A 70823-nucleotide genomic window follows, 5' to 3' on the forward strand; every position below is an offset into this window, starting at 1 on the left:
GAAGAATGCTTTGAAGACAAAGCAAGGCAGAGCACATGGTCCCCTATGTCTCTTGCCTATGTCACTATATTCTTTAAAAGAAAATGACCCTAGTCCTTGCCTTTTTTCTCACATAACATCTGATGAGCTTAGTGATTATGCCTCTGTTATCTATAACCAGATACACTCTTGCCCCCAAACTCTGATGGGACTGCATGTACTGCATCCCCACCACCTGGATATAAGCTGTGCGCAGAATCACTGTGCAGAAATGGCGTGATAGAGCCTTTCAAAAGGGCTGCTCCCAGCTACAGGCCTCGGTCTATAGTCCTCAGTAAGGCTTCTACATAAAACTGACTTTAATTCTCTAAAAGCTTGACTTTTTTTTAGTAGATACACTTAAAAATAATATAAAAGAGTGAGTGATTCCATGTCCCCCAGTGCCTTAGCGTTTGTTCCAGTTTCCATCCGGACACTTTGGATAGCCCTGAGCTCACTGGTGCGCTCTCCTGAAAGGTAGAGGGAGGGATGGTGATGGTTTCAACCAGGCTCACCCGGCCCATGAGGAGGAATTGGTTAGTGATGTAGGGTGACAAGAACTTGGAGAACACTGCCCAGCAACACTTTTGCCTGTGCTGACCCCCGGAGCTGTGCTGTGGGGCCTGTCCTATGCACGCCTCTCCTCGGCCGGCGCCGAGCCCAGCCACCCAAGAGGCTGTGAGCACAGATGGCTTTTTCCTCCTCAGCCCAGAAGAGAGTGAGAACTTGGGAATGCTTGTGGAGCTGAGCTAGACAGCCACGTTCCTAAGACTTGAGGTGGCAAAGTTCAGATCCAATAAGGGATTGCCGGACCCTCATACATCCAGCTTAGTGACCCCAGAAACACAGTTGCCCTGTGCAGTCCCTGTCACCTCTGAGGAAGCCAGAGAGGTCTGTCCCTTGGAGAAGAGTGCGGCTGCTGTGAAGAGGACTCTGGCCAGCCCAGGACCAGCATGCAAAGGCCCTCGTGTCCAGGATGAGCTGCCTGTCACCTGCCAGGTGCTTCTCTACCCTGACCCTGCAGTGGAGCGAGGTGGGCAGGCGCTTGAGCCACAAGAGGAGGCTTTGGGAGAACCACGGGGGTGGGCAGGCCACAAACACAGGTGAGAATCATTCCTCCCTCATTTGGAAAAGCCAGATGGAGCATCTCCCAGGCCAGGTGCGCTGGGAATGCGGCAAGGAACAAAAAGATCAGAATCGTCCCTCACAGAGCTAACCTGATGCACAGAGACCCAGGCAGCTCGTCCTGCAGGGAGCAGGCTGGGAGAAGGGGCCCGCCAGGGGCTGTAGCCACCTGGGTGGTGGGGCGTTCTATTTTACAGAGTGGCCACGGGGTCTCCTGGGGCACAGGGACCTGAAAGAGGAGAGGGCATGGGTCAGCCACTGCCTGGAAGAAGAGGATGTCGGGCAGAGGGCCAGTGAGAGGGCGAGCCCTGACCCAGAGTGGGGCCGGGGGACTGGGCAGGGTCAGTGTGCTTGGTGCAGAGCCAGTGAAGGGAGTGTAGTGGGCAGCCCGGAGCCCACAGGATTGCTGGCCACTGCCATGCTTCTCATTCCCCAGGGAAAGGGAGAACACTCACAGGGACAGGATCTGACTCATAGTTTTTTTGTTTTGTTTTGTTTTTTCTGGGAGAGGGTCTGTCTCTGTGGCCCAGGCTGGGTTGCAGTGACGTGATCACAGCTCACTGCTGCCTCAAACTCCTGCACTCAAGTGATCCTCCTATCTCAGCCTCCGGAGTACCTGGGACTAGAGGCACATGCCACCATGCAACTGGTTAATTAAGAAAATTTCTTTTAGAGATGGGGTCTTGCTATGTTACCCAGGCTGGTCTCAAACTCCTAGCCTCAAGTAATCCTCCTGCCTCAGCCTCCTAAAGTGCTGGGATTACAGCCATGAGCCACTGTGCCCGGCCTCACTCATAGTTTTGAAGGGTCACTGTGGCTGCTGGGTTGAGAAAAGACAGGAAAGCAGGGTAGACACAGGGAGCTAATCTGATGCAGGGAGCATCAGGTGCCAGGTGGAAGGCGACTGCAATGGTCTAGGAGAAGGGTGACAGTGACCTGAAGCAGGGAGGGGGGCTGTAGAGGTGAGGGAAAGTGACCAAACCCTAGCTATGTTGTGAATGACTTGCTAGATGCAGTGTATAAGGCAGAGGAGTCAACGAGGACCCAGTGATGATTTTGGCCCTAGCACCTGGAAGGACAGAGCTGCCTAGGAGGGACCAGAGCCCTGGGCTCTGGATAGTTTTCGTTTCCTGGCCTGTGGCCCTATTTGTTACTCAGCAGGGCTTCAACTGACCCATGCATCCCACCCTGAACTAACATATCCTGCATGTTGCAAGGGCTAGGTGTTGGTGAAAAAGATGACTCAGATGCAGATCTTCAGTTCAGTCAGTTCCTCACTCAGCAAACATTCGTGGAGCTCCTCCTATTGCCAGGCATGGTGGTAGGGGCTGGGGTGTGACAGTGAGCAGAGACATGGCCTCTGCCCCCAGGGAGCTTATAGCCCAGCAGGGAGCCAGATGGTAATCAGGCAGAGAAATGAGAAGGTGAGTGAGAAAAGGGCTTCTCTGCACAGGAGACCCTGCACGCTGGGCTGCTGGCTGCACGTTCTCCCCTCACAGAGGGAGCACGAGGAAACAAAACGGGACTTACTTAAAGGGAGGTCAGAGACGGCTTTCTAAAGAGCAGCTGTTCAAGGTGAAGTCTGAAAGCCAATTAAAGAGCTGGCCTGGCAAGATCTGGGTACAGCGAACTCTAGAAGGGAAGGTGCAAGAGTGACAGCCCAGTGGTAGGGAAGGCCCTGGCAAGCCTGAAGAACAACAGGAAGGAGTCAGTCAAGTTTTGCTGTGGAAGAAAACACTTGAAAATATAGCGCTTAAAACAACAACCATTGATTTTGCTCACGATTCTGTGGATCGGCAATTTGGGCTGGCCTCTGCTGAGCCATTGTTCTGCTGGGCTGGGCCTGGCCCACGTGTCTGAGGTCAGCCACCAGTCGGCAGAGCTGAGTGGCCTTGGAGAGCCTTAGTTGGCATGGCTTGTCTCTGTTTCACATGGTCTCTCCTCCCCCATGGGTTTGTCACACACAGCTGGGCAGGGTTCTTAGGTGTGAGGGTGGAAGCAGCAAAGCCTTGAGATCCAGGCTCAGAGGGGTTCTGCCCTCTGAGGGCAGCATAGCTTCTGCCACAAGCTATGGACCAAAGCAAGTCACAGGCCAGCCCGGATCCAGGGGGATGGAAGACTCCATGTCTGCTTAGGAGGAGCTGCATGGAATTAAGGACAGACTGCATCTTCCCTGGCCCATGGGGCTGGAGCAGAGCAAAAGGAAGGATGTGGTGACAGCAGGGGTTCCTACCGCTGGGCTGTCACTCTTGTTCCTTCCCTTCTAGAGCCTCGGTCACCCTGATCCTGCCAGGCCAGCTTTGTGTGTGTGTGTGTGTGTGTGTGTGTGTGTGTGTGTGTGTGAGACAGAGTCTTGCTCTGTCACCCAGGCTGGAGTGCAGTGGTGCAATCTCAGCTCACTGCAACCTCCGCCTCCTGGGTTCAAGCAATTCTCCTGCCTCAGCCTCCTGAGTAGCTGAGATACAGGAGTATACCACCTCACCCGGCTAATTTTTGTATTTTTAGTAGAGATGGAGTTTTGCCACATTGGCCAGGCTGGTCTCAAATTCCTGATCTCAGGTGCCCCACCCACCTCAGCCTCCCAAAGTCTTGGGATTACAGGCCTGAGCCACTGCACCCAGCCCTCCAGGCCAGCTCTTTATTGGCTTTTAGACTTCACCTTCAGTGGCTGCTCTTTAGAAGGCCTTCTCGCCATTGAGGTCATGGTGAGGAGTCTGTGTTTCCACATGCAGTGGAAAACCACTAAATGGGGAAAGACAACTTAATTAACATTACAAAAATCCAAGCAAATTGGAAAGGACAACGGTAGGTGTGGAAGCCACTGCTCTGTGGTCCGGTTGAGGAGGAGAGGACTGGGACGAAGATGGAGGAGGCACTGGGGAAGGAGGAGATAAAGGAGAATTTGCAGGAGAAGGCCATGCATCAGGCATGGGGTCAGCAGGTGAGAGTGTTGGAGATTAAGTCTTGGGTTTCTGGACTCCAGAATCTCCTATGCAGACAACTGGGGGCCTAGCTTCAAGATCTGCACCAGCCTTTGCCACTCATCCCCAGTGTCGGAGTCTGCACCCCATTAGGCCCAGGAGAAGCCAAGGGGTGCTGTTTGCCTGAGTGTGGTGGGGAGGTGGACACAACATGGACTCAGCCTGGGTGTCCACAAATGTGTGAGTGAGGCCTTAGTAGCCCCGAATGTGTCCAGAGCAGGAAGAGAAGGGCAGTAGGCTCCATTTTACTCTTGGCCAGGGTTCCACAAATATTAGGGATGAGGCTGCTGGGGTGGGAGAGTGCCTGAGAGATACCCATGTGGAGGTAGCAGACAGGTGGCTGCATCCGTGATTGGAATTCAGCTGGCAGATCCTGGCAGGAGTCAGAAATTTGGAAGTCGCTACCCAACAGATAAAATAAAAGCCACAAACACTGATGAAGTCATTTGGGAAAGGCATACCTCAGGGCATGATATAGTGTCTGGCACACAGGTGTTTATCAGGGAAACAATTCAATAAGAGCAAAGAAAAAACACTTCTTTCTCTGCTAGGAACACATATGCTGCATGAGTCAGAAGCAAGTATCAGAAGATGATGGATCTCATTACTTAGTGAGAGAAAAAGGGCCTCAAACCCATTGCACATGGGTAGGGAGGATGAAAAGAAACACCCACAGAGTTAAGCCACAACACTGGGAAAACTGATGGATTTGTGAACATGGGAGATGAACTTGACAAAGACTCCAGATGCACCAGGAGTGGGATATGAATGGGAAGGATGGCCCTCCAGACAGCTAGCAGAGGACTTCCCCTTTAGGGCAAAACACATGGTTGAAATTTACCAGCTAAGATCCCATAGGGGAGTGAAGAAGTCGGCTGGGGTTAGAGAGCACCCTCCTCTGAACTGAGGAAAATGAACATGAAAGCTCAGCAGCAGCCACAGCTGGGGCATTGTTACAGATCTCAGAGAAAAATGCCAACCCTCAGAAGCTTCCTGGCAGAAAATAAAAGTTACTTCAAAGATGCAAGCTTCAGATTTACAGCCTCAGAGGGACCAGAACCCTCGGGGAAAAAGAACAAGACAGACAGATTTCGCGTTTCACAGGAGCAGAGGGGCAGGTTCCTGGCCGGCAGAGCACATCTAGCGTTTGCAGCAGGAGGCTGTGTCCTGCTAGCTGCGCCCTGACAAGAGGATTTCTGGTACAGCTGGCATTTTGCTCCTCTATTCTGCAGATGAGGAAACAGAGGCCCAGAGAGGTCCAGGACTAGGAAGGCTGCACACCGGCCGGCCTCTGAGCAGGGGCCTGGGGCCGCCTCCACTCTGCTTCCTCTGCTTCCCAGGAGGCCACTGTCCCCCCAGGAGGCCCTTGATGCAGCTCCACTGCTGTGGCCACTCCCTCCTTCCTGTCACAACTCCTCCCGGCCCTGGGGCCCCGGCCTCCCCAGCCCCTGTCAGGCCATCCCATCTCCAGCCCCGCCTCTTCTGCTCAGTCAGACCACCTCTGGCCCCTGCTGGGGGAATGGCGGGGCTAAGGCACCTTCCTGAGCACATGGTGCCCAGGCCGTCCCTTGCCCCCCGCCCGCCACACCCGCGAGGCAGCCCTGTCATGGCATCAACTCCCACAAGGTGAAAGGGAGACGTGGGGAGGCCCAGGGACCTGCAGGAGCCCACACCGCCAGAAGTGCAGTTGGGACTGCCCAAAGTCAGACTGGAGTGGACCTCTTGCCCCGCTGATGGCCCCTCCTGGATCCAGGGCCCAGTGTTCTCTTTTCTCTACAAACGTCCTCCTTCAGGGCAGGGCAGGGTTTGTGCCATTCTCTCTGAAATGTGTGGCTCTTTTTTTTTCTTTTTGAGACAGAGTCTCCCTCTGTCGCCCAGGCTGGAGTGCAGTGGCACGATCTCGCCTCAATGGCAGTGGCGCCATTCTCCTGCCTCAACCTCTGGAGTAGCTGGGACGACAGGCGCCCGCCACCTTGCTCGGCTAATTTTTTGTATTTTTAGTAGATATGGGGTTTCACCGTGTTAGCCAGGATGGTCTCGATCTCCTGACCTCGTGATCCGCCCGCCTCGGCCTCCCAAAGTACTGGGATTACAGGCATGAGCCACTGTGCCCAGCCAAAATGTGACTCTTTAAGGGCTTGGGCTTTGACTTTAGACTACTTGGGTTTGAATCCTGGCTCTGTCGTCTTCTGGCTGTGTGGCCCAGGGTGAGTTACTCACCCTCTCTGTGCCTCCATATCCTTCTCTATAAAACAGGACAATGAGTGTGCCTGTTTTACAGGGCTGGGCAAGCATTAAATGAGTTACTACTCAGGAAGCACTTGGAACAGAGCTTGGCCTGGCTGAGCAGCCCATCCCAGGCAGGATCCTGTTAGATTTGCGCAGTGGCTGTCACTCGCCTCAGACACCCTTGCCCCAGTTACAGAAAGAGTCTCCAGCTGGTCTCTGGCTTCTGCCTTATCCTCCCCAACCCCACACCCAGATTCTGTTCTTGGTGGGCCAAGAGGGAGGGATCCTTGAAGACATGTTAGACCACATCATCTCTCTGCTCAAAACCCTCCAACGGCTCAAACTCACTCAGCGTTGCATCCCCAGCAGGCTCTCTGGCCTCACTGTCTCTTCACTCTCCCTGTGCCACTGCAGCCGCACAGGCCTCCTCCGCCTCGCAGTTACACCAGGCGTGCTGCCTCAGGACCCGTGTATGGCCTGTTTCCTCTCCCCTTACTCCACCTCCAAGACTCCAGTCACCGCAGTGAGGCCTGCTCTCACTGGCCTGCTCCACACTGTGGCCCATGGCTCTCGCCTGACACCCCCAGCACCGCCACCTGTCCACGATCACTTCTCATCTCTCCCTCTGACACTCCCTGTCACTTACTGCCTGAGTCTATTGCTTGCTTTCTGTCTTCCCCTCACACAATACAAGCTTCCTGGGAGCAGAAGTCATTGTCCATGGTGTTCACGGACGTGGCCCAAATGCCCGACAAGAGCTGGCACATGACCGTGACTCTGCAAGAAGATTGACTGAATTGGGAATTTGAGAATTAGCTGAGTGTCTCCTGCAAATGCAGATTCCTGGGCCCCTGGCTCCACCTGTCTGGGAGTGAGACTCAAGACTGTCTTGTTAACCTTCCTGCCAATCTGCCAGTTGAATCTGATACAGTTACACATTCTCATGTCATCCCATGGAAAGAGTTGCTCTCCCCAGTGCAGAGACCACAGACCACATCTGACTTCTGAGGCTCTCTAGCCCTTCAAGTCTCTGAATTCTTCTGGCCTCTCCAACAGTGGCAAAATGCCCAGTGCTGTATGAGAAGCATTTGCTTTTGCAAGAAGTGGCCAGAGGCATGGAACACGTCCCAGCCAGGACTGGGACCAGATAAAGGCCCATTTCCAGGTGGCTGAAGAGGTCAAGGCCTTGAGGAACGAGGATGGCCTGCAGGCTGGTGAGGGGAGGTGGCCGATGACTCTCAGGCAGGATGATCCACAGGCCTGGGCAGGTCCAGAGAATAGCTGGTGACCCCGAGCAGAGTAGGGGGCCTGGCTCACAGGGGTGACCACCCCACAGGAGGAAGCAGAGCTGGTGCAGGGCTGCTGGCACGTCCTGGCACTACGGGAAGAAAGGGGCTAGAGGTTCAGCATGATTCTGCCCCTGTGGTGCTCACATCAGGACTCAGCACTGTAGGATGACGCGTTGAGCCAGGGGAGGCAGAAGCCAGAGGGAGAGGGAGAGATTGCAGGTCAGGGGCGCTAAGTAGGGGGAGTGGGTGCAGGAGGCTGGGTGCAGATGTTGAAGAGAAGCCAAGACCCCTGCTCACAAACACAGCAACCTCTCAAGGCACTAAAAGGTTGTAACCTGAATTCAGAAACTTATTCTTTGTCCCAAACCTGAAAGGAGAGTGGACACCACTTCTCTTGTACCCGCAATGAGCTCTGCTGTGCTCTTTCCTTTCCTTTTCTATTTTATTCTTGTCTTTGTTGATTTCCTTGACAGTGCTGACTACACTTTCCTAAATGGACAGCTGGAAACAGCCCTGACCTGGACAGTGACATGTAGGGACTGTGTGAGGTCCAGGCCCGGCCCCTTCCCAGAAGCCCTTCCTTGAGCAGGCAGGGCAGGGAGAGAGGAGTGTCCAGGTCTTCCTCCTCCCTGCAGGATCTGGCTGGTGGCCTAACCCCATGGGCCACCCTGGGCTGGGCTCTGCCTCTGAGTTTTTCCTTTGGCTTTAGAATATTCGAGCACAACTTCCCCACTCTTTTGGTAACACACCCAGGAGGCCCTGGCATGGATGGAGCAGCTGGGAAAATATTCCAGCCTGGGCAAAGGACACTGCCTGAAACCCCCAGATGCCCCGACTCCCAGCGACTGCAGTTGCTGGCCCTCCTTGGTGACCTCTGGGCTTCTCATGGCCAGTAGCAGAGAGGACACCTCTGTCCCATCCGTCTGCAGCACCTGCGCCCTCCCATGGTTAGATACCGTGAACGTCTCTCACCTTCGGGTCTGTGCTGGAACCCGCTGGCTCCAGGCCTGGAGACCTGGTCTCTCTCCACTCCACCCTGCCTCTCTCCAGCACAGTTTAGCACCTTCTGCTTTTCAGAGTTACCAAAGAAAGGCAAAACAAAACCTATTTCTCAACGATGTCCAATGCACCTAGTTCTGAGGTTCTGTCTCCAAAATATGTTCTCAAGGCCATTTGCATCTCCACGGCCACTACTGGGGTAGAGCGCCCCCACTCCCTCGACTCCCATCTGTCTCCTGTACTGCTCAGCTCCCTGTGCTGCCCTGTCCTGGACCCCACAGTGTCCTGAGGCTGACTTCTAGGACAGGACACACCGACTTCTGGTTTTGTTTATCAATAGGAGGCACCAGCACACTGGGGTAGGGGCAGCAGAGAGAGCTCAGGGCACCTGGCTGCCTCCTCCTCTGCCTGGGTGAGGTTCCAGCAGTGCCTGTCGGGTGCCTCCTATGCGTCCACCTACCTGCTCTGCCCGCATCTCCTCCAGGCCTCTGGGTGGGGTGGGAGCCTCCACTTCTGGGAGCTGCACCCTCTAACCTGCCTGCCTCTGTCACGAGCCCTAGCATGACATTTATTCTGTTCGGCCTGCTTGAGTATGCTAGTTTCTCCTGGGGGACACTGACTGATATATCCCAACAGCCCTTGTTTTATTTTAAATTGTGGTAAAATATACATCACATAAAATTACTGTCTTCATCATTTTTGAGTGTACAGTTCAGTACATTAAGCATATTCACATTGTTATGCAACCATTACCACCATCCATCCACAGAATTTTTCATATTTTAAAACTAAAACTCTGTCCCATTAAACACAGACTCCCCCAAAGCTTGGTGATCACCATTCCACTCTCCATCTCTGTGAACCTGACTGCTCTAGGGACCTCGTATAAGAGGAATCACACAGGACTTGTCTTTCCATGCCTGGCTTGTTTCCCTTAGCACCATGTCCTCAAGGTTCATCTGTGCTGTGCATATGACAGATCTCCTTCCTCTCTAAGGCTGGTCACGTGCCATTATGTGGATAGAGCACATTTGGCTTCCTCACCCATCGATGGACACTCGGGTGCTTCCAGCTTTTGGCTACTGTGAGCCACACCATGATGTGCGTGGGTGTGCTCAGCTGCGCTTTTGCACATGGCAGCAAAGGAATCTTTAAAAAAACTGAAGTCAGATCAAGTCTCTCTCTTGCTTAAACACGTCAGCATATTCCCGTTGCTCTGAGAATACCAACAAAAATCTTTATTACGGTCTACAACAGTGTTTTTGAGTTGCCAGTTGCAGCCCCTCTGTGGGTCAGGATGGTTAGCTGCATGGCTGCACCCTTGCTTCATGGAAGGAGGGCAGAGCTACATGGAAGGGAGCAAGAAGCTGTGCACCCAGGGCTCACACCACCGCAGGACCCGGCGAGCATGATCACACCGCAGGACCTGGTGTGATGCTTGCATTGCTGGAAGACACGAGCAGGTTGAGCCAGGTGATTGCTCACTGTGGGGCGTGTCCTGCTTGTTGTGACCCAGGCCCTCCTCACAGCTTCCACAGCTCCCACTCATCTCCCACATCTGCTGCTCTCAGCCTCAGCGTCCTGCAGAGCCACCAGTGTGCTGGCACTTCCCCGCCCCCCGCCCATGCCTCTGCATGGCTCACCCTTCCCTGGTTCCTCTCAAGACAGCTCCTTCTCAGCTCCAGCAGGACCTCTGTGGAGAGGCCCTCCCCACGCAGCCCACCTGAAGCAGCTTCCCTTTGCCTCCGTGCTTGTCTGGTTGGGATGTTCATGAGGACAAAGACCGTGCTGTGCTCCCTGCCCTTGGGCTGGGTCCAGGCCGGGCTGGCACGCCGTGGGCCTCCACAAAGAGCTGTCCTAGCACTTAGCACCACTGGGACTTCTCCAGTCTCTGCATGGAGCCCCTGTATATCCCTCACTGGAATACAAGCTCCCAGAAGGTAGGTCCCACCTCTGTGGCGAATGCTGTGTCCCCAGAACAGTACCAGGCACGTAGTAGGTACTCAATAAATGCCTGTTGGGTGAATAAGTGTATGAACTGCATCTGTAGCCGGGAACAGGGGGATGTCAGGGAAGAGCTCTGGGCTCTGGGCTGGGGGCTGGAATCCAGGAGTGGGTATGGGTGGGGGCAGCTGAGGGTCCCTGGGTCTCCGGCTTGCAGGCTGCTTGCCTGCCCTCTGCTCTGGTGTGCCTGGCCCAGCTCCTAAGTCTCCCTAGGCAGCCCTGACAGCTTGCAGGGTCCACCAAGGCTCCCACCTGACAGTTGCGGCTTGGCTGCCCCCGAAGCAGAAAGTGTAGACGCTGTGAGAGCCTGGCCCTGCCTCTATGCCCTGTAGCTATGTCACTGAAGTCCCTGTGCTCTTGGCTTCTCTCAGCTTCTTCCCTAGAACTCAAGCAGCAAAGCCTCCTGTGAGGACTGAAGGAGGCAGTGGCTTTGTAATCGACTGTGTGCAATTTGATATCACCAATAATGAATTGTCTCCAGGTGCAGGGAGAGCAGGTACTCACTGACCTGGCTCTTGGGAAGGCATAGAGCCCCCCATCCCATGGTGGCTCCTCCATTACTAGGGACAACAGTGGTGCCTGGAATCCCAGCCGTAGGACCTCCACACCTGGTATGTTCCCCTGGGTCCTCCTGTAAACAGTAAAGGTCTCCGGGCAGGCCTGTGCAGGGAGGCTCAGCCTTGGGGGGGCGGACGGTCTTTCTCTTCTTGCAGGTGGGGACAGTGTAAAGGTCTCACACATTGTGGGGAAGGTGCTGAGGGAGGACAGGCAACTGGGGCTGGCCTGGCCATGGCTTTAGACACATCTGAGATCTGACCTCGGCACAGGCCCATCAGAATAAATTAAAGCTGCTTGAGAGGCGGATGATAACATTAAACCATGACAGTCCCAGAAGTCATGTGAACATGACTATGTGACATCAGTGAAAATGTGACTAGATACACACACAGTCTTGAAGCAGATGGATTCTAAATAGATCACCAAAGGCAGAATCCGTAATTATATTTGGAAATACAACAAATTCTGCAACTCCAAGATGATTGCTGGCCACAGATCCAGGCAGAGTGTGAGGGTCCGTCCCATGCAAGCAGATCATGCACCTCAGCAAGGAAATGGGCAAGACTCCTCTAGGAAGCACAGGCCGGAACAGGCCCTGTAAAAGGAAGGCCCATCTGCCTGTCCAATATTTCAATAGTATGAACTACCTTCAACTTCATCAAGTATCACAGAGATGCAAATGAATACAATGACACTTTTTAACCTGTCATACTGACAAAAATTGACAGAAAAAAGTGTCACTTTTTACAAAGTGAGGCCACCCAGTGGTGACAATGACCATGAGGACAGGGAACTACTGATGGAGGGGTCTGCATGAATGTAAGGTTTAGAGGGCAACAGGGTCACAAATATCACCCCTCGAATATTTGATGCTCAAATCCCACTTTCAAATTCTCTTTAAGAGATAGTAGGATCAATATACAAAGACATATGCCCTGGGCCAATTACTGCAGCTTTGCGTATGAGAGTAAAAAATTGGAAATAATATACATGTTCTTCAAGCATGGATTGGCTAAATCAATTATGAAGCATCTACCTCTATGGATCACTAGGCAACCTTTAAAAGTGATTGATATTAATGTATCATTATTGCCACAGAAAAAATTATAGAAATGATCTAACAATATATTATTCTGTTTTTAAAAGGCTTTGGAAGCAACCCAAGTGTCCTTCAATGAGTGAATGGATAAACAAAATGTGGCCTGTCCATACAGTGGCATATGATTCAGCTTTAACAAGGAAAGAAATTCTGACACATGCTACAACATGAGTGAACCTTGTGAACATTACCCTAAGTGAAATTAACCAGATACAAAAGGACAAATACTAAATGATTCCCCTTATATGAGGTATCTAGAGCAGCCAAATTCATAGAGACAGAAATTACAATGGTGGTTGCCAGGGGCTAGGGGGAGGGGGAATGGGGACTGGTTTAATGGGGACAGAGTTTCAGTTTTGCAAGATGAAAAGGTTCTGGAGATTGGTTGTGCAACAATGTGAATATAATTAACCCTACTGTACACTTAGAAATGGTTAAGATGGTAAATTTTTTCATGTGTCTTTAACCATAATTTTTTTTTTTTTTTTTTTGAGACGGAGTCTCGCTCTGTTGCCCAGGCTGGAGTGCAATGGAGCGATCTCGGCTCACTGCGAGCTCCGCCTCCCAGGTTCACACCATTCTCCTGCCTCAGCCTCCCCAGCAGCTGGGACTACAGGCCCCCACCACCACGTCTGGCTAATTTTTTGTATTTTTTTTAGTAGAGACGGGGTTTCACTGTGGTAGCCAGGATGGTCTTGATCTCCTCACCTCGTGATCCTCCCGTCTCAGCCTCCCAAAGTGCTGGGATTACAGGCGTGAGCCACCACGCCGGGCCTTTAACTATAATTTTTTAAAAAGCCTCCAAAGCAGTATGTATCATGTGTTCCCATTTTTGTAATATAGCAAGAAAATATTAATAATAATGTGGTTATCAATAATTGTTTTCTTCTTATACTTGTCTGCATATTCCGATAGTATGGTCAGTGAGAAAATTTATAGAAAAACTATTGCAAAATAATGACTAAGTTGCACAATCAAAACAAACATAAAGCAAACCATGTTTTTTTCTGGTTATAAAAGTAATACATATTCATTGTAAAAAATCTGAAAAAGTAAAATATATAATGCTAAAAAGAAAGAGCACTTGTCATCCCACTATTCAACATAAATACTTGAAAAATCATTAACTTAAATATTTCTATATTGATTTCTTTCTAATTTTTTTCTATGAATAAATTTTCCTTGCATAATCATATCTAGAATAATTCCTATATAGAGTTTTAACTTTCATCAAGTAGTCTCAAAAACCTGATTTAAATAGATAAATGATATTCCATTGCATGCATGGGACATAGTTTATGACCAGTTTTCCTTTTGTTGGTCATTAACTATTTTCCATTTTTTGTCAATGGCAAGTCATGTTGGAAAGGACAAGTTTGTGCATAAATCTGGCTGCAAATCTGAATTTCTTTGAATCAGTTTCTGAACATAGACTTACCGGCTCAGGGCTCTAGTGCAAGTTTGTTTTCTGGAAATGTACCTATTTAACCTCTTCCCAACAGTGTTATAATTCTAGAATATCCCTGTCAATTGGATGAAAATAGTATCTTGTTTGCATTTGTGTTTCTTTGATCAATGGTGTGGTTGAACATTTCTCAGTGTAAGGACTGGCCATTGGCATGCTCTGCCTTCAATCTACTCGGGCTGGTGTTGTCCTGACTGTGTGGAAGTGTCTGGTATAGGGCTGGGTGGGTGGTGCCATCTCATTGCCCTCTGAGGCCCCTCCTTGTGTGTGAAGCTTCCCCTTCATGTGCTGAGCCGTGGCCCACCCTTGGTTCCTTTTGGGAAGCTGGGAGCTGAGTGTCAGCTGGTGACCCCAGTCTGCTGGTCTTATGGAACGGGCACCTTGGGGTAAGGGGATGGGAACTTCAGGCCCAAGGTTGGCCTGAAAAACATGTGTTAAACTTTGAGGACTTTAACCAGGCAGGAGTGACTCATTAACTCCCTGTCACCCATCAATGCCTGCCAGCCAGATTCAGCTGGGGAGGGCAGGCTGGGGCTGGGGAGGTGATTTGGACCTGTCTTCCCTTCTGAATGGGAACTCAATTCCTTTCCAGTGGACACTGAAGCCTTGGCTGTGGAATATTCTCTTATGATTTCCATCTGTCGTTTTTATTTGGCTCCTTGGGTGTGTCCATTCTGCTCTTCAGTCTTTGGATTGAGTTTTCATGGATATCATCAAGCATTACATTTCCAGGAATCATCTCTCATTTTCTGAGTGCTCCTTTTTCATGGAGGCTGGTTCTTGTTTTATGGGTTCACCGTGCCCATGGCAATAGCAATAGTGCCTACCTCACGGGAGATTATATGTTAGGTGAGGTGGAAGTTGTAGAGTACTCAGAACAGTGCCCGGCCTTCAGTAATTGCTCGAATGTTGGCTCTGAGCTGTGTGCCTGGGATACAGGAAGCACTCAATAAAATTACCTATTGTATTATCTGGCGGTCCACAGATGTTTTTCTAAGAAAGCTTGGAAGTTCCAGGGCTAGGTCAATGGTCTGCCCCCTTCCTCATGCCACAGCCCAGGGAGCCCTAGCAGCCCAAACCATCTGTCCTTCCCCAAGGCGTTGTCCCATCTGCCCCCAAAGAGCTGTAAGTTAAGAGTCCTCCACCCAAGACTCCCAGGGGCTGTTTTGGCTGAACTCTAGGTGCAGAGGAGAAAGCAGAGACTGGTGGAAGGTGGCAACTTGCTCAGATCTCTGCAGCCAGTTAGAGCAGGGCTTACCCTGCAGGTCTCCAGGCTCCCAACCTGCTGGCAGGGAGACATCACACACTGGGCTGATGATGACTCCTTCTGCCAGATTCCCTTATAGAGCAGCTCTGTGCCCTCCCGCCCTTCTTCCTCTCCCCAGGGCTGGAGCCCGTGTGTGTGGTTGAGTCATCTTGGGCCACGCGAGTGAGGGCTGTGACTGAGCAATGGCAGAGCCACAAAGTGGGAGGAGCCTGGGCCCCCACACTGGGTCACCATCCCCATCCCTGACACTCAGCAGGTGGGAGGCCAGAGGCAGAGAGACAGTCTCCTGTTTAAGACACTGCTTTTTTGTGTCTCTGTGCCAGTGCGGGGACTGCGTCCTGGCTCCTCACAGTGGCTGGCCTGTACCTACCTAGCCACTGGTCACTGTTGGGACCTCCAGGACCCTGACCCTACGTTCCTCACTTCTAAGCCAGGGGGCAGCAGGCTCCTACAGTCATGCAGGTGCAAGGACAATAAGGACCCTGTGGCAGCCAACACGGGTACGGGTGAGTGCCAGGCAGCACTGCCCTCTGTGTGCCTCAGCTGTGTCCTGCCCCAGCTCTTCCTGCAGGCTCCCACTTCCCACCTTGTAAGGGGTTCCTCTCTACATCCTCCCCCTTCCTGGGGTCTTAAAGCCTTCTCTATAGAGGAGGTAGCAGATTGTCCCAAATGCCCACTACCTTGTCATTTTCCGGATTGGGAGTAGTTTTTGCTGCCATCAAACAGCAGGGCCTGGCTGGTCAGCACTCACAGTGCCGGCAGAGCTTTAGGCCGCCTTGCAAAGCCCAGCACCTCATTCACACCAGCCTGGGTGGGGGTGTCCTGGACCCTGCCACGGGGCTCAGTCACAGCTCAGGGAAACTGGGACATGGCCAACACGGTTCTGAGAGGCAAGTGTTCGGCGCAGCCCTGGGGCTTTGCTGGTCTCTGAGCAGCATGTCCTCATCTACAGAGCAGGGAGCAGACTGCGGCCTCTCAGCACATGCTGAGGGCTCAGGAGGCCTCCGCAAAGGGCTTTGTTAGCTGTGAAGTGTACTGCGCATGCTACCACTAACCAAAGAGCTGGAGAAGCCTCCAAGGAAGGTTGCCCCAGACAGGGTGATTTGCGGTGAGGATGGGGCAATTAAAGGCAGAGGCAAAGATGTGAGGCCAAGGCTTTGGGAAGCTCTGCCAGACCAAAGGCCCTCCCCAGGCTGAGGGTGTCAGTGGTGGAAGGAATTCCTATGCCACTTACTGCCATCTCCATCCTGAGCTGGCTCCACCAGGGTGGTCTGGACGCTGCCTCCTTCCCAAACCTCTGCCTCTCTTGGAAGACCAGCCTGAATCACAGCCCCAGACCTTGAGTCCCGCCCACAGGGACCCACTCCTCCACTGCCTGGGATCCTCCTTAGAGGCCCAGCCCTGAACCAGCGAGGAAACCTGGGTGTGAATTCTGCTCTGCTGAGGACCCAGCACTGCTTTGGGTGAGCTGCTCCGCCCTCTGCTTCCTCCTCTGCAGGCAGAGGAGGGGCGGGCTGCAGGCTCACCAGTGTCCCCCTGTGCCCTTCTGGTAACAATGACAACACTCTGGTTTTGTGCTGGGGACTTCCCTCCCCACTCTCTGTTCATGAGATTCAGCAAAGTCAAATCTTCTCCCTTTCCAGGGGTGGCCCAGGCCTGGCTGTCAGTGGCCCACCTGCCCCTGGCCACAGCAAGTGGGTCAGAGATGATTATGTGACACTAGCAGGACCAGCCAGTAGCCGGCCAGGGCCCCTGCTGGGCCCATCAGCATCAAGCAGTGCAGCCTGGAGCTGCTGAGACAGGCCCATGTGGAGGGAAGTGAGACCAAGAAGCCAAGGATCAGGGTCCCGCCAGCAGCAGAGGCCCTGGCGTCAGCTGGGCCTGGAGCCCACATTGGAGGCTCTGCTTACTCCAGCCTATCAACTCCATTTCCCCTTAGACAAATGTGGGTTGGACTGGTTTCAACTGAAGTGTGCTTGAGCTAGGGATGGTTGTCTCTGAGCCTAGGGCTGAAGAGTGGCCTTAGAATAGGAGCCGCAGTGAACAGGATTCTTGAAGGAGCACGAGGGAGGCTCAGGCCAGAAGGAGGAAGGCTGGCCAGCGGCTAGGAGGTGCCCGAGAGCGGCACACCCAAACACACATCTGCTGTGCATCTGATCTGGACTGGACGCTCAGACAGCGTGTCTGTGCTGGGGACCTGGCCTTGTGCTGGTGGCAGGGGGTCTGCAGATGATGCAGGCCTGGTTCCCACTGCCATGGTGCTCATGGTCTAGGGGAGGGAGAAGCATGTGCCCAGCACACTTCATGGCTCACTCGGAGCTCAGTGGATTCCTAGGAATGGAGGGCCCTGCGGCAGGCCGCTGCTTGGGAGGGCTGCTAGAACTTACAGGTGGCCAAGGTGGGAAGCGCCTGGGCCACGGGACTCTGAGGAAGCTCCTCTGGACCTGTGGACAACAGCGCCCGAGTGGATGAAGCACCAGTGAGGTGGCCTCAGAGCATGGGGGACTGGGAAATGAAAATGGAAGAAAAAAACGAAAAAAAAAGTAATATAAAATTTTTCAGAGCTAAATAAAAGCATGAAGTCTTCTTCACATGCTGACCAAATAGAAGAAGAATGAATAAATGAAGCAAACACCAGGTAAGTCACCATAAAATTTCAGATAATCAAGGATAAAGAGAAGACCCCAAAAGCTTCTTAGAGAAAAAAAACAGGTAGCCTCTGTCTTAGTCCACTGAGGCTGCGATAAGAAAAATACCATAAACTAGGTAGTTTATAAACAACAGAAATGTATTTCTGTCAGTTCTGGAGTCCAGGAAGTCCAAGATCAAGGAGCAGGCAAATTCAGCCTAGTGAGGGCTCACCCTCGGGCTCATAGATGATGCCTGCCATAGATGGATGTTTGACCCTCCCAAGCTCGTGTGGAAATGGGAGGTGGAGCCTGGTGGGACGTGTCTGGGTCAAGGAGGTGGATTCCTTGTGAATAGATTAGTGCCCTCCTGGGAGAAAGGAGGTGAATTCTCACACTGTGAGCTCCCTAGAGAGCTGGTTGTTAAAAAGAGCCTGGCACCTCCCCCTAACCTCGCTTTCTCTCTCACTGTGTGACCTCTGCACATAATGATTCTCCTTCATCTCCACCATAAGTGGAAGCTTTCTGAGCCCTCACCAGGAGCAGCAAATGCTGGTGCCATGCTTCCTGTACAGCCTGCAGAACTGTGGGCCAAACACACCTCTTTTCTTTATCATTTACCCAGTCTCCAGTATTCCTTTATAGCAATGCAAATGGGCTAAGACAGCGTCTTCTCGCTGTGTCCTCACATGGTGGGAGGGAGGAGGGGTTCTCTGGGGCCTCCTTTATAAGGGCATGAATCTGCTCAGGAGGGCTCTACCATGTGACCTCATCACCTCCCAAAGGTCCTACTTTCTAATACCATCACCTTGGGGGTTAGGATTTCAACATGTGAGTTTTGGGGGGACACAAATATTCAGAACATAGCACCTACAAAGGAATAAAATTCCAGTTGGTATCAAACATCTCATAGAAACACTGGATGCCAGATGACAGTGGAGCAATACCTTCAAGTTCTGAGCAGAAATCGTTTTGAATCTAGAATTCCATAACTATCAATAAAGTATGACAGCAAATTAAAGATGTTTTTAGACATGGAAAGTCTCAGAAAGGTTATCTTCCAAGCACCTTTACCGAAAAAAATTACTTGATGATGTACTCCAAATAAAATAAGAAAGAAACTCAATCATAATCATAATAAATTATAACCACAAAAATAGTGGTATTATGAAAGGAAATCTGAGGGTGGATTTTCAAAAGGTTTAGAAAACCCCAGGTCAAATTAGAAAAGAAATGTGATTTGCATCTTGAAGTATGACAAAGAGACTGAATAGCAGCAATGCTAATGCATGCTGGTCCAGTCCCAGCAGGGCACATGGACACTGCCACAGGGTGATCAAGGGGCCTTGAATGCAGGAGAGATTTACAGATACATGGGCAAGGTGAGGGGTTAAGGGACTTAAGGGTTTGGGGAAGGGTTACCTAAACCTGAAGAGATCTCTAGGAGAGGCTGCCTGATAGAGCCATGGCCATGGGTAGAGGGACACAGCCAGTAATGGTGACACACAGGGGGCCAGCCAGGAGAACACATTGAACCTCACATCCTGCCCATACTCCAGTAGCTTGTCAGTGCCTCCCATGGGCCAAACTCATTCAGACACCAAAGCTACCTGTTCACAGTCTATGCAGCCGTGCCTCTGGAGGCACAGACACTATTTGGCATGCAGGGTGGGGCCATACACTTCTTGTACAGACACAAAAGACACAGGCGTATTTTTATTGATTGATTGATTGATTGATTGATTGAGACAGGGTCTTGTTCTGTTGCCCAGGCTAGAGCGCAGTGGTGTAATCTTGGCTCACTGCAGCCTCCACCTCCTAGGCTCAAGCAATTTTCCCACCTCAGCCTCCCAAGTAGCTGGGACTAACTACAGGCACACACCACCATGCCTGGCTAATTTTTGTATATTTGTAGAGATGGGTGAAACTGCCCTGTTGCCTAGACTGGTCTGGAACTCCTGGACTCAAGCAATCCGCCCGCCTCGACCTCCCAAAGTCCTAGTATTATAAGCGTAAGTCACTGCACCCAGCCCAAGAACATTACTTAGAACAACAACAACAACAAACAGAAATGGTAGGTGGCACTGGGCTGAGCAGAATTTTACTTTTCATTTCATGCCTTTCTGTAGTGCTTGAACTTTAAAAGCGTGTGCAGGTGTTATTTTTAAAAGAATTACTCAAATGAATGGCCTGAACACCAGTCTGGGAGGCTTGAAATGGAACCAACAGGGGACAGAGAATCCCATGGCTTTCATCCTTTTGACAAGGTGGCCACTGTTTCCCCGGCTTCTAGCCTTTCCTGGGCTCGGTACACCCTTCGAAGAGAGAACCTGGAGTAGCGGCCACTCCCATTCCCTAGAGCTAACCTGCCCTGCTCTGTGGTCTCTTCCTGCTCCACTGTGCCACTCCTTGCTGCTCCCAATGCGTCTCCCCAGGGTGGAGTCCATAGCCCCCTTCACACTCGTCCTTATCACCTGCACCACTGTCATCCTGCTGGGCCCCCTACACTGCACTGGGATCTCAGGAGGCCCTGGCAGTGTGAGTGGCATCTCATCTCCACAGCAATGCTCGGCACTGGCAGGACGGCTGTCCAGGAGCAGTGAATACATATCAGAAGGAATGGTAACAGCCTGTACTGAATCTCTGTAGTTTCCAATGCCTTTTCCCATCTCTTACTTTGGTTATCTTCAAACAACCTTTTGAGGTAAGTAGGATAGGGGTCTGAGCACCCATTTTATAGATGAGGAAACTGAGGCTCCGAGAGACAAACTGATTTGCCCAAGGCCACTCAGCAGTGAGGGACTCTGTAAAAGAACCAGAGTCCAGGCTGCCATGCACGTACAGCCCCACTAGGCTGGAGTTCAGGCTGCCTGCCTGCCTGGAAATCTGTCAGGTGTCAGAGAGACCACAACTCATGGCAGAGACGGGGATGAGGGGAAGCTGAGGAGCCTTCTGACCCCAGCACCACACTGATGTGTCCATGGACCAGGGGAAGCTGGAGCTCTCACCCCACCTCAGCCCCTGCTGCTTCTGGATCCTCCGGGCAGGAGTATACCTGGGCTTTGCCAATGCTCAGAGCCAGGGGCAGAGGCTCTCAGGACTCAGCCCTTTTCTGTGTCTTCTTGGACCACCAGGTCCCCAGGTCCCTGGGCCGATGTTCCTCAGAGCTAGGTGTGCTCAGGGCTGGGGGGCTGGGGGTAGGGACAACACTGGTCATGAGAGAGGGGTGGGCCCTTATCTGAGTCACCTGGTGTCAGGACAGACCTGACCTCTTGTCTACACAGCACCAGGGGTCTGCTTGGTGGGGAAAGGGTCCAGCCCAGCCTGAGGAACCTCCTGCAGCATGTTTTTCCTGGCCCCTGGACACCAGTAGCCCTTCTGCCTGCCTATTCCCTAGCCTCCAGCTCGAAACCACTTCCTGAGCCCAGAATGGATAGGGTCTCTTCAGCACCCCAGCCCTTAGAGGAAGAGGTGGTGAGAAGGTAAGGGACTCTGGCCAGAGACCCTTGAAGCATGGCTGGGGACAGGGGCACTGAGAGTAAGGTGAATTGTTGCTTCCCACCTGGGAAGGGTGAGGAGAAGTCAGTCACTGTGGGAGGTCACAGGGCTTGATGGCCACAGTGGGCCCTTTGTGCACAGACCGTTGAGCCACTGAATAGGGACCTCAAAATGCTTCCTGGCAGAGGGCAGGCTGGGCTCAGACCCCCAGGCAGGCATGAGCTAGTGGGGAGGCTGGAAGTCTCAGGTATGTGTGTGGAACAGAGGATGAGGACAAGATTGGTGGCTACAGCACTGTGGAAGAGCACACCAGACCTTGAAGAGCTTCTGCAAAGATCCCATATCCATTGGCAACTTTACCAGGGCAAGAAGAAAATCTCATTTCCTCAACATGTTTCAGAAGTGTTCTAGGTTCTGGGGATACAGGAGTGAATAAAAATATACAAGTCCATGCTCTTAAGGAGCTTGTCTGCTGGTGGGAGAGACAGGCAAGAAACAAATCAATAAATAATATAAAGATCAGGATCATAAAACAAAATAAACAGAGGCCAGGAAACTGAGGGCAGCAGATGTGCTGTTTTAGATGGGATGGGCGAGGAAGGTGTCTGGGATAAGGTGGCATCTGAGCAGAGACCTGAGTATGTGATGGAGCAATCCATGCAGCTGTTTAGGGGGAAACAAGATATAATAGAAGAACATTTCCCTGAACTGATGAAAGACTTGAGTTTCCAGGTTAAAAGGATACACCAAGCATAGGGTAGTAACAATGAAAACAGAAGGAGGCTAGAGTCAGACATATCCTGGTAAAATGTGTGAAACTCAAGCATGGAGCAAAGATCACTCCAAAAAGGCACCAGGCCCAAATGGTTTTATAGGCAAGGTCATACAATATTTAACCAATATAATTTATATCCTTCCAAGGCCCTTTTCTATACTTGATTATGTAGAAGTAGGGAAGGAATTGCTTTGGAGGAAAAGAAACTTAGAGGTTTTTCACTGCTATGAAGATAAATCTTTACTTTTTTTGGTTATCTGTTTTGAAGAGCACCACCTGGCTTTGTTCTCTCCTTTCTGCCAAGGAATCTCAATGATAGATTCTCCCCACTATATTGAGGGAGCTTTTCTCCTTAGATATGGTTTGGGGTAAATGCTGTATCTAGCTGTAGGGCATTAAAGATTGTGGTGAAAACCTGGGCTTTACTTACTCTGAGTGAGTTGGGAGCTGCTGGAAGCTTCTGAACCCAGAAGAGACCTGATCTGACTCAGGTTTTAACAGGACCATCTTGGCTGTTCTCCAGTTTCTGGCCAGTGGGGCCTCCTCCCTGTGTGCTGAAGCTGCTAACGATGTGTCTTTGCTTCCAAGCTTTTTCTGACCTTTTGCTGCAGCTTTCACCAAGGAGATGGGAGGCACTAGGCTGAGAGTATGTGAGGAGTGAAGACCAAGGGCGGGCAGGGCAGATGGAGAAGTGCTGTGGCCATGCCTGATCCTGACCTGCACTGAGACAAAATGAGGAATACAGGCCTCTATCTCTTCTCTTATGAAAATAGGCAAATTCCACTGTTCTGCCCAGGCTAGCCAGGGCTGCTGTAATGCCAGAGTGGTCATTCCAACTTCTGTGAACTAGAAAGCCTCTCACCATCCTCAACACAAATCTCCTGAAAGCCCTCTGGCCACGCATTGGTTTGGCTCCTAGTGGCAGCAGCAGCTGAATCCCTGGCACTGACCTGGTGCACAGTGTGTCCCCAGATCCCTGGGCAAGCAAGCCCAGACCTATAACATTCCAGAGAGCCTGGAAAGGGTATGGTTAAAAATTCCTGTTCTAGTAATGTCTTCCAGAAGAAGCAGGAGAAAATGCTCCCCACCTCCCAGTGCCAGGAGGGGAGAGGAAGGAAGCTCAGTAGGACAGCTCTGCACAGGTGGCCTGGGGGTGTCTGCAAGATGACCTGGCTCTACCTCTCTACCTGCTCCTTCCCAGCTGTGTGGCTGGGGAGGGCTGGTGCCCTCTCTGAGTCGGTTTCTTCATCTGTAAAGTGCTTGGCTGAGGATCCAGCTGGAGTGTGGATTAAAGGGCACAGTAGGGTGCCTAGCACCGTCAGCCCACATGTTTCTCTTGGGCAAGCCACTCTGAGCCTTACTCTTCCTGTCTCTAAGCGGGAACCCAAATGCGAGCCAGGATTGCTGAGGACTAAAGCAGTCTATGAACGCTTTTGTAGACTGCGAAGCATTGTTTGGTCTTCAGAAAGGTGCCCTAGAGACAAGGTGTCATTGGCTTCAGGTGGCGAGGGGGGGGTCAGCAAACCTCCTCAGTTAGTCCTGGAGGGCAGGGTGGCAGCGCAGAGCGCGCGTACTTTCCGGAGGGTAACTGATTGTCCTGCTGAAAGCCCAATACCGTATTTATCCAAAAATAGTCCTTCTAGACAAGTCTACTTTATCTGACACTCAGCGGGGGACAGAGCTGCTTGTACCGCGCTGGGGATGAAGGTGGGGGCGTGGGGCAGACCGGGCCAGACAGGCTCCCCAGCGCTTCCGCCTCAATTACGCAGACTGCACTTTGGGGGCGATCTCAGGGCTTTTCTTAAGTCTTGAGGCCAGTCTCACGTTCTCACCTTGGGAACCGAGCTTTAGAAGCCGGCCCTCGTGGACGCCGCGAGACAGCGGCGAGGGATGGGAAGCAAGGAGGTGGCTGCGGGCCGGGGACCAAGCAGCGTGTTGGGGGGCGTGCGCGTCTGGCAGCTCCGGAATCCCAGAGCATCCGCCGCGCAAGTCCGGGAACCGAGAGGGCGGGGCGGGGCGGGGCCAGGGCGGGGCGGGACGTGTGACGCGCAGCGCGGGCCAATGGGGCACGCGCCCGGGGCCGAGCCTCCTGCGAGCCTTCGCGGCGCCCGCTGCGTCACGTGAGCGGCGGGGAGTGAGTGCCCAGCGAGCTGCGGGCGGGCTAGTGCTCCGCCGCAGCGACCCGCGGGCGGGCGGGCGAGCGAGCCAGCGCAGGACCCGCGGCTCGGCCCCCGGCCGCCGCCGGACCGAGAGTCGAGCCGCCGCCCCCAGCCCAGCCTGCCCGGCCGCAGGACAGCCGGGGCCTGGCCGCCGGTCCGGCGTGCGCCAAGTTCAGGTGGGAGAGGCGCGGCAGGGTCGGCCGGCCGCGTGGACGCGGCCCCGGGTGATCAGAGGGCTGGCCGGCCTCGGGGCGCGTGGCCGTGCGCCCGCGCAGCTCTCGGAGGCACCGCGCGAGTGCCGGAGGAATGTCGGAGGAGCGGGATGGGCCCCCGCGGAGGTGGGCAGGGGTCGGACTAGCCCGGGGGAGGTGAACCCCCCGCCCCGGTCGCCCACCAGCACTTTGCTGAGGCCGGCGCCGCCGCCTGGGTGCCTGGCCGGGCGATTCCGTGGCGCGCCTTGCGGGCCGGCCCTCCCATATGGTGGGCACCGGCGCGGCCTGGTGAGAGGAGGGGGCGAGCGGACGCGCTGGCCAGCCCGGGGTTGGGGGGCGGAGGGGCTGGAGACGGAGGGGTTACTGTCGGTCACCGCAGCAGTGTCGGGGGCAAGGGGGGGGCGCGGGACGAGGGCATGGTGCCCAGCGGGCAGCGGTCCAGGACTCTAGAAGGGGTCTGAGCCGGCTCTCTTCATTTCCCACGCACGTTTCCCCTCATCCGCCGGCACCCACGGCGGCTCCACGCGCTAGCCCTTCATGGACAGCCTCCCGCACAGCCACAGCGGCTGCCGCGCACCACGCCCCGCACACGCAGTCACACGACAGGAACTCACACCCCTTCACGCACACCCGCACCGTTCACGCGTCTCACTCCACGCTGAGTCCCCGTCCGCTCAGACCAAACATTACCAAAGCCATAGCCTGGCGGAGGGATGGCGGCGGCGGGGCAGAGAGGCCGTCCCCATCCCATATGGTGGTCCGGTTCACTCTTCCCTCCCGGCCTAGGTGTTACTCATGGCACCCCCCTCTCACGGAGGGCACAGAGGGGCTGTTTTCTCCCACGGCCCTCGGAGGTGACAAAATCAACAAATGTCTGAGAGCCTCAAATCTCCTTCCCCCTGTCCCCCAGGACCAGGTGGCCCCTGGGGAGACCCTGCCGCCCTACAGGTGTGAGGACGCCCGGACTCTGCGACTTTGGGGCCTGCGGGCGGCTCAGGGACCGGGGACTCTTATTTTGAAGGACGGCCCCCGCCGCCACCCCCGTGATTTGCACGCTGACCCAATGGCAAGCCCTTGGCCGGCGCTGGGCTTGTTATCAATTACATGTTGTTCCTGCAGCCGCTGTGTCCCCGGGAGGATAAACAGCAAGCCTGGCCGGGCCAGGGGAGGGGGCGGAGTCCGGCGGCCAGCCGGGGACTGTGCCCGGAACAGCGTGTCCCCTCCCCCTGCACGCAGCCTGCGCCTCTGGCCGCCCCACGTGCTGCTGTGTTTCAGGGGCTGAGCCAGCTCCAGCCCTAGAGTGTCCTCTCTTTAATGCCGGTGCCCTGGGACATCCCAGAGCCCTTTCTGGGTTCTCAGTGCCTGGGTGCCTCCCCTTGAGACGTTCAGCCCAACATTAAGACCCTGTTGCCTGACCTGGGCCACCCATTCCTAGTCTCCGCCCCCCCTCCCCCGCACCTTCCATTCACTCATTCAGCAAATTTTCCCAGTCCTGTTTTAGACTCTGGGATACGGCGTTGGAGTGAACAGTCAGGACAGCTGATATTCTGATGGGAAGGTAGACAGGGAGGAAAGTTCACAAACACATTACCAAGATAGTTTCCCACAACAGAAACTGCAGGGAAGAGTATAATATAGGATGATGTAACAGAGTGGGCCTGGAGGCCCCCACAGGGGTGACTTCTGAGCCGAGATCTAACTAAGCAGCTCCCACCTGCAGTGCTGGGGGAAGAGCCAGGGCAGTGGCCTCGGGGCTGAGGCTGAAGTGAGGTGAGCACACCTGGACTAGGAGAGGGGCAGTTGGTGGTGAGGTCTGCAGAGAGTCCCAAGGGCCCAGGTGCTGGGCTGCTGCGAGGAGATAGGGCCACCTGTCCTTGGGAAGTCATTGGAGGGTGTTTCCTTCCAGCCCCCCTACTGTACTTTTTAGATCACTTTATCTGTCAATATCTGTTTATATCTTTAAAAGGTAAGGCCTCCTTTAACCACAATACGATCATCACAGTTAAAAATATTAACAGCAATTACTTAATATCATGGGATGGCCAGTTAGTGATCATATTTCAGGGGAGGGCTCTAAGGCCTGCTCTGGGTCCCAGGAGGGCTGGAGGCCCCTGATTCCTTAACATCACAGTAGAGGGGCAGAGGCCACACGTTTGCCGTGCCTGCAGGCTGACACCAATGGCTGGCACTGGCTGAGTGCTGCCGGTGTGCCAGATCCTGAGGGGGGTGCTTAGCAAGCGTCACCTCATGGAATTCTCACAACACCTGAGGAACCAGGCACTGTTGGAAGCATCCCCATCTCACAGACTGAGGCAGACCAAAAAGGCTGTGCACCTGCCCGAGGTCACCTGGCAGAGAAGTTGCAGACTCAGAAATGGAGCCCCTGCTTGGAGGGTGGGAAAGGGTTAGGGGAGGCCCAGGGTGGAGTGTGGGCTCTGCCCAGCCTTGTGCCCTTCACAGTGTCTAGCACTTTCATTCCTTCCCAGCACCTGATTTGGTGAATAGGTGCATTTTAAAACATATTCCAGGTTTAAATCCATAGCTGAGTATTTAAACCAAAAAGCCAAATGTCCTCCTAGTAAAACTGGCCTGGGGCACAGACCTTGCCTTAGTTTCCTGGAGCTCCATGAAGCTTCCTGGGTAAGTTGGGAACTGAGGTCAAAGGTCCTGGGGTCCCTGAGCAGGAAGAGACTTAGAGATCTTTGAAGCATGGAACAGATGAGGAAACTGAGGTTTGGGAGGGGGAGCAAGGACTTGCTCAAGGTTGTAGCTGATGATGGTATTGGCCATTGGGCAGTGCCAGGTGCCAGGCCCTAAAGGGGTCCTGGAGACAGTGCGGCTGGGTGTAGAGGTGATTCTGGGCAGCAGAGAACCTCTGATTTTGGTGCAGAGCATTCCCCTTCCCCAAGCTTGATAAACACCCAGCCTGCCCTGGTCACTGAGCAGGGACAAAGGTTCACAGAGGTGGCCCCGTCACAGCTGGACACTGTTGACTTTCCTTGGCACCAGACCTAGCATGTCCTTTGGCTTCAGAGGATGCAGCTTTCCCTTCTCCTCTCTATCAAAGTTCTCTGAGCCCCTCCTGGGCACCAGGGGCCAGTCCAGGCACTGGGGACGCAGCAGAGACATGGAGTGCACTGTCTCAGGGGGAGACAGGCATTAGCGGAGCCTTCCCAAGGCGGTGAGTTTCCCAGATGGAGAGAGCAGTGGTAGACAGTGCAGGGGACTCCACTTCCTTATCGGTCAGGATGGGCTGGGGGGGTGGTTGTCTCCTTTCCCATTAGATGGGTGTGAAGTCCAAGGCAGTTAGGCACATACGGGTGCTCTGGGACCCCAGTGGTCGGCTTCCACTCCACGGATTATCACCAGAGGGGCAGGGCCTTGGCCACCAAGATGCTCAAGCGTCAGAGTGCAGGTGAGAGGGTTGCGTTCAAGCCTGTGCCACTCACAGGGAAGTAAAGGCTCAGCGGGGTTTGAGGACTGGAGAGTGGAGGAGCTTTTCCCCTTTAGATGCGGAAACAGCTGCACAGGCAGGCACTTTTTGGTCTTTGACTATTTTGCCTGCGTGCTACACTTGCCCAGTTAAAATGCAGGCGGCCTAGTTAAATTTGAATCTCAGGTGAAATAATTTTTAAATATAAGTGTGGCCTATCCAATATTGGGAACATACTTATATTAAAAATAGTTTATTTTTGAAATCTGAAATTCGAATTTAACTGTCAGCTTGTATTTTTATTTGCGTAATCTGGCAACCCTCTGGAAGCCTTAGCAACATGAGGGTCAGAGGGCAAATGGCTGTTCTACCCCCATTCTGTGACTCAACAGGCATGAAGCTGAGGTCAGGAGTCCTCAGATGTACAGTGACTTTTATGATGTTGACAGTGGGCTGATTCAGGGCTTTGGCCCTCGTGGGGTCCAGAGAGCCTCCTCGCGCATGCCCTTCTCTCATACTCACCCATACTCAGTTGTTCACAGACATATGCGCTATTTTCCAGGATAATTCTGGAAAATCTGTTTGAAACCAGAAGTGCCCCTGGTTGTGCAATGGGCTTGGAGAGGTCTCTTTTGCAAACAGGTGGTGCAATTTCAGAAAACACTCTTGCAGGCACAGCTCTCCTGGGGGATGGAAGAAGGATCCAAGCGTTTGGCAATGGGAGGCTGTGGGCAGGCAGCTGAGGGTAGGGTCAGAGGCCCGAGAGGTGGCAGGTGAGCACTGTCCTTCTGACCAGGCCTCCTGTGTTCCTTCCCTGCAGCCGCCACCGGCACGGCCAGGCCAGCATGGTGGACCACTTACTTCCAGTGGACGAGAACTTCTCGTCGCCAAAATGCCCAGTTGGGTATCTGGGTGATAGGCTGGTTGGCCGGCGGGCATATCACATGCTGCCCTCACCCGTCTCTGAAGATGACAGCGATGCCTCCAGCCCCTGCTCCTGTTCCAGTCCCGACTCTCAAGCCCTTTGCTCCTGCTACGGTGGAGGCCCGGGCACCGAGAGCCAGGACAGCATCTTGGACTTCCTATTGTCCCAGGCCACGCTGGGCAGCGGTGGGGGCAGCGGCGGTAGCATTGGGGCCAGCAGTGGCCCCATGGCCTGGGGGCCCTGGCGAAGGGCAGCGGCCCCTGTGAAGGGGGAGCATTTCTGCTTGCCTGAGTTTCCTTTGGGTGACCCTGATGACGTCCCACGGCCCTTCCAGCCTACCCTGGAGGAGATTGAAGAGTTTCTGGAGGAGAACATGGAGCCTGGAGTCAAGGAGGCCCCCGAGGGCAACAGCAAGGACTTGGATGCCTGCAGCCAGCTCTCAGCTGGGCCACACAGGAGCCACCTCCATCCTGGGTCCAGCGGGAGAGAGCGCTGTTCCCCTCCACCAGGTGGTGCCAGTGCAGGAGGTGCCCAGGGCCCAGGTGGGGGCCCCACGCCCGATGGCCCCATCCCAGTGTTGCTGCAGATCCAGCCCATGCCTGTGAAGCAGGAATCGGGCACGGGGCCTGCCTCCCCTGGGCAGGCCCCGGAGAATGTCAAGGTTGCCCAGCTCCTGGTCAACATCCAGGGGCAGACCTTCGCGCTCGTGCCCCAGGTGGTGCCCTCCTCCAACTTGAACCTGCCCTCCAAGTTTGTGCGCATTGCCCCTGTGCCCATTGCTGCCAAGCCTGTTGGATCGGGACCCCTGGGGCCTGGCCCTGCCGGTCTCCTCATGGGCCAGAAGTTCCCCAAGAACCCAGCCGCAGAACTCATCAAAATGCACAAATGTACTTTCCCCGGCTGCAGCAAGATGTACACCAAAAGCAGCCACCTCAAGGCCCACCTGCGCCGGCACACGGGTGAGAAGCCCTTCGCCTGCACCTGGCCAGGCTGCGGCTGGAGGTCAGTATAGCGGGTGACAGACCTGGGCAGTGAGCACAGCCACTCTTGTCTGCTTACTTGGGTGTGCAGCAGGCCCATTTTCCACCATTAAGAGAAGGCAGATGAGGAAGGGGAGGGAGGGGCAGGCGGGTGCAAGCCCAGAGCTGGCACAGTTGCCTGGAGGCTTCCTTAGTCCTCCTGGTTCCTGAAGCCAGAAGCTAACTGGTGTCCAGTTTCCTGATGGCCAGGTAAGGCTTCACTGGCCTGTGCTGCCAGCTGGGTCTCCCCATCCAGTCTGACAAGGGTGGGGATTGAGGGGCTGGCAAGGAAGGATGAGTGCGGTCTAGGGGCCAGGCCGTGGCTCCCTTTGGGCCCACAGCCCCACAGGGTAAGTACCACCATCACTCCCAACTTACATCACAGGACACTAGGGCTCCTACTGACCAGGTACTTGCCCAAGGTCACTCTGCTTTGTGAATGGGATTTGAACCCAGAGGCCGGATTCGAGAGGTCACATCCTGAAAATGCTGCTTCCCCAACCAGTGGGACTAGCTTCATTCACAGATGTCTCTGGACACGTGGGCTGGGCCTAGCCTGTGCTTCCTCCCTGGGGACATGGAAACATGTTTGGGAGGCTGCAAAGGCCAACCCAGAGGGAGGCTAGGCCAGCTGGTGGTGCTGTCACAGGTGGCAGAACCCAGGCTGTCTGGTCTGCATGGCAGTAGGGAAATCAGGCCTTAAATGGTAACTAGTAGTGTCCCAACCAGGGTTACCCAGCACCCTTCCCTGAGCACCGGCTGCTGCTCAACCTCCTTGAGAGGGGCTGTCCACCTTTTCCTGAAATGTAGGCTGCTTGCCAAGAGCTCATGTGCTCCGGGGTGCTAGAGCCAGCCCTCTGCAGTTCCTGATGCCCATCCCAAAGGAATCTCTGGCCTGCCTAGGGGGAGCTGTGTGCTGTTGGCACATTCTGCATCTTTGCTGCTGTGGCTGCTGCTACATATGTGAAATGGGGCACACTCATCTGTATCCCTGGGGGCGTATACAGGTCTGGGCCTCGCCAGCAGGTGTGTGGCTGTGTGTGTATGCACGCCCACATGTGTATGCATCTTGCTTTCTTTGTATCTGTCTGTGCCGTGTGACCATATGTGTTTGCACACATACACGTCTTAGGTGTTTGTGCACCATGTGTGGCTGCCTGTGTGTGCATGTGTTATGTGTGAGTGCAGCACCTGGGGAGCAGTTTGCAGCTTTTGTTTTCTTGACCATACTCTGGTTCTGAGAGCTCTTGAGAGTTGTCTGGGGCAGAGGTTCTGGCGGGTGAGGCTGAGCCGTGGCCGGGGAGCTGTGAGTGGAATATATGTTGTGGCACTGGTGCTGCCTTTCCATTGAGTGCCAATCTGGCCAGAGAAGGGAATTTTCCTGAACAGTGTCTAGGTTTATGGAGGCCCCTCCTGAGTGAGGACATCACTCTGTCCTGTCTCCCACCCCATTCAGACAGACCGGAGAGGCTTCTGCGAGAGCCCACCCTGGGGCCTCACAAGGTCTCCATCCTGGAGTCCCCACCTCTCTGAGCTTTGTACCTAGACCTGCCAAGTGGATGCATGGCTGACAGGCTGCTTGTGAGAGGAGAACACAGCAGCAAGTACACTGCATACGAGGTCAGAGGAGCCGAGAGAAGGGCCAGGAGTGCTGTTGATTGAAGCAGGAAACTTGTGCAGAGAAGGCAAGGGCACAGGTGTGTGGGGGCAGTGGTCCTGAGCCTACGCCTGGGTCAGCCACTAACTTGTCATGTACCTTTGGGGTGGTCCCCTCCAAACCTCAGTTTCCTGTCTGCAGAGTGGAGGACTAGCCCTTCGCAGCCCAGGGCAGGCGTGCAGGGCTCCACAGCAGCCTTCTTGTTGTTTATACATCACAAGGATACAAACTCATACGAGGCAGTTTCTGAGGAGGAACCCTGAAGGCATTCTCTCCAGCCCCCAAGAGGGTGGTGCCTATTGTGGAGGTACCCCCTACTCCCAGGGACCCTGCATGCACTCTCTTCTTGGTGAGGGCGGGCAGGGGCTGCAGAGAGGCAGGGAAGCCTCCCTCCAAACACTAGTCTGGACTCCCTAGTCGGGCTCAGCTTTCAGCGCTGTCTCCTGGCCATAGTCGACCATTGGCAAGTGGCTTCTCTAGTTGCTGTGAGGCTGGGTAGGGTGAAGGGGAGGGCAGGTGTGGTCCTCATCCAAGGCCAGTCTTCTTCCTGGATATCTTAGGGCCAGAGAGCTGATAGGCCCCTCAGCCCAACGTGTATCTCAGTGAGGCAGATCTTAGTTCTCTATACAGTGGCCTCAGGAGGTAATGAGTTCCTCATGGCAGGGGGTGTACATGAGAGAGTGGGGACTTGTGGAGGGGATTCAACTCTGACACATCTGAGCCCTGGCACTGGTCATGTTGCCCAGGACCCACTTGGCAAGAGAAGGTGTAGTGGTTGCCTGGCCCAGTGAGATCACAGTGGCACTGCCCCCAGGAGCTGTCGCCATGCCCCGGGCTTCCTGAGGGCTCCTCCAGCTTCCCCTAAGGTCCCCTGGAGTGGGTCTGGCCCTGGTCGGGTAACTCATGGCAGAGGCGCTGTTCGGCTGGGAGCTGAGGACACCGGCCTCTAGGGAGGGCTGCTTTTCTGAGGATGCGGGGAGTCCTCAGTTGGCTTTCAGGGATCTTGAAACCCTGGGGATGTGCCCAGTCTGCTTGTGTCTCTTAATGTGGTGATAGTCTTCAACTGAGAGGGAGCCTCTGTAGCTCCTTGCAGCAGTCAGGAGGGAGGATGGACCCGCTTTGGGGCAGCTGGGTCTGGACAGGACTGGAAGAGTAACGATGATGGTGGTGAGATGGCATATTTACTGACCACTCACTGTATGCTGGGCACTATTCTAAGTTTCTCAGAGCTGGAATCCCCTCTGCCCACTATTGTAACTTGCATACCTCCTGCCATGGGGAGCTCATTACCTTCTGAGGCCTTTAAGTGTACTTTGCTATGCTTCAGTTTCTATTCAAGCCTCTCTTTCTGGCCCATAGACCCACACAATGTGCTTGCCTGTCTCTTCCCCTTACTGAGTGGGATCCAGCCACGCTGGCCTCCCTGCTGTGGCTCAGGCTCCCATGTGGGCATCTGCCCTCTCTGTGCCCTCTGTCTCAAATGACCCCTGTCCTTGAGGCTGTAGTGACAGCTTAAGGTTTTCGCATAAGCTCATCAGGTCCTTGTAACTGCCTGGTAAAGTGTAGGCACCAATCTTCATTTCACAGAGAGGGAAACTGAGGCACAGACTGCTCATGTCACATACCCACAAGGACATAGCTAGTGAGCAAGGATCTGGGTTGCATGCCTGAGCCCGAGCAGAGCCCTGCTCTGGCCACCCAGCGGTCCCAGCTGGTATCAGAGTCGTCATGTGTGCCTCCACTCTCCCACCAAGAGGTCGGCCCCAAAGGCATTATGCTTCTGGGCTATGTGAAAAGAGCTAACGACCACAATCGAGATAATAACCAGGGCCTCTAATGCATGCTTGGCACTGCTCTGAGCAAAATTCACACATATTAATTTATGTAATTCTCAAAATTAGTAGGCATCAGCATGTTGTCCCTATTTCACAGAGGAGAGAATTAAAGCACAGAAGAGTTAGGTAAATTCTCCGATCAGACAGCCAGTAAGCCCCAGAGCCAGGAGCTCAGCTGAGGCTGTCTGCCCAGACTCAGGGACTTCCCTCTGCACCCCGGTGTTGGGTACTAACTCTGGTGTTGGGAACCTCCACCTCCATCTGCAGCTCAGCCTGGTCTTTGGGGTGGCAGCTACTCCCCGTGGGGGAGCTCTCCACTCCCAGGCCTCGTCTCTTCTTCCTGGTGGCGTAGATGAACGGGATGCTCTTCCTGCCCCAGGCTGGCTCTGGCCTAGTACCGTGTCCTGTGCTCGGAGAACAAGCCAGGGCCCCTCAGCCCCCTCGTCCTCTGTGTAATGGACAGTGCCCTCCCTCCACTGCTGAGATCGTCACCTGCCCAGGTATTTAGCCTCCACTTCCTTCTGCTTTTGGTCCTGAAAGTATTCCCTGTCCCTTCTCTGGCGACATGATTTTGGCACCCTCAACAGGGCTGAGAGCAGGCTTTCCGTGTTCTGATCCAGCTGTCTGGGAAGTGCTGCTTGCCTGCCTTCCTAGAAGTTTCCTTGCCTCACTGCCAGACATAGGCATCCTTTGTTCCTTGCAGCAGAACGTCCTGTTCTAGAATGGCCAAGCCATTCCATCCAGAAAGAATACCTTCTGCTGCAGTGAATATGAATATGAATAACTGTCATCAGCCTGCAGGGTGGGTACCTTTGTCATCCACAGTGGATGTGGTTGGGGACAGAGAAGGGGAGTTGCAGGCTCCTCTTGAGCATCAGAGCCAACAGGTGGTAGGCACAGGATTCAAACCTAGGGGTCTGGCTCCCAGCCTGCTCTCATGACCCCTGTGTGATGAGGTTTTTTCTGACCTCCTTCCCTCTGTAGGCAGAGGCCCCCAGTATGGTTGGGCAGGTTGTGAACTGCACAACTCTAGGGAGCACCATTCCCATTGCAGTTTCTGAGACTGGACTGTTTGTGGTGTTGTCTGTCTGGTGGATGAGGGTTAGTGTCTCAAGGAAGGGACCCCTTCACACAGAAGTGCTGTATGCACCAGCCCTGACATTATAGCTGCTCTGGAGAGACACTGGACCCCTGTGTACCCTCTGCCCTACAGCTCAGCACAAATCATGGTGCTGCCCTGTCTGCAGCAGGACCCACCAGGAACCAGGCCCAACGCTCAACTCCATGCAGGTGATAAGAGCTCATCATTCTTGAATAATTGCCACGTGCTAAGCAGGGCTCTAAACCGTTACTGGTTGCCTTCTATAATCCTCACAGTCCTCAGGAATAGGTCTTTTGTTCTCTCTTTGTCCGGGTAGAGAAACTGAGGCTCAGGGAGCTTGGTGAATTTCCTAGTTTGCCTGGTTGGTAAGTGGCAGAGCTTACTAAGGGCTGCATCTTACCCACCAGGTTCCCACATCCCCCACTGTAGTCCCCAGGGCTCTCTGTTGGCTGCTGTTTGGGAGAATGTGGCATGCAGGGGTGAGGCAGGGGTCTTCTGAGGGCTCAGTTCCCAGGGAAGGTCCTTTCAGGTACCAGGACCCTGTGGCAGCAGGGAGCGAGTTCAGGTGAGGACAGCATGTTGTCCAGCTTGGTTCTATCTCATCTGCCTGTCCTTCCCAGGGTGTCACTGTGACCAGAGAGCTGTGTGGCCCTGTGTCACCACCTGTGGCCTTTGAGATGAGTCTTGGAAGGTGGGCAGGAATGCCAAAGTCTTCATTGGATGAGTGAAGAAATTGAGGCCCAGGAAGGACCATTCAGGGCACCCAGTGGTGTGGGAACTGTCAAGGCAGGAACCTGAGACTCTGTCCCCTGGGCTGTGTGACTTGGCCTCTTTAAACCCTTGCCATGGTCTTGCCAGTCCAATGGGGCTGGCTCATCCTGGCTCCCTGGCCAGTGAGATGCTGGGTGACCCCAGGGCTGCAGCCTGGGAGGCGTGGCACTGTGTCTGTAGCTTTCTGCCTGCCCCTGCCCTGGGCCAGCTCCTCTGCTCGGAAGCTGTGTGCCCAGCTGCAACTGGGGCAGGTGTCCTGCCCAGGAGCACAGGTGTCGGCTTTGACTGCCAGGGCACATTTATCCCATTTCCTCACTGGCACAGGGCCCTGTGACACACACCACCCAGCCAGGCCTGTAGAGGAGGCTGGGGGGTTCTGCTGACTGGGAGTCCAGGTCATCTGCCATCGCCAGGGCAGGGGGCTGTGTCAAGACCTTTGCTCCAGCCTCAGGGGCCCTGTCTTGTCAGTGACCTGGATCAGGCCCTCAGCACCCTGAGCTTCAGTTTCCTCCTCTGACAGGCAGGGCAGTTGGGCTTCACCTAGTCTAGAGATGTGCTGAGAGCACTGCCCTGTGCCTGGTGCCACCACCACTCTGTGATGTGGGTTGGAGTGCCTGTCTCCTCCTGCAGGCCCTCCTGCCATCCCCTGTGCCTTGTCCAGAGCATGTGCTGCTGGGTCCTTCTGCTCCTCCACCCACAGGGTCAGGGCGCCAGGGCATCACCAGCCCTTACCAATCGCTGGTTGGGAACTGCTGCTCTGGGCACCGCCTCTTGCTGGGTGGCCCTGGTCCACGAAGGGGTGTTGGGCCTGGTGTCCCTGTGTGTGTGTGTGTGCGTGAGTACGTGGGGGCATGAATTTGTGCCTCTGTGTGTGTGTGTATGTGTGTGTATGTGTGGGCACATATTCGTCTGTGTATGTTTGTGTGCCTGTATGTGTGGGCACGTATTTGTCCGTGTGTGTGTGCACGCACATGCTTTGGGACTGCTCCTTGACAGTGTCTGCCCCCCTAGGGCTGCTTGCTGTGCCCACTCTTGCATTGAAATCCACCTCCTCAGCACCTACCATATACCAGGCATTGGGCTGGTCACGGGAAGATCACCGGGAACCAAGGCAGACATGTCTTTTGTCATGGAGCTGACAGTCTAGTGGGACAGACTGACAGTCATCAAAAAGTTGAAGATAATTTAAAATCAAAACAACAGCAAGAATGAGGAGAGAGAGGTGTGTAATGCCACGCGAGCCTAGAGTTGGATGCAGTCCTGGGGGGATTTCCTAAGGAAGTGACATTCGAGCTGAGCTCTAAGGAATGGGTAGGAGAGAGCAAGGAGGGGGAGGGAAGAACATTCTAGAAAGAGGGAACAGTATGTGCAAATGGCCTATGGCAAGAAGGACGGAGGAAAGGTCAATGCAGGTGGAGCACAGAGCGGGATAGTGTGTCGTGGGAGGGGTAGGTGGGGTGGGAGGGACCTGCTGCCAAGCCAGGGGTGGAGAGGGCCTCAAATTTGTGAGGCTGGTGGCAAGCAGTCCAGGCCCTCGATGCAGCTTGGGCTCTTGACTGTCACATGAGTGCCTGCTCCTAGGCCAGTGGGGCCAAGAACGCAAAATGTCAGGAGCCACCTGAACTCCCAGATGCACTTTGCAGGGTCAATCTTTATCTGGGCCTGCCTTAGAGGGCCCAGCTTCCAGTAGAGCTGGTTCCAGGAGTGGGTGGACTCAAGTCTGAGGACCCCTCTCCCTGTGCTGCACAGGAAGTCTGCTTCCTCCTCCCAGGCCTCAGTTTCCCCTCCGGATGGGCTGTCCTGTACAGACCTTCACAAATGCCCCTGTGGAGTTCTGGTCCAGTGGGGTAGATGAGGCCAGGGTGGTGAGGGGCAGCCAGCATCAGGGCCTGAGCGACTGAGTGCACCTGTGGCCTCAGAGACCCCTGCACACTGGGTGGGCTGTGGGAGGGAAGCCCTGGTCCCTGGTAGCATTGGGGTCCTTTCCTGTTGGGAGCTTTTACCAGCTGCTCTGGCAGTTCCCAACAGAGAATGCCAACTGTGCCAGCATGAGCCTTTACTGTAGTTCTTTCCATCTTGGAGGGGTGGCAGGGGCAGCTTGGGACAGTGGCTCACGCCTTTAATCCCAGGACTTTGGGAAGCTGAAGTAGCCTGATCGCTTGAGCCCAGGAGTTTGACACCAGCCTGGGCAACATAGGGAGGCCTGGTCTCTAAAAAAAATACAAAAATTATCTGGGTGTGGTGGGCACACCTGTAATCCTAGCTACTCTGGAGGCTGAGGATTGATTGAGCCCAGGAGGCTGCAGTGAGCTGTGATCGCGCCACTGCACTCCAGCCTGTTTCAAAAAAAGAAAAAAAAAATGGTATTTTGAGAACTGGTATAGCCTTACCAACGCAGATGGGGGACCCTCCCTTAATCCTGTAGAGGCTGCAGGTCTGCGCAGCCACCCTTTGGGTGAGCGCCAGGTGCACGCCTTGCATCCCCGCAACTTCGTGGGGTCGGGGCAGGCAGGGCCAGGCCTCGCTGACCGCGCCATGTCCCGCAGGTTCTCGCGCTCTGACGAGCTGTCGCGGCACAGGCGCTCGCACTCGGGCGTGAAGCCGTACCAGTGTCCTGTGTGCGAGAAGAAGTTCGCGCGGAGCGACCACCTCTCCAAGCACATCAAGGTGCATCGCTTCCCGCGGAGCAGCCGCTCCGTGCGCTCCGTGAACTGAAAGCGCCCCGAACCCCAGCCTGTCCCTCACCCCAGATCCCCATCACAGCCCCATTTTTTTAAGCAATAATTTATTTGCCTCCTCCAGAGGGACATGACAATGTTACCAGCCCACCTTCTGAAGCCTGGGAGGTGTGAACCCAGGGCCCGCCAACCGCTGCCTTTCTCGGGAGTACTTAGAGCCTCGAACCCCCGTCCCTGGGGGCTGGGCCCCCGGCGCACGGGGCTGGAGGCAGGCCTTCGTGCCTTCGTGCCTTCGTGCCTTCCCGCGGTGGCCAGGCCTCTGCTGCAGCCGCTGGTTGCAGGCAGAGTTTTGGGGACCTGGCCCTTCTCCCACTGGGCTCCCCTAACCTGGGCCAAGGCCAGAACTTTAGTGCTAGGGGAAGATGAAATGTGCAGTTTTGAAATGTTGGGTTCCCGGAGAGAGTCATGCTGGGGGAGAAGGAAGTAGGCCAGAAGTCCGGGGCTGCACTGTGGTGTGAGGGTGGCTTTGTCTAAAATGCCTGCTCAGCATGATCACCAGAGGGTGTGGGCAGGGCCCTGGAGGGGGGTGGGCAGGACCGGGCCACTGGGGCCTCGTGTGGGAGAGAGGTGAAAAGTGTCCCCCATTGGGGGGCTGGCAGTGCATGTGCTTGAGTTAAATGTGCAGGGCAGACAGAGCCAGAAGCGCCTGTACCCAGGGGCTCGACCCCTCCTCCAGTTTCCCAGACAAATCCAGGCACCAGCCTCTAGGGTGGCCTTGGGAGGAGAGGGCCAGGCTGTCCTGGGTGTGAGAGAACTAGATAGAGCCTCCCAACCCTGATTTAGAAATGCATTCCTTATTTTGTCTAGAAATTAATAAATGAACTAGCTTGTTTTGACAGGTTTATTTCACATCCTATGAATGTATGTAAATAAACTGTACATAGGTCCGTCCACATAAAATATCTTTTAATAACATATCAACATTTGTGTAAATTTGAAATTAAAAAAATCTATGAAGCTGGTGTACATATGTTACAATTATGTATATTTTCTTTGGTCCTTCATAAAAATATATTTACTTTGCCAATAAAAAGAAAAAGAACTCACAGCTTTTGGCATTCGTGTGCTGTTTTCCTGTTTTGTCAGGATGTGGAGGTGACTCTGGGGCCAAGTCTATGTCTCCACCTTCGCAGAGTTCAGGGAACCCTGTTTTGTATTTGGAGGGATAGAAAGGCCCCTTGGGGTCCAGCCCCGGTCCAGCGGGGTAGGGTTCCTGCACAGCTCAGCTCCAGGCCAGCTGCTGAGATTCTGCTCATCCCAGCTCCCTGACCTGGAGCTCCATAAACCCAAATCCAGCCCACATTCCAACAGCACCTGTGGGAAGCTGCCCCAGGCCTGGCCAGTCCTGCGAGGCTCACCTACTCTGCTATTGGAGACCCTTTCTTGCACTTCCTACCTCCATCCAGTCCACCAAACCTATTACGCATGCCCTATATGTTTGCTGTGCCTTGGCAGAGTATTTACCCCCTTAGGAACCTGGCTGTGCCATTTCCTACTGGCATGGGTAATTGTGAAAGTTAGGAATCCTGAGCAGGCAGAGGTGAGACTCGGAGAGGCCAGTATATGCAGTTACGCCCCGTCCTCCATCCTCCCTAACTCCCTGACATGCCTGACAGGGTCTTCGCTGTGTGGTTCCACAGTTGAGGTTGGACCCATCCACACGTCCTGTGCTGGCCGGAGCCTGGGGGAAGTGGGGGCCCAAGCACAAGGAGGGGCTATAAGCCCCAAAGGGAATGGCAAGGAAATGGAGGCTGACCAGGGCCTGCTTCAGTGGCTCAGCTGGTATGAAGCACACACACACAGAGGGCTGCCCTGGTTCACCCACTCATGTGCAGTGGGAAGCAAGAACCTTCTAGAAGGATCCCTTGCTTTATAAGAGCTGGACGCAAGTCGGGTCAAGTGTTTCTCAGTGAAAACCTTGGAGATCTGGAGGCTGGGGGCAGGGCACCCATGGGCTCCCAGCAGAGAGATGTCTGAATGTGGGGGTCTGTGTGAAGTCGTGCATCTCAGAGGGCAGAGGCCGTTGTTCTCACCAGCAGCCCAGCACACAGCACAGCTGATAGGAGGATGGACAGCCTATCCTGACTGGCTATCCTGTCCTGAGGAGGAGGCTGGGCCTGTTGACCTCTGTCCTTCGCCCCTGACCGGACGTACCCTCTGTGGGCAAACACTCTAGGGAAGCAAGGCATTGATTTCCAGCCTTGTTAACGTGGGCTTTCTTCATCCATAAACAAGCAGTTCAGCCCTGGATAAGAGGGACGTCAGAGGGACATGGGAGGTGGAATAACCCCGGGAGCATATGCACCTTCTGTGCCAAGGACCAGCAGGACACGCTGCTCACCTCCCCTGGGTGTGTGTCCCAACAGCCTGCTGTTGTGTTGCGGCAGGGAGTGTGTGTAGGGGGTGGTCTTAGTGGTCCCCTCAGTCTGGGCTTCCAGGCTTGCACCTGAATTGTGTGTATGTGCACACATATGGTGCACCTCCCCGGGATGAGTGTGCCTCCTGGAGGTCTTGGCTGAGTTGTGGAGAGCACAGCACAGTGCAGGGAGCAGGGATAATGGGGCCGCACTGCCTGTTGATCCCGGGCTCCAGCTCTTTATGTGTGTCCTAGACCTCTCTAGATTTCAGCTCTTTTGCCCTGCAGAGCAGTGTGAAAGGCCCCAGTCAGCAGTGTGGTGGTACATGGAAAGTGACTTTGGATGCAGAGCCCAGGATGCAGGCCCGGCTGTGTGGCACCCCTAGGGTTCCTGCTGCAGCCCCAATGTCAGCATCGCCTTGGCCCTGGTGGGGGTTGAGAGTCTGTTGCAGCACCTGGCCTGGCTCCTGCCTCAGAGACCCCCATGCCACCACCTTTCTGACCATCTGTGATTTCTGTGGCTGGAAGGGGAGTGCTGTGTTGACCTGCAAGCTGAAAAAGCAGGTGGAGATGGGCCCTGGACTCACCATGGTGAGGAATAGAGGTGGAAGCTGGAAGGCTGCAGAGCAGGAACTCCAGCCATAATGGTGCCACCCACCCGCCTGCCCCTAAGGCACACAGAGGAGAAGGAAGTACCATTTACTGATCACTGTACTAGGTAGAGTATGAGTTAGGCTACTATAACAAAGAAATCTCCAAACTTTGTGGCTTAAACAACATAGCAGTTTATTTTCCTCTGCTTAGATGGTCGCAGAGGGAGCAGCCTGGGCTGGCACAGCAGATTGAGTGCAAGACACCCAGCCTCCTTCGCACTTGTTGCTCCTCCAATGCCCCTTGGCTCCACAGGACTGGGCCAGCTGGGAGAAGCAGGCAAGGGGCCGTGTTTCTGCCCTGCCCTCCTGGGATTTGCACACTCACTTCCACTCCCATTCTGTTGGCCAGAACTCAGTAACTCGGCCTCATCCACTGCCAGGGAGGCTGGAAAATGCAGTTGTCATCTGGGCAGCATGAGCACAGCTGGAATGTGGGGCACATGTTGCAGGAGAAGGCAAGGAGGCAGGAGCAGAGGGCAGCCAGGAGTTTCCATTGTAAGCACATTGTTTTGTTCCAGCTGTGCCCACAGTGGGTCCCTCTTCCCATGAGCTGGCAGCATGGCTAAGTCTGGTGGTGCCAGGTGAGTTCAGCTCCCCATGGCCTCGTCCACATTCTCAGAAAGGGCATCACTGATAAGTGTGGGATCAGCAGTCAGACTTCCGGGGCAGCAGATTATTAAGAAGGGAAACTCTGTGGGAACAGAGGAGCCAAAAGGCCCTACACAGGAGCCTAGATGCCTTGGTTGGGAAACCAAGGTTGCAAATGACAGTTTGACTCCTGTAGACAGCAAACCCTTGCAATGCCATCACTGTCTGTTCCTGAATAGGATCCAGAGTCTATGTGGGGCCGTGAGAGCCGGGAGGTGGAGAGGGGACATAGGCAGAAAGCCTCAGGACCAGGGCTTCCAGGAAAATTGTCATTTTCCTTGTGCTATACTGGTTCAGGCTATCCAAGGCCTGGCAGGGGAACCTGCAAGGAATGAACGTGTCAACCTGCACAGTGAAGGCATGAAGAGGCGATCTGAACCCACACAAGAGGGCTGAGAGGGGGGCCACGTCTGAGTAGGTCCCACTTCATTTGGTGATGAACAGAGATGAAAATGGGGCTTGTTCAAAAGATGCAGAATGAGGCAAAGAGAATAGCATTCAAACACTCCAGGAAAGTGCACATCTTGATGTGCCCTGCGGGGCCGGGAGGGCACTAGAAACGCCCTGCTATTTTCAGTAAGGAAGAAATAGCGCAGGCGGTAGTGGGAGGGCACCAGGACCAGGTGAAAAGAGAGCTGGAAGGGATAGTGGGGGATTGCAAGAAAACAAAAGATGCAGGGCAGAGTTAAAATCCACATGGGAGAACGTCAGGAGTGGGCATGAGGACAGGGAACTCCCAGCACTGCTGCAGAAGACAAATGATGACAGCTCAGGCGCTGGCTCGGCTCCCATTCTGTGAGGTCCTGCTCTGTGCCCCAAACAGCCGGGCCTGTCAGGAAGGGGCACCAAGGACCCCAAAGGAGCCCCTCCTGGAGGTCTGGACCCGGAGATGAGTGACCAGTCCCCCACTGTCAGCCTCCCTCGGCCCTGCTGCTCCACCCTGCTCTCCAGGCCTTCCTGGCGCACGGACATATCCGCACCCAGCACTGATAGCGATCGCAGCCGGTCCCCAGGCTGTTCTCAGAACCCAGCCGGGACGTTCCCTGCTGTTTCCATCCTCTGGGTTCTGTGAATTTGGTCTCAACCCTGAGCTGAGCTGACACTGAAAGACAGCAAGAGCAGTGTCTGTAGCGGGCGGCTCCCGCGCGAGAGTGAGGCGCAAGGCTACCACGGAGCCAGCTGAGGGAGGCCAGGGAAGGGAGCGCGCAGCAGGTGCTTGGAGCTGGAAATGCCTGATGAGAAGAGCGAAAATACATTTCTGCAGAAATACGTCTAAATCATTGCAAATGTGTTTAAAACCTAAATGCAAATGTCAAATATTGATAGAGAAAGAGAAGAAATTTGCGATGTGAAAGTAATAAGACATTACTAGTCTGGCTGTAAATCCCCCATGATATGAACAGACAGGGAAATTGTGTGAAGGATTGAAGCGTGGCTCTCAGGGTCTCCTCCTTCCCACAGAAGTCTTTGCATTATGCATGAAATGAAGAAATGACATCGATGCCATTTCTGTAGGGTTAGTTGGTGAGTTGTTGAACAGCTATCCCCAGAGGGCTCTGTTTAAATGCACGAATGTCACCTTGACAGAGGAATGAATGACACCTGTCTGTTTCCACAGCAAAGTGGCAGTGCTCTTCTCTCCCTGAATCCCTGGACAAGGCGTGAACACTCACACTGACGTGGCACTGCTGGGAGGACAGCTGGACCACTGCCCATCAGAGGACACCCTGGTGCCACACAGGAGTCCTGGTTCCCACCTTGGGCTGGGTGGCAAAGGCCCCTCCCTGTCCTCTCCTGGCCTTCCCAAGCTGGTGGCCTTACTACAAATCTCAGTGCGCAGCTGGGATTCCATCCACATCCTGGCAGAGGATGCCCTGCACAAAGATGCCAAGGTGCAGTGGGTTCAGTCTTCCTGATGCCCGAGTCTCTTTGCCAATCTCTCACACTGGCAAAATGCTTTCCAGATGGTCATGAGGAGCCGCAGTGGCCGGAGTGCACGACACTGGACATCCTACTCAACCCCTTCCCTGGTGTGAAAGAACCCTGGCAGCCACTGTCTGTGCACCCTTTCCTGAAGGGTTCTGGGGCTTCTCAGCTCCAGTGGCTGCACTTGGAAAGCCCCTATTTGATGCTTCAGTTTAAAGAATATTATGAAATAATACGATTACATATTATGTTCTGTTGCAATTATATAATTTATAGTATATAAACAATATAATTGTACTTGAAGAGGGAGGGTAGGAGGAGGGAGAGGAGCAGAAAAGATAACTATTAATACCCGGGTGATGTAATAATATGTACAACAGACCCCTGTGACACGCATTTACTTATGTAACAAAACTTCACATGGACCCTCAAACCTAAAACCAAAAAATTTTTAAATTATAATATATAAACAATGTAACATGTACGTTAATATTTGATATATGTTATATGCTAGTATATAATATATAACATATAGTATAGTATATGTATATACATATAATACATATAACAAAATAACATATATACTAATATAATAAAATAATAAATAATTAAATATGTTATTATACCTACATGCATACATATAGTTACTTTAAATAACACAACTAAATTATATACTGTTACTTACAATTTCAATAATAAAGCTATATTATATGCAACATAACTGAAAGTTTTAACTGTACACAACCACCGCCTTCTCTGCAAGGCACCCAGGGACTTGCTTTTTGCACCTTCTCCTGCCTTGAAAGCACCTCCATCCTCCTCCTGGAACTTCAAATTCCCCATCTGTTTAAACAAACAAAAGAATTTAGAGCCAGACTCCCCACAAGGGATGACAATAATAGTACCTTCCTCATAGGGTCATTGTGTGGACTAAATGAGTTAAAATATGCAACACACTTAGAATAGCATCTGGCAGAGAGCAACAGCTGTAGTTGTTGGTGGCAATTGTATTATTATCCATTGTTACTTGAGTATATCCTTAATATCCACCTTTCACCCCAGGAAACATAATAAGACATTTCTTCTCAATGAATACAACAGTCTTCCCACTAGACAGTTTATTAAATCAAATGCTTTCTAGCATCTGTGCCTGAACATATTACTTGCAAATAGGTTTTTGGAGGGTGAACACATTCCCTTACAAAAGGGTTGCAGGGCTCAGTTGAAGTCGCATCTTCTCAGTGCTCATTCATAGGTCATTAAATACTCAACAGTGGGAAGAGCTGAAAGCTGACGTGTTCAAGCCACTTCTAATTGCATATCAAGCAATAAACGAGATAAACCCAATCTGAAATTGTAGTGGTTTTACAAGGCCGTGCACATTTCCTGGGTTTGGTTTGTATTCCCAGACAGGAAGCTAATCATTGGAGTGCTCTGTTCAATACCAGACACCTGGGACTTATACCTAGGTCTCTGTCCTCTTATGCCATCACTCCTAAGACCTCCACAGAGGGGCAGGCCCTGCATCCAGAAGAGGGGCTCATGATGGGGGCTGGTGACCCTCCAGTTTGTGACCAGGGAGCTGAGTGTGAGGGGCATCTTATGTGCCTGATGTTTTCCTTCCCCACTACCCTGCTTCTGTGCTGCCCTCAGACTCCTAAGGATAGGGGCAGATGGCATTCTCAAGCCCCGTTCGTGTCAGTTCATTTCCAGCTTCTGCTGCCTGGGTACCCATGAGGCGCCCCCCTCCTCTGCTGCCTTTATGAGAGAGATTCTGGACAAATTTGTCATATCCAGAGAGATGTTCTGATTCTTCCAGAGACACTGGAGACATAGACATTCTCAGGCTTCTGAAAACACTGGTTATTCATATGACAAAAGAGAAAAGATAGAGCTTTTCCTAACATCTTCACATTATGCACAGAAAATTCGCTCCGGGTAGGTTAAAGAAGCAACCACAAACACACAATGCTAAAAGTACAAGAAATAATGAGACACAGGGAAGAGCACTGTATTCATCAAGAAGAAATGTCTTGTTAAGTTTCTCAAGGCAAAGGGTGAATAGGACACACTTATATTCACAAATAGCAGCACGCACCCAGAAGACACACAAAAACAAACACAACTTATTATTTGCAAAGTCCTTGCCAATGTAATATGACAAGAAAAAAAAAAGAGTGACAAGGATAGGAAAGGAAGGGACAAGATGACCTTTACCGCATATGATGTAATTATCTGTCCAGAAGGGCAGAAAATGATCAATTGAAAATCTGCCAGAATTAATAAAACTATTCAATCAATGGCCAGACACAAGATAAACCCATGGAAATACATGGACTGATTGCATGTCAATGTTTCAGTCAGCAATTGCTGCATAATTGACAGCCCATCTCAAAGTTCAGTGCTCTGAAACAGGCCTGATTTAGTACTACAGCTATGATCCTGTGGGTTGGCTGGGAGTCTGCTGACCTCGGTTAATCTTGCTCCTGTGTCTGTGGATGGGGGATTCTGCTGTGACTCAGGCTGGGCTGGCTGGGGCTCTGCTCCATGTTGCTCACATTTCGCCTGGGGCCAGTGGGCCAGCTGGGGTGTAGCCCATGGCTGCAAGACAGCAAGGCCCACCTTGCAAGCTCATTTCAGACCTCGGCTTGCATCCTGTCTGCTCTGACCCACTGGGCAGAACAAGTCATACAGCCAAGCCCAGTGAGAACATACAGCAGAGGGTGTGGGTGAATGAGGGGCCATCACTGATGGCACTAATAAAATCAAAATCAACTAAAAACTGCAACAGTAAGTAGCGTTCATGACTTTTATGACAGCGAAAAAAATCACAAGCAACATGGCAGGAAATTGGTAAAAAAAAAAAAAAAAGTGTAATAATATGCTGAAACTTTAATGGAAAACATAAAGAAGACCAACTGAAGTTGCTTATCATTTTTTTTTCTGTATGGGGAGACTCAATATTGTAAAGATCCCAATTTCTGTCATATTGATCTATAATTCATTGCAATTCCAGTACAAATCCAAAGAGGATTTTAAAAAATGGGACTTGATTCTAAAATTCATCTGGAGGAGAAAATGTGTAAGATGCAACCCAATAGGACATGACGATGGTGGTAGAGGTGGGGAGATTGCCTGGCAAATTACTGAAATATCCTATAGAGGTTTAAATTGTTTGGTTTTATTTTATTATTTAGTTTATTTTATTAATTTTATTTGAGACAGGGTCTTGCTCTGTTGCCCAGGCTGGAGTGCAGAGATGCGATCATAGCTCACTGCAGCTTTGAACTCCCAGGCTCAAGCGATTCCCCACATCTCAGCTTCCTGAGTAGCTGGGACTACAGGCACACACCACCACACCCAGCTGAGGTCAAACATTTTTTTAATGTGCTGTTATAACAGATGAAGGCAAAGAAGACATGAGGCAACATACAGATTCTAGAAAATAACTCAAGTACATATGGCGATTTGATATAAGGTATCAATACAAGGTTACTTATATGATAAGAGAGGAAAGACAGAGGTTCTCCTCACACCAGACACAGAAAATCCACTCCAAGTGAGTAAAAGAGCCAACCACAAACACACAATTATAAAGGTACAAGAAATAACAAGATGCAGGTGTCATTATGGAAAAGATAGACATGCTTGACACTACCATTTAAACTCCTGTTTAAGAACAGACACCCTATGAGTGAAGTTAGAAGATAAACACGAGACATGGATAGATATACATGAGTCAACAATCCAAATATATCTGGAATGCACAAAACTGTTCTACAAATTAGTGAGTAAAATGTAAAAATCCCAATAGAAAAATGGGCAATAGATATAAACTAGTAACTTACAGAAAAAGACATGCAAATGGCAAGTAGACACATGAGAAGATATCTAACTTTGTAAATATGCAGAAAAATGAAATATAAAAACAATATATCCTGCAGAGGCTGACTACATTGCAAAAATGTAAAAGATTATATCCAAGTGTGGGGGAAAGAGTTACTCTCATTACTGTTGATTGTAGCACAATTTTTTTTTGGAGGATAATTTGGCAAACTTCATCAAAACTTAATCATTCTTTCAGCCATAATAAAAAAACAAAAAACAGTAGATGTTGGCTTGGATGTGGTGAACAGGGAACACTTCTACGCTGCTGGTGGGAATGTAAACTAGTACAGGCACTATGGAAATCAGTGTGGAGATTCCTTAAAGAACTAAAAGTGGAACTACCATTTGATCCAGCAATCCCACTACTAGGTATCTACCCAGAGGAAAAGAAGTCATTATTTGAAAAAGATACTGGCCCACGCATGTTTATAGCAGCACAATTCACAATTGCAAATTGTAGAGCCAACCCAAAAGCCCATCAGTCAATGACTGGATAAAGAAACTGTGATATATATATATATATATATATATATGTTGGAATACTACTCAGCCATAAAAAGGAATGAATTAACAGCATTTGCAGTGACCTAAATGAGATTGGAGACTGTTATTCTAAGTGAAGTAACCCAGGAATGGAAAACCAAACATCATATGTTCTCACTGATATGTGAGAGCCAAGCTCTTTGCCTTTGAGGATACAAAGGCATAAGAATGATACAATGGACTTTGGGGACTTGGGGGGAAGAGTAAGAGGGGGGCAAGGTATAAAAAATTATAGATATGGTGCAGGGTATACTGCTTGGGTGATGGGTGCACCAAAATCTCACAAATCACCACTAAAGAACTTACACATGTAACCAAATAGCACCTGTGCCTCAACAACTTATGGAAAAAGACTGCAATCTTTCTTTGACCTAGCAAACCCATCATATTAAAAATCCACATATAAAGGTACATATACAAGTCTGTTCTTTCAGCATTATGACAGCAAACATTTGTGAACAATCTAAATATTTACTAATGAGGAATCGAGTAGATAAATTATGGTACCCAGAAACTAGCTCTTTCATTTGGCAATGAAATGGTCAAACCCACATAAAATTTACATTATGTAAACAATACACGCAGACTTCAGTTTCTGGAATCATCCTGTGTATGAAGTCTGGAATGCAGGTGTCAGCATCCTTGACAACAGTGCCCCCAGCAGCACAGGAGATGGGCAGGCTGGGAGACGACTGCAGACCTCAACAGCAGGGCGGGTCAAAATCCTAGGTGTCTTCTGCTTTGTCCTGAAAATACACCTGGAGTTTGACCCTGGTCCTCACCCACTGTGGCCCACAGCATCCATGATGCCTTGCCTGGACTACTGCAGAATCATCCACAGACATCCCAGCCTGGACTCACCCCTTCCAGCTCCCTGAAGGACAGCAGCCGGAAGGGCCCAGTTAAAGTTGGTCTGATCATGTCCTGCCTCTGTTCAGGAGCTTCCTGGGGGCTCCCTGTCTACCTCGGAGGAAAAGCAAAAACCTCTATGAGGTCCCACAGGAGTCTGCCCCACGCTTCGCCCCCAGACCTCCCTGCCTGCTACACTTCTCACTTAGCTCCAGCCCCACTCCATCCCAGAAGTGTCAAGGGCACAAAAGACAAAGAAAGACTAAGGAGCTGCTGCAGAGTGGAGGAGACCACGCAACGTGACCACAGAATGCAGTGAAGAATCCTGAACAATGTCCTAGAACCGGCAAGGCACCGCTGTGGAAAAACTGGAGAAAGCCCGTTCAAGCCCGGACTTGAGCCAGCAGTCCTGCACCCATCTTCATTTCCTAGTCTTGACGAATGCACCCTGGCTATGTGATGTGTCGGGGAGGCTGGAAGGGGTATTCAGGAATGGTTTGCACTATCTGCAATGCTTGTAAATCTAAAATTTGAAAATTAAAAATTTATTTATTAATTATAATTAAATCAACTATAAGTTATTCAATCAATATTAATCGATTTAATTAAAATTACTAAAATAATTTAAAATTAAACTCTAGTTAATAATTAATTGATTTAAACTAATAACTTAAAATTTTTGAGGTAAATACAACAACAGTTAAAAACAAACAAAAGCTACCTCTGCCAGCACTCCTCAGCTTTCTCCCCGGCTTTGCTTCTCTCCCTAGCCCTTCCTGCCTCCCAGGCACAGCCTAACGCACAGATTCACACAGGGTGTGCGATCTGTCTTCCTGCACTCCAGTGTGCTCCATGAGGGCAGATTCTGCCTGTCTTGTAAACAGTGCTGTAAACCCAGCAGCTACAACCTATATCATCATGTTCATCTATAAATTCTAGTTTCTGGGCACCACAATTTATTTACCCAATTCTCCTTCAATATATTTTTGTTCTCAAACATTTACTGTTATAAGTAATGCCATAAAGAACAGGCTTGTACACATATCATTATATATGAATTTTTAACAGCAGGCTTGCAGAGTCAAAGAAAAGGCACAGTTTAAATTTTCATAAATTTTGCCAAGTTATCCTCCAAAAAGCAATTGTGCTGAGAATATCATTTATTCATTTATCCCATGTATTGCCTGTCTTTCCCCACTGGAACATAGGCTTTGGGAAAATAAGGCTTTGCCTGGCTTGATCAGTTCTGCAAACCCAGCTCCCAGAACAAATATTTATCAAGTAAATGGCATGGGCAGGCAAGAGCTACACTGAAATTGATGGGATAAGATACAGAGGTTTAAACCTATGATTTGAAGTTACGAAGGTACTATGGTGGACCTTCACAATTGAGTGGCTCCTCAAAGCTGTCCACATATGAATCCCCAGAACCTGGGAAGGTGTTACTTTACAGGGCAGCAGATGTGATTCGTGGATGTGATTAAGTTAAGGGTCTGGAGATGGGGGGAGGATCCTGGGTTATCTGGTGGATCCAGCATAATCACAAGGGTCCTTATGCGAGGGGCAGTAGGAGGAATGAGGACCGAGGAAGAGGTCACAGACAGAGACTGGAGGATGCCGAGCTGTGGCTCTGAGGATGGAAGAGGGGGCAAGGAGCTGGGGAATGCAGGTCGCCTCTGGAAGCTAGAGAAGCACAGGAGATAGAGTTCCCCTTAGAAGCTCCAGGAGGAACCAGCGCCACCGATGGCACCTTCATTCTGGGACTTCTGATTTCCAGAACTGTAAGAAAATAACCAAGTGTTGTTTTAAGTTCCCAAGTTTGTGGTCATTGTTACAGCTGCAGTAGGAAATTAATCCAGGTAGAAGAATTAAAACAAACATGAAAATCACATACACAGAGGTGGGCAGGAGAGGGAAGAACACCAAGCCCCTGAAGCCTCAGCTTTTGTAACTGGGAAGCAAGAGATACAGTCTAAAATCGGTGACCAGGGACACAGGTTCTTCCACATTTCAGCTACCGTGATGGACAGAATGCAAGGATGAAAATCAAAACAGCTCCAAGCAGCTGCCAGAACCTGGAGGTGAGGGGGCTGTCACTTGCCTGCATTTGCTCTTCAGTGTAGATGAATTGGTCATTATGTGTGCATCTGACTTCCATAAAACACTGTGTTAAAACCTGCCTGGGTGCTTTGGCGAGGTGCAAGGACCACCTGCAGCAGTGCCACCCTGGAGCCCACACGCACACACGGCACACTCAGGGCCCAGCGACCTACAACCGCCCACGCAGACATCCAGCGGGGACACCCAGCAATTGCAGGAATAGGATGTCGAGTCAAAGAAGGAAGGCACCAAGTCCGTGGCCCGGCTGTGGACTGTGAACATGTCCGCTAGTGGACACTGCACCCCCACCATCCCACCATGCACAGGGGGCTTCCAGGGTTCTGTCCATCTTCACAGAGGTCATGAGAGGCATGGGGCAGTGAATGGCCACTGACCTGGCTGCGGGCCGCACAATGTGTCCTGCTGGTGCTCTGGACTGCATGCATGTGTGGTCCCTATACCTCCTGTAGCACTGCTGCAGATGGAACCAGGCACTCGGTGCTGGGCAGAGCTCTGCCTGGAGCAGGAGCCACAGCCTTTGCAGGGGCTCAGCCTCACCTCCTCCCCTCAGCAGGCGTGGCCACTAGAGCATGGCTCAGGCCCTGGGGACTCAGTTTCCTCATTTGTCAATGGCATATTTGACAAGGGCTCTTACCCATTGAAGCTTTAGGATTCTGAGAGTTCAGGGGCAATTCTTCCTCTGTGGCCCTGGCCCCTTGCTGGGAATGGGTGTGGAAGGACTCGGTTCTGCCATCTCCAGGGTTGAGAGCACCCTGCAGAAGACATCAAACTGGGGATCACATGTGTAGTACACATGCTACACCTGTGCATGTGTAGCCAGATGTGAGGACAGAGACAGAGCCTGGGCCACCAGCTGATACCTTTCCTGGCTATGTCACCTGGATGGATCAAGTCCCCCCCAGCCCCAGCTTCCTCACCTTCCTCGCTATGAAGCTCACCATGCCCTCTTGCCATCTTTCAGGGACTGAGGATCAAATGGAGGAAGGAATTCCAGAGGGTCCTGACCCTGCAGCTGAGGGTGTTGTGAAGCCAGGGAAGCTCAGGCCACCCTTCCCCTGCTAAATCAGGCAGCTGGCTAGAGGCAGCCTGAAGTGTAGTTTGATCAGCATCCTAGATTTTACTAGTGATCCTCTTGCTCTGAACTCTGCTTCCAGCTGAGTTGCGAAAAGCCAAGTGAAGTGGCCCCAGAGGGCAGCTCTGGCTTCCCCCAAGACTGTTGAGAGAGAGGGGCCCAGCATCCACAGGGCAGTCTGGGGACACCAGGGGACCTCTTCTTAGGCTACTGCTGGAGGGTTCCCGTACAATGCTGCATGCATGTGTGCAATACCAGTGTGCTTGCGTGTGCATCTGTATGTGCAATACTTGTGTACATGTGTAGCCAGGTGAACTCAAACATGTGTGCACAGGAAAGCACTCTTATCTCTGTATGTGTGTATGTGTGTGCATTCAGGGCTGTACTGCATGTGCATTTATACAGATACACATGAGTTTGCACAGGCCCTTGTGCAGGTGCACGGGCATTCACATATATGTACATGAGAAGCATATGACAGCCTTGCTGTCAATTTCATTCATGGCTACATTTTGTTTGGCTGGCACGTTGTGTTAAAAGAGTCAGAGCCGGCATTTAAAGCCAGAAGATTTTACAAATCCACACGTTCAGCTTCTTTTGAAAAACTGAGGCCCAGTTCCTGCAGGGCAGCCACCAATCATAGCAGATATGTTCACCCTGTCCTGCCCCTCTAAAGTGGTCCTGTGATCTCCAGTTTGTCAGAGTCCTCAGCACTCCCTATCACCTCACACATTACTTGCTTCACCCATTTATGTTGCCTCCTTGGCCCCTCTAGGAAGGTGCGATCCTTGGATAAAGCCCAAAGTATGCTTAAGCCTGGTCTACACTATTTCCCCTGCTCCAGCCTGACCATCTTCCCCATCCACCACCTCCACTCATCTTGAACCACTTTGCCTGCCAGATCATTCTGTGCCTCCCCAGGCTTCTCCTGATCTGTGTCCCTGGTCTGCTGTTGATCCATACTCCCTCTCATATGGAGTCCTACTCTTCCTCCAGTTCCCCCTCCCCTGCACGCCACCCCGAGCCAGTGGGCTTCACTGTTGATCATGCCTCTGGCAGGCCATGGGAAAAGATTATTCTCTTGTAAGCTGGGACTAGAAATGCTCCCAAGGAGAGAAATAACTTTGTTTGGAAAAAAGCCGTGATATGCCCGTAGTGTAAAAGGTGAGGGTTTAATTGTGATCAGTAAAATCACTAAAAACACAATAAAATAATTCTAAAAATGCAACAATAAGAAAATGAACACCTTGATTCAAAAATGGTCAAAAGATCTGAACAGACATTTTGCCACAGAAGATTTAAAGATGGCAAATATGCATATGAAAAGATACTCAACATCATATGTCATCAGGGAAAACAGCAAAGAGCTACCTCCACATGCCTGTTGGAATAGCGAAACCCAAAACACTGACAATTTCAAATGCTGGCGATGATGTGGAGCAAGTCTCAGTTGTTGCTGGTGGGGAGGCCAAATGGCACAGCTACCTTGGAAGAAAACTCGTCAATTTCTTACAAAACTAAACATATTCTTATACGATCCAGCAATTTCGCTACTTGGTATTTACCCAAATGAGTCCACACAAAAACCTGCATGCAGATATTGATAGCACCTTTACTCATAATGCCAAAACTTGGAAGCAACCAACATGTCCTTCAGTAGGTGAATGGATAAACTGTGGTGCATCAAGACGATGGAATATCATTCAGCACTAAAAAGAAATGAGCTATCAAGCATGAAAAGACATGGAAGAAATTTAAATGCTTGTTACTAAGTGAATCTGAAAAGGCTACATACTGGATGATTCCAACTCTGTGACAATCTGGAAAAAGCAAAACTATGGAGACAGGAAACAGATCAGTGGTTTCCAGTGGTTTTGGGAGAGGGAGGGATGAACAGGCAGAACACAGAGGATTTTTAGGGCAGTGATGCTATTCTGTGTCATACTACAATGGTGGATACGTTTGTCAAAACCCACAGAATGTACACCACTAGGAGTGAAACCTAATTTAAACTGTGGACTCCAGGTGATAATGATATCAGTGTCTGTTCATCAGCTAAAACAGGTACCACTCTGGTGGGAAATCTCTACTTTCTACTTGATTTTGCTATGAACCTAAAACTGCTCAAAAAATAAAGTCTACTAAATTAAAAAATAAGTAAGTAGAGCCATGTCTTAAAAGACAGTTGAATTCTAAAACCTGCTCAGAAGGTGAAATCCCAGTTAACTAAAATTACTTTTGAAGATTTTCTTAAATCATCCCTAGAGCACAGTATGCCACGTGTTGGCCAACGCCGATGTTTTATCCCTCTGCACGTCCATCACAGATACATTGCCCTTCCCCTTAGGTCAGATGAGTAGTTGGCTTGCATTCAGAGGCAGCTAACTTTGTATGACAAATACCTACCCGTCAACATTAGGATCAATGTAAAGGAAGCTAGAAACTCATGCTACCATAACAGGAGTCAATAAATGAAGCAGCAAATTTTAATCTCCTACCCCCAGGCTAATCCCTGGGCATATGGAAGGGAGTGAGGGGAGGAATTTTCCCACACAATTTAAAATAATACATATTTTCCTCCCTCATATTTTGGAAATTACTATAGTTCAACTCATGTAGGTTACAGGCATGTATGAGGTGAGTCCTCAGAGTGAGGTTGTCGCAAAGTTGCATAGCATGAAAACATGGGAGGAGTCGGGGGGAAAGGACCAAGTGCAAGAAGAGAGTGGGCAGGGCGAGAGCGGACAGGCAGCTGGGTGGAGGCGTCCAGGGAGAGGAGCTGTTTTCCCATGGGTCCAAGTTGGTGTTGTGTAGAACAGAGAGAGCCAACATGGAATCAGGAGCTCAGAGAACAAGGTGACCAGAAAGATATTATTGTTAGCAGCAGAATGTATCTGAATCACCAATGTATGTTAGTGGCGGCAAATCTGTACGGGTTTGCAGCAACCCCAGTTCTTGCCTCCTCAGAAGAATCTGACCGAGGGACAGAAGACAGAGTGAGAGACACCCAGGCAAGTTTTCAAGCAGGAGTGAAAGTTTATTAAGAAAGTTTTAGAGCAGGAATGAAAGGAGGTAAAGTACACTTGGAAGAGGGCCAAGTGGGCGACTTGAGAGATCAAGTATGTGGTTTGACCATTGACTTGAAATTTATACGTTGGCAGGCTTCAGGGGGTTGTGTCTCTTCTCACCTGATTCTTCCCTTGGGGTGGGATGTCTGCATGCACAGTGACCTGCCCGCACTCCGGAGTGCGCAGTGTGTTTACTGAAATTGTACACATGTTCACTTGAGGCATTCTTCCCTTCCCAGTCACATCTCCCTGGAAGGTCATAAAGCAGTTCAACTCTGCCATTTTGCCTCTTAGTGTGTATGCTTGAGCCCACTCGCCCAACTCCTGAGATCTTACTGCGAAGCTGCTGATCACCAGTTTCAGGTTCTTTCTATCTACTGGGAGACTGCCTTTCCCTGGTGATGGCTGCAACCAATGATTATTTTAGAAAGACAGTGTAACAACCACCTGATCATCTCCTGATGGTGGCCTGACATTCTAGGGTGTGAGGCCCTCTCCTGCCCTGCTCATGTCTGACTAGCTACCTATTGCTTCTTGGGAAATGTATAGACATCTTTGGAAGGACGTGAACACCACAGGGCATAGAAGGAGGGATGTAGCAGCAATGCTGCCCGGTCCCCAGGGCACAGGCAGGCCCTGTTCACCCTCCCATATATTTGGGGCTTGTGGTGCTGCTTGCAGTGTTTGACTTAATGGGTTTGCTGCTACCCAGAGGAGGAGAATGGATGGAACCCAGAGGATTCACAGTGGGGCTCCCGGGACTTCCACCTCTGGTAAAATATACCTCCATTGCCCTCAAGGTCAAAGTGACCTGGCCTGCTTAGCTTGCAAAGCTCTCCAGCTCCTGGATGTTTCTGTGGCTTCCAGGAGCACGTGTTCTCATGCCTTCCTGAGAGCTCCCTGGTCCTGCTGAGGGGGCAGTCAGCCCCTGCTGCCCCAGGCAGTGCCAGCCACGGGCTCTGAGGAAGAGCCAGGCAGGCCCTGGGCTGCCCCCAGCCCCACTCTCCCTTCCGCACTCCGGCCCATGGACTCCCTTCACCACTCTGGCCCGTGGACTCCCAGCCCCACTCCAGCCCGTGCACTCCCTTCACCACTCCGGCCCGTGGGCTCCCTTCCCCACTCCAGCCCATGTACTCCCTCCACACTCTGGCCCGTGGACGCCCAGCCCTGCTCCAGCCGGTGGACTCCCTTCCCCACTCCGGCCCGTGCACTCCCAGCCCCACTCCCACCCGTGCACTCCCAGCCTCGCTTTCCATATTGCTCTGGCTTTTTCTTGTGAAGGGCCAGATAGTAAATGTTTTAGGCTTTACAGGTCACACGTGGTCTCTGCTGCAACTCTTTGTCTGAATTCTTGTCTCTTACAACCCTTTAAAAATGCAAATACAGTTCCCAGCTTGTACAGAGACAGACAGCAGTGGGATTTGGCTCTAGAGTACGGCTTGACAACCCCTGTTCTAGAATCTTAAAAACCTCCTTCTCTTATGTCGGAATCAGCCATGACCTAGTTGTCAGAGGGTCCCAAGCCTTGGCCCCTCTTTTCCACGTAAGAATATTTTCCTTTCCGGAACCGTAGCATTTTCTTTGCCTCATAAAATGACTGCTTTTTATTCAGAAGTGGCACAGTCCAGAGAGGTGCAGGAGAGGAATTTCAAAGGATAGGTAGAAAGCCCACCTCCTTCATGAAGTGATTTGGAGTCATGCAGGCCTGAGTTCCAGTCCTGGCCCAGCCTCTCACTCGAAATGTGTCTCTCTGAGCCTCAGTTTTCTGGTAAGATGCCGCCGGAGACAGCATGGTTGCTGTGAGCCCTGAGAGTGTGTGCTGGCCCTCGGAGCCTGCCGGCCTTCTATCCCTCCCCTCCCGCTCTCCTCCTGTCCCCCCTGACTTCCCTCTTCACTCTTGTGTAGGGAGCCCAGGATCCCAATGTCGGGGAACTTCCCTGCTCCATGTTGACAAGATGGGGCCCTAGGTCCCGCCCCTCCCCTATCTGGGGCACAGTGGGGTGGACCATGCGGCACAGGCTGGGCCCATCCTACCACTTAGCTTCCAAGACACAGTGTGTTACTGTTGAAAAGTGTCCCCACCAAGAAGAGATATGTTCTAACTCTAACTGTACTGGGAGTTACAGCCCTAACTCCCAGTACTTCAGAATGTGAACTTGTTCGGAGATAGAGTTGTTGCAGATGTAATTATTTAAGATGAGGTCACACTGGAGTAGGGTGGGTCTCTCTAATGTAATATGACTGGTGTCCTTATAAAAAGGGGACATTTGGACACAGACACACACATGGGGGAACCCCAAGTGGTCATGAAGGCGGAGATCAGGGTGACACACCTACAAGATAAGGAACCCGAAAGATTGGCAGCAAATAGCAGGAGCCAGGAGGGGGACCTGGAACAGACACTGTCTCAGAAGCAGACATCCCTGGCCACAGTTTCATCCTGGACTTCCTTGCCCCAGAACTGTGAGACAAGAGACGTCTGCAGCCCTTAGTGTGTAGTGCTCTGGCAGCCCTAGCCAACTCTATGCAAGGACTGTATCTTTCTCAACGAAAGCAAGCGGTAAAAAGATGGCCTTGGGGGTCCTGGCTGTCTGTCTTTCTTTGCCAAATTAGTGGAATTTTCTGTGATCAGAGAGAACAATGCTGATGCAATAGACAGACAGAGGGGATTACTACAATATGGTGGCATGGAGGGCCCTCATGTCTAGCCCTCCCTGGACTTCGCCTCTGCTCTGCCCCAGGTGGAGCCCAGTATTCGTTTGCTGAGCTGTGCTGCGTGCAGCTGTGGGGTGAATGGCTCTGGGCCCTGCTGGGGTCACTGTGGGAAGTGTAGTCCTCAGTTCTAGTAGCAAGACCCCCGGGGCACAGAGGTGTGGGGAGGCAGGAGGTACTGGTTGGATGGGAGGAACCTGGGAACACATGTGGGTCCCCACGTGGGAGCCCTGAGCCCTAAGAACACAACTGGCCATAGGGAGGTTGCTCTGTGTTCTGTTTCTCTGCTTCCCCAAGCGGTCAGTCAGGCTCTGTCAAGCATCATGGCCTTGACTTAGCTGTGCTTGGCCCATTCAAAGGAAGACACATGAATGACATTTGCAAGGAAAGTGGCAATGGCTCCTCCCCCCCCATGTGTGGCCCTTGGTGATGTGCTGTGACCCTCCTGTCAAGGGGGACCCATTTCCCCACCCTTTGAATTTGGGACTGACATTTTGTGAGCTATTGGAACCCTGAGGGCACCTCCAGCCCCCATGAGGAAGCCCGGGCAGGCCTCGTGAGGATGTGTCCCTCTGGGTGATCGTTGGCCACCGAGTGAGGGAGTGACACAGCCTGAGACCAGGGCTCAGCAAGCTTTTGTATAAAGAGCAAGATAATAGATATTTTAGGCTTTGTGGGGCCACATGCAGTTTCTGTCTCACCTCATCAACTGCTGTTGCGGCATGAAGCAGCCATTGGCAACACATAACTGTATGAGCCTGGCTGTGTGCCAATAAAACTTTATTTACACAAACAGATGGCAGGCGGGTTTGCAGTTTGCTGAGTTCTGCTCAAGCCTCAGCTGAAGACATCCCTAGATGACTTTAGCCACATGACGTGGCCCAGTATAAAGACTGTGACTGAGCCCAGCCCAGATGGTCGGACCATGGGAGTGAGAGCAAAGAAAATGGTGGTTGTTTTAAGCCTAAGTTTTGGGTAGTTGATAAGTAGCAATAAGTAGCTCATACAAGGCAGGTCTGTGTGTGGAGCCAGGAGGGAGGGCAGGAGAAGGTGGGGTTGAGCCATGCCAGGGACTGAGGATGACAAGTGTGAAAAATGACCCTCCGCAGGAAGTCCAGGGCAAGTCAGTATTCCCAGACATTGCTTGGGATGGGGATGCCAGGGCCAGGGCCCAGAATCACTAGGTTACAGGTTGAATCATGTCCCCCAAAATTTATATCTTGAAGTCCAAATCACCAGTGTCTCCAAATGTGACCTCATTTAAAGATAGGGTCACTGCAGATGTAATAGTTAGGATGTGGTCATCCTGGAGTCATCCTGGAGTAGGATGGGCCCTTGTATGAGTCAGCTGAGGCTGCATAACAGAATGCCCCATATGAGCGGCTTAAACAACAGAGGTTCATTTCCGCAAGGTTCTGGAGGCTGGAAGTTGGAGGTCAATGCATCAGCAGGGTTGGATTCTCCCGCGGCCTGTCTCTCTCTGCCGTGCAGCTGGCCACCTTTTCGCTGTGTCCCCATGTGGTCATTCCTCTGTGCACTTGCATCCCTGGGGTCTCTCTGTGTGTCCCAACCCCATCTTCTTACAAGCACCCCAGTCAAGTTGGATTAAGGGCTACTTTTAATGGCCTCATTTTCACTTTATGGCCTGTTTAAAGGCCTAATTCCAAATTTGGTTCCATTCTGAGGTTCCGGGGGTTAGGACTTAGATGCATGAATTTTGGAAGACAGAACTCAGCCCATAACATCCCTGAATCCCATGTGATGAGGATCCTCATAAAAGGGGAGCTGGGAGCTGCCATGCACAAGGAGAATGCCACGTGAACATGAGCGGGAGGTCAGTAATGCTGAAGGGTTCAAACCACCAGCAGAAGCTAGGCGAGGGCCCAGGACAGACTGACCCTCAGGGCCTTAGAGGGAACCCGCCCATCTACACACACCTTGATCGAGGACTTGCAGCCTCCAGAACTGTGAGAAAGCAAATGTCTGTTGCTGAAGCCCTCAAGCTGTCGTACTTTGTTACAGCAGCCCTGGAAAACTCATAGATGCTGTAATTTAAATTTTAATTAGAGAGATGATACAGTATTTGGTGCCCTGCATGGATGAAGCAGGAGGGTTCTTGTGTTAGATGGGAAAAGCACTTAGCGCATTGCTGGGTGCCAGGCGGGCCCCCTAAGGGAGAGCCAGACATAAGAAACAGGAGGGAACCTTACCACTGAAATCCATTTATGGAAACATTGAATACTCAGGTTCTGGCTAGGCGTGGTGGCTCATGCTTGTAGTCCCAGCGCTTTGGATGGCCGAGGTGGGAGGATCACTTGAGTCCAGGAGTTTGAGGCTAGCTTGGGCAACATAGTGAGGCCCCATGTCCACAAAAAATACAAAAAATTAACAGGGCATGGTGGCATGCACCATAGTCCCAGCTACTCAGGAGGCTGAAGTGGGAGGATCCCTTGAGCCTGGCAGGTTGAGGCTGCAGTGAACCTTGCATCACTCTACTCCACTGTGGGTGACAAAGCAAGACCCTGACTCTAAAAAATCCCAAAAGACTCAGGTTCTTAGATACAAGGGCTTCCACATGAGCTCTGACAGCCACAGCATCTGCTGCACACTGGAGTCTGACGCCAGATTCTGAAAGAAGGGTGCTCAGAGGGGCTATAGGATTGCAGCCTGCCTGGTCGGCCAAATCAGCCAGGGATTGGAGAGTAACTTCCCATCCTACCAGGAAGGGCTGGAGCAAAGTATGCATAAATGTGGATCCAACAAGGGGGCTCAACCCAGTGATTAACGATTGATAGCCAACTGGTCAGATCAGTGGCCTCCCCACCTTTGAGCCAGTTGATAGCAGCAGGGCTGAGGCAGGGCCGCCTTCCTGGCCCACTCCCGATCTCTTAGGAGGCAGGAAAGAAGCTTGACAAACACTGGGCAGAGGACGGCTGAGGGGGTGAAGGGAGCTATACGGTCATGCCATTTTTGCCTTGTCCAATGCCCTTGAACCTGGCTGACCTCCCCAGAAGTTAGTGAAGGTTGGAGGATGTAAGTCCTCAGCCTGGGAAGGAAAGTACCAGAGGAGACGGGGTGTTTTCCATCTGAGGGGTAGCTTGTGAGTGAGCTGGCTCCAGAGGAACTGGGAGGAATTCACTCTGTAGCCAGGTGCCTAGCCTAGGGCAGAGAAGGCCAGGCTGTCCCAGCTCAAGCCCAAGCCCCTTTCCCACCTCTGAGTTGGACTGATGGGAGAGGATAGAAACCTGGAAGGGCTGCCATGACCTTATGTGCAGAGGGTTCACCTGAGGTGAACACCCCCAGCCCCCTCCAGGATTCAACTTCTACCCACTTCCAGACAGCAGACTCTCCCTCCTGAAGGAGAGTAGGAGCTTGGTTTGGGAAGAGAATAGAGGAGGAGAGAGTGCCCTGGGACTTCTCAGCCCAAAAATTCTTGGCCTGGGCTCTAGCTTCTGGAGTTTGGGGAGTTTCTTTTTGCCTATCGCTGGATGAGGATGAGATTCCAGAGCAGCTGTGATGGCTGGAAGTGGCCAACGTGCCTTGAAGGGACCTTGGAAGATGTTGGGCAGGTAAGCTGCAGGGGCCCAGTGGTGTAGGGAGAGTTGGGGCTTCAGGGAGACCCTCTCCAGCCCCAGCCTGGGACCCTGCACTGCCCTCACCCTGAGGATTCTGGTGAAGGACATGGATGTGCCTGGCAGAAACCAGCCTCCAGAGTGGGCTGAGGTGGCGGTGGACAAGTGGGAAGCTGAGCAGGTGAGAGAGAGGAGGGTGGAGATGGTTCAGGGACTAGCCCACACGGGGGCTTGAGAGTGTGTGGAAGCCCCGTTATGAGCTACATTGTGTCCCCCCAAATTCATGTGTTGAAGTCCTAACCTCCAATGCCCAAGAAAAGGACTGTATTTGGACACAGGGTCTTGCAGAGGTGATTAGGGTAAAATGAGGTCATTGAGGTGAGCCCTAATCCATTAAGACTTCTAAAAAAAGGGGATTAGGACACAGACACACACAGATGGAAGACCATGTGAGGACACAGGGAGAAGGTGGCATCTACAAACCAAGGAGAGAGGCTGCAGGAGAAACCAACCCTGCGGCACCTTGCTCTTGGACTTCCAGCCTCCAGAGCCGTGAGGAAATAAGTTTCTGTCGTTTACACCCACCCTCCTGTCTCTGATTTTGCCACGGTAGCCTAAGCAAACTAAGACTCCCTGCTCTGAGGACACTGTGAACTTAGTAGGGGCTCTTTGTAGGGGCTGTGATGTCGCCATATTGTGCACGGGCCATCCGTGCTATCCAATGCTGGGGTCACATTCATTCAGTAGCGGGAGTGAAACCTCCCTGAGTTTCTAGCTGGGGCCATAGCCTGCTAGAGCAGGCAAAAGGGCTGCCTGGAGCTTGGGCCCCAGGTCTCATTGATGTGTATTTTATACTTTGGGTTTGCTGTGGTTTAAATGTGAGCCTCCAAAATTCAGGTGTTGCCAATGTGCAGTGTTAAGAGGTGAGGCCTTTACGAGGTGATTAGGCCAGGAGGGCTCCTGCTGGGAGGGGATCCATGCCCCTATAAACAGGCTTGATGGAGGGGGTGGTGTCAGGCTTGCCTCTCTGCCTTCTGCAGTGTGAGGGCACAGCACGAAGACCTCACCAGGCCAAATGCCGGTGCCTTGGGCTTGGCCTTCCAACCTGGGAGAAATGCATTTCTGTTCTTGATGAACTGCCCAGTCTTTGGTGTTCCATTTTAGCAGGACAGACGGGCTCAGGGTTATAGTACCAAACCATGTTATATACTCTGTTGCTCAAATTGCTCCTGCCTTGGCCATTGGGCACTCTCTCCGTTGGCTCCTGGGCACCCTTATCACTGGGGTTTTGTTTTCTGAGCACTTCCTGACATTCTGGTGCTACAAGAGGCACCAGGATCGTCTTGCACATTCTCTGCCTAGCCCCAGAACCAGCCATTTCCCTAAGGAGCCCATCTCCTTTTATTGGGGGAATGGTGTTAGACACTAAGGTCAGGATGTGCAGTGCTCCTTGCTAGGGACTGTCATTGCTTCTAGGCCCTCTCAACTAACAAGGCACAGAAACACATGTGTGCACTGACTAATAAACACCTCTGGGGACATTTCTGCATGTGACCATCTGCACCTACGGTAAGTGGAAACGTGGGTTCCCACTGACACCCCCAACTCAAATCCGTCGCCACATGGGTCATCCTGGGCTCTGCCCCTTGCTTATCTGTGACTCTCACTGCAGCAGGGAGAAGCTTGCTCCCACTGGCTGCCACCCACTTCCTTAATCACTTAGCTCCAGGATGCATGCATTGTGGTATGAGCAGCGCTCATGGAGAAGTGGTTTTGCTGGCCAGAGTGCAGGGCTGTGTACAGTCCTTCCACTTTCCTCTCAGAGGCTCCACTCATGTCCAGAGTTACTCAGCTAACCCCATTTCCCTGTCCCTTCAGAGAGGTTCTTTCATGCGTTGTTTGGTTCTAGATTCCTTATGTAAGCATTTCATTGACTCCTGACGTCATGATGTCCCTCAGGCCTACGCCTTGCGTAGACCCGTCGGTGGCGCCCATTACTGGCGTTGTCTCACCTTCGATGCCTGCTCTCCACACATCTGAGGAGGATGTGAGTCTTATGGTGCCACATCCTTTCTCTCTCCCCTTTCCACATGTCCCATCTGCCACCGCCCTCACCCTGGGCCAGCAATCCCCTTTTCCTGATCACAACCTCAGCTTGGCTTCCTTCTGACCTCTTCCCTGGAGCCCAGCCTCCCTGCCGAGCTGTCCTGCCGTAAGGCTAGTGCTGTCCTTCTCTGTCTGCACACTTCTCAGCATGTGAACGAAGTCCTCCTTCCGCTTGGAGAACCCACGGAGAGAGCTCAGGCTGCCGTTTTGGGGGAAATGGTCCCAGAGCTTCCTCATCATTGGGGAGAAAGACTTCTTTCCACTTAGGAGTCTCACTCCACTCCCCGGGAGAGAGTCCTTAAACCGCTGCACCGAAAATGCCCCTGTGAGGCCTTCGCACTGAGCCCTAATACCAGCCACACCAAGCCATGATGACTTACACAGACAGAGAACCAGGGCAAGCAGAACCGCCGAGCGCCAGGGTCGCACCTGAGGATTTCCCCTCGGCTCTGTGTCAGCGCTGCCTGCGGCAGACGCCGGGACGTGCAGCTCCCTCAGCTGGAATGAGGTGGTCGTCCCCCTGGAGGCAGGCAGGGCTGGGGGTAGCCTTTGGGGGATTTCCTTAGCTGAAGAGAACTGGCTCGCACAAGGCCATATGTCCTTCCGCCGACTGATGGACACCAGGGAGTAAGGCCGGCCCTGCCTCCCCATCTTCGGTCAATTTTGCAAGGCCGCCAGCTTTCCAGTTCCTTGGGGGGTGGCCGAGGCATGTGTCAGGGTTGTGCTGGACTCAACCAGTCCCTCCACCAGTGTGGGTTGCCAGGGCAGCACGCTTCCTGCATGTCCCTGTCCATCTCAGAGTCTGCTTCAGGGAGATCAATACCCTGCTTAGAGCAACGAGCTGGCCAGGAAGGTGCCCCCATCCCAGCCACACCACGGCGCTCCTCCCCGCATGGTAACGACCCAGCTTGGGAGCTGGGATGCTGGATCTCTGCCCAGCCCCCACCCAGACCCAGCCTGTGCTCAGCACCGGGCCGTGGGCACAGCCAACCCCCCACGGCTGGAGACACGGAGTCCAGACAAGAGGGGCTAAGGACGTTCTCACCACGGTCTGGAGTTCGGGTGGCCTCGCCTGTGGAGAACTAAGTGAGGAGAGCTGGCAGCAGGAAAGGAAATCGCTGGGCCTGGGGGCTCTGGCCAGCTGGGAACACACAGCCCAGGCCGAGGGGATGGCTCCCCTTAGCCAGTGGATAGTCACCATGCAGCAGAGGCCCAACATGACCTGTTCTGGTTCTTAAAGACCAGCTAGAAATCCTGACCTTTATGTGAAATATCCTGGTCTTTAATGCTGGTTCCACTTCTCAAACACAAGCAAAGAAACAAATAAAACCCAAGTGTGGCTGAGTCTCCCACACGGCAGTGAGAGGAGAGGGAAGGTGCTGTAGCTCTGGCTGTGTCGGTGGTCATTAGCACCCTCTTTTAGACCGCTCTCTAACAATTCCCTTTAGGACCTTGCCCATGGCCACCATCCCGCTCATTTCTCTCCTTTGTTCATGGACACACGGCCTGTTGCACAGTCTTTGTCCTCTCCTGTGGTCCAGCTCTTCCTGGATCCACTGAGCCCCCAGTCCGCCTCCAAGAGGGAGTCCCTGTGAGCCCGCTGGATGGTGGCCCATTTCAGTCCCCATGCTGGAGGCTGGGCAGGGCTGTTAGTGCCACGCTGGGCATGGAGGAGCCCAGTGACCCAGGAAGGGTGCTAGGTGGCCAAGTCCTTTGGGAGTGGGGAAGGGGGAGGAGCGTCTGCCCCGGCTGCTCAGGCGGTGTGTGGTGGGGCCTGAAGGCTGATGGCTACTGCTTGGTCTGCTGGATATGTGCTGCTCAGAAGGGCCTGTCTCCCTCGGGTATGTAAGGGAGGTGACATCACCAGAAGTGCTCTGTGAGAGGAAGCAGCATTTGCTGGAAAGATAGCTGGTTAAGAGCAGCCTGGAGTATGGGGGGCCTGAGCATGTGGTGCCAGCAGAACTCAAGGAAGTGGCAATTGGCAGAGAAAAAACTTGCCTGAAGCAAGGCAAGGAGACAGCTTGGGTGCAGTGGAGGGAGAGTGGAGAAAGGGGCACCATTGCCAGAGATGGCAGCTATAGCTGAGGCCACAGGCCCAAGGCCTAGTAAGAAGCCATGGAGGAAGAGACCAAAGGGCTGCTTTCTAACCAGCTGAGCAGAAGACCAGGGGAACTCGCTGTCATTCTGCAGTGCGGACAACCTCCCAGTGGGCCTCTCGCTCCCAAAGCTTCAGCACACAGGGCTTCATATGAATAGGCCATGCACACATGAACATGTGTTTGTGCACTTGTGCATATTTGTGCACATGCATGTGTATATGTATAACGTGTGCACATGCATGTGTGTATGTATTCACGTGTGCATGTGTATGTTAAAGAAAACAGCCATTTCATGCCAAAGTCAGAGGCCAAGGTTGCCCTGAGACCACAGACCCACGGATAGCTCACAGAGGCCTTTGGACTTCTTCAAGGCATGGAGTGAGGTTCAACCAGCCAACATCTGGGTTACACATTTATTTTCTTGGAGTAAATAATCTTAGGGGTGGGGAACAGCTGATACAGTGTGGTTTTTTTCTCCATGTGATTTCGAAGTGATATCCACCAGGACTTCTGCTCTTAGGCTTCTTTTCTTTTCCCCAATTGTCAAGGGGAGTAAAGACTCCAGAACTGTGCTTAGTCTTTCAAAGGAAAGTCCATCCCTGGGCGGAGAGAGAAGTGCTCAGTGAGAGGTGCTCAGAGCACCGCTGAGTGCTTCTGATACCAAAATAACCAGCTTCCCAGGCCTTTTTATCTCCTCAGTATGATGCATGAGATGAAAGTTCCTTCTGAAAACTGAGCATCTGAGACCCCATGGGGATGAAGTTCCATGGAGAAGAAGTTGTAGTGCTGCCTCTGCCTCAGGGGTTAGCCTCCAAGTCAGTGAGCGAAGGAAAGAAGCTTGTGTGGTCAAAGTGATTTGCAGGAGCCTCTTCAGCCACTTGCCAAGCACAATTCGTCTAGACTTGTCCACACAACTCCGTTCAGTAAATCTCCTGCACACTCAAAGCTTGAGAATCACAAAGACAGTCTAAAGAAAACATTTCTCTCTTCTTCCTTCTTCTTTCCCTTCCAGACCCCACCCTGAAAAGGGTCTGTGGTCAGACATCCAGCTTTTCAAATCTTTCACCTTTAAGGTGGCTGTAATCCCTACTGTGTGGGGCAGATGTTGGCTGCCCAACCCAGCAGCTACTTCCAAAAACTTCCACTTTTGCCTTCCTCCCACACCAGAGGCTAGAAAAGCAGCTCATTCCTTTCCCAGTCTCCCTTGCAGTAGTGTGACCAGATAGCCCAACTCTGAGTAATGAAATGTGAAAGGGACTTCTGGGAAGGCATTTGATTCATTTTGTTTTGTTTTTCCTTGTTTAAAGAGACAGCTACCAGATGAGAATGGAGAGGGCTACTCTTTTCCTCCTATTTTGCTTTGATTGGATGTGATGCTGGATTTGTGGCAGCCATATGAAACCCTGAGGTGTCAAGCATGAGAGCAAAATGTCAACAGGCTAAGGAAGTCAGAACATCATCATGAAAGGAGCTGAGTTCTTCACAGCACCCTTACATTATGGGCCAACTGGGAGACTCATCTGCCTCTGTGATTCTTGTTTATTTGTTAGAATAAGTTCAGACATAAGTGACAGAAAGCCAAAACTGATGATGTTAAAGAAAATGTAAGTTTATTTCTTATAGAAATCCAGGCTATAGATGAAAACATGAGTCCACAAATTTCAGGGACCAGATTCAATATGTAGCTTTCATCGTGTGGCCTAAGATGCTGCTCTAGCTCCAGCCATCACACGTGGCTCCAGCCATCAAGATGGAGAAAAGGAGAGTTGATAAGCAGGACTTTTCTCTGTAACACACTCTGGAAGTTGCAAGCACCACTTCCATCTACCAGAACTTAGTCACTTGACCACATCTACTACTTGGGGGACTGAGAAAGGTAGACTCTGCTTGGACATCCATGTGCCCAATTAACATTTGACATGTTATGGAATGACTAGTGGTGACTGCTGCATGAGTAAACATTAAAAGGTTTACATATAGTTAGTCACATTGTCTGTTACTTGCAGCCAATAGCTTTCCTAGCTCATACTCAGTGAATTTCAAAAGCATTTCTCAGATTTCCATTTCCAACCAACATGGGAAAGTGGGGACTTAATTATTCTTCCTGCATGAAGCAATAACAAACTTGGGCAAAATACAAGAAACAATTACATTCAAAACTTTGGATGTCAAGCTGTGAATTACAGTGATTCCTGAATGATGAAAATCGAATGAGGGAAAGCCAACTTATTGCCTTGAGAGCATTTCCAGGCAGAGGTGCTGGGAGGAGAAACTCTGAGAAACACACAGAAGAGAACTCTGAAGATCTTCAGAGTTTCCTTCAAGTAATCAGCAGTAAACATGTCAGTGCTTGTATGTGAGGAAACGAACTGAGGTTAGGGGAAGAACCATTAGGAAAGATTAGAGGGAACAGTGCCTGTGGCCGATACAGCTCATATAGGTCCATAGAGTGCCTGTTTCCACCAGCCAGTCTAGAAAACCTCTTAATTTACACAACATTAGATACTGTACTCAGGTATTGTCTTTCAGATTTATTAGAGCAGCATTTATCTACCAATGGTCTTGCATCGATAACAAATCCGAAAGACGATACTTGAAACTATCAAACTGCTTCCCAATAACTTAACTGAGTACCAGAACAAAATTTAAGAATATTTATAGAAACACAAAGCTAGCACAAACATAGTAAAATTCACAATGTCTGGTACCCAATAAAATATCTTCAGGCATATGAAGAAACAGAAAAATATGACCCTTACTAAAGAAAAATCAAACAATCAAAAGCAAATCAGAACTGACACAGATGTTAGCATTATCAGACTAAGGCATTAAAACACTTATAGTTGCATTCTATATGTATAAAAGCTCAAGTAGAGACCTAAATCAAATTTCTGCAGATAAAAACTACAATGTCTGAGATGAGAAATCAATGGCAAATTACACATTGCAGAAAAAGAGATGAATGAAATTGAAGACACAGCAAAAGAAATAATGTAAGGTGATACACAGAGATAAAAATATAAAATAAATAAACAGTACATCAGAGAAAACTTCAAGAAACCTAATAAATATTTAATTAGGATTCCCAAACAGGAGAGAGTTTAGTTAAAAAAAAAAGATATATAAATAAACAATGGCCAAAAAATCACAAACTATGATATAAACAATCTACAGATGCAAGAATATCAACAAACCCTAAGCACAGCATACTTCTTGTTGGAAACAATGCAAATGAGAAAACAGTGGAATATCATCAAAATGCTGAAGGAGTGGAGGATGGGGGAGGATTGTTAACCTAGAATTCTATACTCAGCAAAAAACAAAGGCAAAGTAAAGAAACTTTCAACAATAGCTGAAAGAATTACCAACAGAACCACTCCAAGAAAATACTACCAGAAGTCCTTCAGGCAGAAGGAAAATTATACTAGATGAAAATATGAGTTTATACAAAAGGATGAAGAGCCCTGAAAATGGTAACTATGTGGGAAATAGATAATACTTCTTTCTTATTATCTGAATCTTTTCAAAAGCTAATTGATGGTCCTAAAGTAATAACAATGTATTTTGGTTAATGTAAAGGCTAATGTAAATGAAGGGGCATAATATCACTTGAAGGTGACCCGTGATTAATGATGTTTACTAAAAATTCTAAAGCAACCATTAAAATAACAGTTATAGATATAAGCCAACAAAAGAGGTAAAGTAAAATAATAAAAAAAGATCAATTAAACAAAAATAAATAAACAGACAGGACAAATAGAGAACAAGTAGCAAGATGGCAGATTTAAACCTAGCTATATCAATAAATACATTCAATGCAAATGGTCATGACACTCCAAATAAAAGACAGAGATTTCCAGATTGGATAAGAAAGCAAGAGTCAAGTGTATGCTACTATAAGAAATCTATTTCAAAAATAAAGTCGCAAATAAGTAAGAAGTAGCAGGATGGGAAAAGATATACCATGCTAACACACATCAAAAGAAATATGTAGTAGCTATTATATATCAATATCAGACAAAGTAAATTTCAGAGCAAAGAATATTACCAGAAATAAAAAAGGTAATTTCAAATTATCATTATTAATGGAGCCAACTCATCAGGAAAAATAACAATCTAAAACATTTGTGCACTTAATAACAGAACCTCAAAATACACTAGCCAGCAAGTGATATAACTTCAAGGACAAATAGATAAATCCACAATCATAATCTAATATTTAAATACCCTGACCTCAATAATTGATAACTGATAAAAGAAATAAACAGAAAATCAGCCGCAATATAGAATCCTTAAATAACATTATGAACAAACTAGCCCTAATTGACATTTATAGAACACTCAATTCAGCAACAGTAGATACATATTCTTCTGTAGTGCATGGAGAACATTTACCAAAACTGACCACGTTTTGGGCCATGAAACAGTCCCAATAAATATTAAAGGATGCAAGTTCACATAAAGTCTATTTTCATATTATAACAGGATTAAATTAGAAATCAATAACTAAAAGATAACCTGGAAATCCCCCAAGTATTTGAGAAGTAAGTAACACACTTTTAAATAATCCACGGGCAAAGGAAGAATGTTTTTAACATTATAAAGTTTTTTGAACTGAATAAAATAAAAACGTAACATATTAATACTTGCAGATGTTATTAAAGCAGTACTTAGAGAAAACTTATAGCACTGATGCTTATATTGGAAAAGAGGAATGATCTCAAATCAATGTCCTTAGTTTTCACCTTAAGAAACTAAGAAAAAAAAAAAGCAAATTACATTTAAAGAAAGCAGGTCTGGGCACGGTGGCTCACGCCCGTAATCCCAGCATTTTGGGAGGCCAAGGCCGGCAGATCACCTGAGGTCAGGAGTTCAACACCAGCCTGGTCAACATGGTGAAACCCCGTCTCTACTAAAAAGACAAAAATTAGCCAGGCATGGTGGCAGGCGACTGTAATCCCAGGTACTCAGGAGGCTGAGGCAGGAGAATTGCTTGAACCCGGGAGGCAGAGGTTGCAGTGAACAGAGTCTGTGCCATTGCACTCCAGCCTGGGCGACAACAGGGAAACTCTGTCTCAAAAAAAAAAAAAAAAAAAGAAAAGAAAAAAGAAAGGAGAAGTAATAAAGATTAGACAGGAAATAAGTGACATAGAAAACAGAGAGGGTGAGATAGTGTGCATGGCGGCGTGTGAGTCCTGTTTTATTATTCCTACAGTGCTCTGTAAGCTCATTTTTCTGCAGCTCTTGTGTGTTTTCTTGTTTTATTTCTTCAATGTCTGCCGCTCTGATCCCTCCTAGGTCTGCCAGCCAGAAGAGCAGATCTGATTTGAGGGCAGCTGGGAAGCCGTCCAATCTGGAGAGCCTCTACAATTAGCAAAACAAGGTCTGGAATTCCTGGACTTCACTCCTTGTTAGCGAGAAAGCG

At 51.3% G+C, this 70823-nt stretch overlaps 1 protein-coding gene across 3 annotated transcripts; it reads left to right on the plus strand.

Annotated features, from left to right (window-relative positions):
- The first annotated feature begins 24068 nt into the window (after positions 1-24068).
- KLF15 (KLF transcription factor 15) lies at positions 24069-38833 on the plus strand. Of its 3 annotated transcripts, none has more exons than XM_032149919.2 (3): positions 24069-24269; positions 28559-29665; positions 37594-38833. In XM_032149919.2, the coding sequence occupies exons 2-3, from the start codon at positions 28584-28586 to the stop codon at positions 37760-37762; spliced, it is 1251 nt and encodes a 416-aa protein (XP_032005810.1). In that variant the 5' UTR covers positions 24069-24269; positions 28559-28583; the 3' UTR covers positions 37763-38833. The 3 variants fall into 3 exon arrangements, with proteins under 3 accessions (XP_032005810.1, XP_032005809.1, XP_032005808.1); XM_032149918.2 differs by lacking the exon at positions 24069-24269 and adding an exon at positions 24370-24431; XM_032149917.2 differs by lacking the exon at positions 24069-24269 and adding an exon at positions 26782-27720.
- Positions 38834-70823: the final 31990 nt, after the last annotated feature.

This window comes from Hylobates moloch, unplaced genomic scaffold (assembly GCF_009828535.3).
Source record: "Hylobates moloch isolate HMO894 unplaced genomic scaffold, HMol_V3 SCAFFOLD_4, whole genome shotgun sequence".
NCBI classification, from domain to species: Eukaryota; Metazoa; Chordata; class Mammalia; order Primates; family Hylobatidae; genus Hylobates; species Hylobates moloch.

Bases quoted from the DNA above. Each gene is read 5' to 3' on its own strand.
- KLF15 (XM_032149917.2), top strand. From the start codon at position 27,590: ATGGGTGTGAAGTCCAAGGCAGTTAGGCACATACGGGTGCTCTGGGAC. The intron at 27,721-28,558 runs GTGAGAGGGTTG...CCTTCCCTGCAG, and splicing joins GCTCAAGCGTCAGAGTGCAG to CCGCCACCGGCACGGCCAGG. The intron at 29,666-37,593 runs GTCAGTATAGCG...CATGTCCCGCAG, and splicing joins TGGCCAGGCTGCGGCTGGAG to GTTCTCGCGCTCTGACGAGC.